At 40.8% G+C, this 71634-nt stretch overlaps 2 protein-coding genes across 13 annotated transcripts in view; one reads left to right on the top strand and one right to left on the bottom strand.

Annotated features, from left to right (window-relative positions):
* The window catches only part of RPGRIP1 (RPGR interacting protein 1), a 94320-nt gene extending 85318 nt beyond the window's left edge, over positions 1 to 9002 (bottom strand). Inside the window, exons 1-2 of the mRNA XM_039468888.2 lie at positions 8926 to 9002; positions 1860 to 1982 (exon numbers count right to left, since the gene is read on the bottom strand). Coding sequence (XP_039324822.2) covers positions 1860 to 1944 — 85 coding nt within the window. The 5' untranslated portion in view covers positions 1945 to 1982; positions 8926 to 9002. The remainder of the gene's footprint in view (positions 1 to 1859; positions 1983 to 8925) is intronic.
* Positions 9003 to 22121: 13119 nt separating this feature from the next.
* Positions 22122 to 66884, top strand: HNRNPC (heterogeneous nuclear ribonucleoprotein C). Of its 12 annotated transcripts, none has more exons than XM_074393194.1 (11): positions 22124 to 22277; positions 27728 to 27941; positions 28225 to 28250; positions 48972 to 49248; positions 52272 to 52386; positions 52969 to 53016; positions 55032 to 55079; positions 64434 to 64591; positions 65495 to 65608; positions 65850 to 66010; positions 66110 to 66884. In XM_074393194.1, exons 4-11 carry the CDS (start codon positions 49008 to 49010, stop codon positions 66191 to 66193), a joined length of 969 nt encoding a protein of 322 aa, XP_074249295.1. In that variant the 5' UTR covers positions 22124 to 22277; positions 27728 to 27941; positions 28225 to 28250; positions 48972 to 49007; the 3' UTR covers positions 66194 to 66884. The 12 variants fall into 12 exon arrangements, with proteins under 12 accessions (XP_074249300.1, XP_074249295.1, XP_074249296.1 ...); XM_074393195.1 differs by lacking the exon at positions 27728 to 27941 and adding an exon at positions 22897 to 22942; XM_074393199.1 differs by having other exon boundaries at positions 22122 to 22277; positions 27728 to 28250; positions 65853 to 66010.
* Positions 66885 to 71634: the final 4750 nt, after the last annotated feature.

Below are 71634 nucleotides of genomic sequence, written 5' to 3'. Positions count from 1 at the left end.
TGATTGGGACTGAAGAATGGGAAAGTGTAACAATATTACAAAAATAACTTTTTGGGTTTTTTTTTTTTTTTTTGAGACGGAGATTCACTCTTGTTACCCAGGCTGGAGTGCAATGGCACAATCTTGGCTCACCTCAACCTCCGCCTCCTGGGTTCAGGCAATTCTCCTGCCTCAGCCTCCTGAGTAGCTGGGATTACAGGCACGCGCCACCATGCCCAGCTAATTTTTTGTATTTTTAGTAGAGATGGGGTTTCACCACGTTGACCAGGATGGTCTCGCTCTCTTGACCTTGTGATCCACCTGCCTTGGCCTCCCAAAATGCTGGGATTACAGGCTTGAGCCACCATGCCCGGCCCTTTTTTGGTTGTTTTAGAGATAGGGTACTGCTATGTTGCCCAAGCTGGTCTTGAACTCCTGGCCTCAGGTGATCCTCCTACCTCAGCCTCTTGAGTAGCTGGGAATACAGGTGTGAGCCCCCATGATTGGCCAAAGTTACAAAAATATCTTAAATCATGTGTGGAAGAAGCTCTGGTAGGGCTAAGCCCTTTTATCTTAAATTGCATACTTCTGCTTAGTGGAAGTGAAGAGCTAAGGGCTAATCACATGGATAGATGAATGAAACCCACTAGTTTGTTCTTAGCTTTGGTTGTGCTGTTTGTGGTGGTTGTATTTAGCTTTATCTTCTAAACCTAAACAATAATAATTTTATTATAAGAATTTGAGAAAAAGGCTGGATGTGGTGGCACACGCCTGTAATCCCAGCACTTTGGAATGCTGAAGCAGGCAGATCACTTGAGGTCAGGAGTTCAAGACTAGCCTGGCCAATATGGTGAAACACTGTCTCTACTAAAAATACAAAATTGGCAGGCATAGTGATGACTGCCTGTAGTCCCAGCTACTCGGGAGGCTGAGGTAGGAGAATGGCTTGAACCTGGGAGGTGGAGGTTGCAGTGAGCCGAGATCAGGGCCACCACACTCCAGCCTGGGAGACAGAGCAAGAGTGAAACTCCATCTCAAAAAAAAAAAAAAAAAAAAAAAAAAAAAAAAGAATTTAAGTATAAAATATGAGCCGGGCGCAGTGGCTCAAGCCTGTAATCCCAGCACTTTGGGAGGCCGAGGCGGGTGGATCACAAGGTCAAGAGATCGAGACCAACCTTGGTCAACAAGGTGAAACCCCGTCTCTACTAAAAATACAAAAAATTAGCTGGGCATGGTGATGCATGCCTGTAATCCCAGCTACTCAGGAGGCTGAGACAGGAGAATTGCCTGAACCCAGGAGGCGGAGGTTGCGGTGAGCCGAGATCGTGCCATTGCACTCCAGGCTGGGTAACAAGAGTGAAACTCCGTCTCAAAAAAAAAAAAAAAAAAAAGAATAAAATATGAGAAGAGAGCCAGGAACGGTGGCTCACACCTGTAATCCCAGCACTTTGGGAGGCTAAGGTGGGTAGATCACTTGAGATCAGGAGTTCAAGACCAGTCTAGTGGGTGGATCACTTGAGGTCAGGAGTTCGAGACCAGCCTGGTCATCATGATGACACCCTGTCTCTACTAAAAATACAAAAACTAGACAGGCAGGATGGTGCATGCCTGTATCCCATCTACTTGAGAGGCTAAGACAAGAGAATCACTTGAACCCAGGAGTTGGAGAGTCGGAGGCTGCAGTGAGATCTTGCCACTGTGCTCCAACCTGGGTGACAGAGTGAGATTCCATCTCAAAAAAAAAAAAAAAGAAAATAGTGAGAAGATTGAAGAAAAGAGCTGAAAGTAAATCAGTCTCTGTGAAGACTAGCAAGGTGTCCCACAATGATTGAGAGTTCTTTTAGTTCTGAAAGGTGTCCATCCTCAGGCATGGGGGTTACCTTTTGAGGTGGGTAGCATCAGAGGTATTGCATCTATGTCTCTAACTGGCAAGTCTCCTGATGTAGGGTCAACCAAATGTGACATGATCTCTGTTCCCAAACTGTAAGAGATCCCAGAGGACACTGAAATAAAGGAAAAATTCAGTCAATTACATGCAACTTTCTGAAAACTGTACATAACTTGTAGCAGGAATTTCTCAGCACTTTCATGATGGTATATGACATGTCAAAGTCATTCTTGTGGTAGGGTGAACAACTCTATATTAGAGAGTAAGAACAAGTATTCAGCAGTAATGACTTTATTTAACATGAAAATCAGGTTTTATGATTATGGAATTGATGGATATATTTTTGAATCATTTTTTAAGCATCTGCTCAGCCTGGAAGAAATGACCCTCTATCCCTCTCTGCACTTAATTTACAGCGACTGATTCCCAGGAATCAGTTTATACTCTATAACTCAGTCCCTGAAGTTGTTGCTGATTGAACCAGGGTTAGACAAGTGACCCAAGCTGGACCAATCAGATTCTCTCTCATAGAAGGTTGAAAATAAAGCTGAGAGGTTTAAATTAGCTTCTGGGGATAGCTAGAACTATTATATAAACTTGGTAGCTCTCAAATGACCATATTCAGCTCTGTGGCCTGAATACTCAGGAAATTCTATCTACAGAGTCGCCTCATACTCTGGCCAACACTCTTTTTCCTGGATGATAGTATCCAGTTTAGCTGGATTACAGGTGCCTACCATTGCACCTGGCTAATTTTTATGTTTTTAGTAGAGATGGAGTTTTGCCATGTTGGCCAGACTAGTCTTGAACGCCTGACCTCAGGTGATCTGCCTGCCTGGGCCTCCCAAAATGTTGGGATTACAGGCATGAGCCACCATGTCTGATCTCTTTCTCTTTCTTATTTTTCTTCTATTTCTTTCTTTTCCTTCCCTCCTTTGTTTCTTTTTCCCTCCCTCCCTCCCTGTCTCCCTCCCTCCCTTCCTTTCTTCCGTCCCAGAAACTACCTTAATTTATTTATACTAGTTTATTGTCTGTCCTCTCTCACCAAAACATAATGATTTATTTATTTATTTGAGACAGAGTTTCACTCTTATTGCCCAGGCAGGAGTGCAATGGCACGATCTCGGCTCACCACAACCTCTGCCTCCCAGGTTCAAGGGATTCTCCTGCTTCAGCCTCCTGATTAACTGGGATTACAGGTATGAGATACCATGCCCTGCTAATTTTGTATTTTTAGTAGAGACAGGCTTTCTCTGTGTTGGTCAGGATGGTCTCAAACTCCTGACCTCAGGTGATCTGCCCACCTCAGCCTCCCATAGTGCTGGGATTACAGATGTTAGTCACTGCTCCTGGCAACATAATGACTTTTTTTTTCTTTTTTTGAGACAGAGTCTTGCTCTGTCTCCAGGCGCCAGGCTGGAGTGCAGTGGCGCGATCTTGGCTCACTGCAACCTCCCCCTCCCAGGTTCAGGCAATTCTCCTGCCTCAGCCTCCTGAGTAGCTAGAACTACAGGCATGTGCCACCAGGCCCAGCTAATTTTTGTATTTTTAGTAGAGACAAGGTTTCACCATGTTGGCCAAGATGGTCTCCATCTCTTGACCTCGTGATCCAGCTGCCTCAGCCTCCCAAAGTGTTGGGATTATAGGTGTGAGCCACCACACCAAGCTGACTTTTTTTTTTTTTTAAACTATGTTGGTCAGGCTGGCCTTGAATTCCTGACCTCAGGTGATCTGCCCACCTTAGCCTCCCAAAGTGCTAGGATTACAGGTATGAGCCACCGCACCTGGCCATAATGACTTTTAAGGCAGAAAAATGGTTTATCTTGTTTACCTCTATAGATGCAGTATCCAAACAGTTATTGGCATATAGCAGGTATTCAATAAATAAATATTGAGTGTGTGAAAAGAATAATGAATGAACAAGAAAGAGAATGACACTGAGGGGCTGAAATGAGTCAAAAAATTCTTAAAGCATTCTGTTCCTTGATCCCAGTGTTTTCCAATTTTGTCTCCAAAATGTATATCTCAGCAGGAGCAGTGGCTCACACCTCTATTCCCAGCACTTTGCAGGTGAGGCAGGTGGATCATCTGAGGTTAGGAGTTCGAGATCAGCCTGGCCATCATGGTGAAACCCCAGCTCTGCTAAAAATACAAAAATTTTCTGGCCACGGTGGCATGTGCCTGTAATCCCAGCCTCAGGAGGCTGAGGCAGGAGAATCGCTTGAACCTGGGAGGCTGAGGTTGCAGTGGGCCGAGATCACAGTATTGCACTCCAGCCTGGGCAACAAGAGTGAAACTCCATCTCAAAACAAAAATGTCTGGGCAAGGTGGCTCACGCCTGTAATCCCAGTACTTTGGGAGGCTGAGGTGGGCGGATCACCTGAGGTCAGGCGTTCGAGACCAGCCTGGCTAACATGGTGAAACCCCATCTCTACTAAAAGTACAAAAATTAGCCAGGCATGGTGGCGTGTGCTTATAATCCTAGCTACTCAGGAGGCTGAGGCAGGAAAAAAGCTTGAACCCAAGAGGTGGAGGTTGCAGTGAGCTGAGATAGCATCATGACACTCCAGCCTGGGCAACACTCTATCTTGGAAAAGAAAAAATTAGGTCTCTAGCCTTAACTTTCAGATTTGTACAAATTCCTGTTTTTAAACATTTCTGCATGGCTACTAGACATCTAAATTTTCCCAGTCTTTCCCTATTTCCATAAACGTCACTATCTGGCTCTGTTTCTACCTTAGGTTCTACAGTAGAGTCCTGTGTCCTATACAACAAATTCTCCCTTTTTGTTGAAGCTAGCTTGACTTGTCAACTGAAGAAGAGTGTTCACAAGCTTATTTTGAACAGACAGAAATATAAAGAAAGCAAAAGGTACATTGAAGAAATTCTATCACCTAGAGAAAATATAAACATTGTATTGATCTGCTTTCCAGTCTATTTAACTTGAATTGAATCATTTATACCCTGTTCTATAATGTAATAAATGGAGAGAATCTTTCTAATGTCACAGTCTTTTTTTGTGTGTGTATGAAACGGAGGTGGAGGTTGTGGTGAGCCGAGATCACGCCATTGCACTCCAGCCTGGGTAACAAGAGCGAAACTCCGTCTCAAAAAAAAAAAAAAAGAAAGAAAGCTGAATAATCACCCCAAAGTTTATGTACTTTCGCATGTTAGACCTAGGATTACAAGTATATCTCAGGCTAGGCACAGTGGCTCACACTTGTAATCCCAACACTTTGGGAGGCTGAGGTGGGTGGATCACTTGAGGCCAGGAGTTGGAGACCAGCCTGGCCAACATGGTGAAAACCCGAGACAAAAATTAGTGAGACAAAAATTAGCTGGGCATCATGGTGGGTGCCTATAATCCAGTTATTTGGGAGGCTGAGGCAAGAGAATTGCTTGAACCTGGCAGGGACAGGTTGCAGTGAGCCAAGATTGTACCACTGCACTGCAGTCTGGGCAAAGCAGAACAGCACTCTGTCTAAAAATAAAAAATAAAAAAAATAATAAAAAGGTAGCCAGGTGTGGTGGCTCACGCCTGTAATCACAGCACTTTGGGAGGCCAAGGCAGGTGGATCACGAGGTCAGGAGTTCAAAACCAGCCTGGCCAACATGGTGAAACCCTGTCTCTATAAAGATATAAAAATTAGCTAGGCATGGTGGTATGTGCCTGTAATCCCAGCTACCTGGCAGGCTGAGGCAGAAGAATCACTTGAACCCAGGAGGTGGAGATTGCAGTGAGCTGAGATCACCCCATTGCACTCCAGCCTCGGTGACAGGGCAAGTCTCCATCTCAGAAAAAAACAAAAACAAAAACAAAAACAAAACAAAAAAACCACGAAGTCAGAGAAGCTCTAAGAATGACATGGAATTTATTGGAATGCCAGAGAGGAAAAGCTAGTTGAGATGGTCAGTGAAGGCATGTTGAAGAAACATCCAAAATCCAGTGCAGATGTTAAAAGGGTTTATCAGTTGTTTTGAACTCAACAGGATGAAAGACTAAAGAAATTTCCTTTCAGTGATATTCAGAATTGCAGTGCGCTTGGATGAGGGTAGGTTAGTAAGCGGGAAGAATCCGTTAGTAGTGATAGATGTATGAAGCCAGCTTGATGACATCAGCAATTAAAATCATCTTTTTTTTTTTTTTTTTTTTTGAGACAGAGTCTTGCTCTTTCACCCAGGCTGGAGTGCAGTGGTGCAATCTCAGCTCACTGCAACCTCCGCCTCCCACGTTCAAGTGATTCTCCTGACTCAGCCTCCAGAGTAGCTGGTATTACAGGCATGTGCCACCATGCCTGGCTAATTTTTGTATTTTTAGTAGAGATGGAGTTTTATCATGTTGGTCAGGCTAATCTTGAACTACTGACCTCGTGATCCACCCACCATGGCCTCCCAAAGTGCTGAGATTACAGGTATGAGCCACTGCTCATGGCCTCTTTTTTTCTTTTTTACACTATGTATCATTAGGCAAGCAATTAAAATTTTGTAGCCAGTTCCCTTTACTCTGATTATTATTTTTTTGAGACAGGGTCTCACTCTGTCGCCCAGGCTGGAGTGCAGTGGCGTGATCTCAGCTCGTTGCAACCTCTGCCTCCAGGGTTCAAGTGATTCTCATATCTCAGTCTCCCAAGCAGCTGCAATTATAGGCACAAGCCACCATGCCCAGCTAATTTTTGTTATTTTTAGTAGAGACTGGGTTTCGCCATATTGGCCAGGCTGGTCTCAAACTCCTGATCTCAAGTGATCCACCTGCCTCAGCCTCCCAAAATGCTGGGATTACAGGTATGATACCACATCCCTGGCCAGAAAGTAGATTTTAAGTGTTCTCATCAAACACAAAAAATTGATGAGTATACGAGGTAATACATATGTTAACTAGCCCAAGGTAGCCATTCTCTGCTATATACACATATTTCAAAGCAAAGATTTTTACACAATAAATATGCACAATTTCAAATTGTCAATTAAAAATTAATTAATTAGCTCTCTCCGGTTTGTGCCTTCAAGATGACAAAGAAGAGAAGGAACAACAGTCGTGCCAAAAACTGCGGCGGCCACGTGCAGCGAACTGTGCCTGATGCGTACCCAAGAACAAGGCCATTAAGAAATTTGTCTTTTAGGCCGGGCGCGGTGGCTCAAGCTTGTAATCCCAGCACTTTGGGAGGCCGAGGCGGGTGGATCACGAGGTCGAGAGATCGAGACCATCCTGGTCAACATGGTGAAACCCCGTCTCTACTAAAAATACAAAACATTAGCTGGGCATGGTGGCACGTGCCTGTAATCCCAGCTACTCAGGAGGCTGAGGCAGGAGAATTGCCTGAACCCAGGAGGCGGAGGTTGCGGTGAGCCAAGATCGCGCCATTGCACTCCAGCCTGGGTAACAAGAGCGAAACTCCGTCTCAAAAAAAAAAAAAAAAAGAAATTTGTCTTTTGAAACATAGTGGAGGCCACAGCAGTCAAGGACATTTCTGAAGTGAAAGTCTTCGATGTGTATGTACTTCCCAAGCTCTATGTGAAGCTGCATTACTGTGTGAGTTGTGCAATTCACAGCAAAGTAGTCAGAAATCTATCTCATGAAGCCCGAAAGGACAGAACACCTCCATCCTCATTTAGACCTGCGGGTACTGCCCCACGACCTCCACCAAAATCCATGTAAGGAGCTGAGTCCTTAAAAGACTGAAGGTGAGTGTTCTCTGGAGAAAAATAAAATGGAAATTGTACTTTAAAAAATTAATTAATTGATTTGAAAAGGAGTTTTATTCATTCTGCAGAGAGTGGATACATTTCTCAGCATAGGAGCAATAGAATTAGAGCTTTGGAAGAGCTTTAGGAAGATTCATCTATTATTAGTGATTTGGAAATTGGGGAGAGGACAGTGTTAAGAGGATATTGCTATAAGTTAGGCAAGAGATCTTGAACTTGGGAAAGATGGAAGTAGGAGGATAGAAGAATAGGATGGATCATGAACATACCGAGGAAGGAGAATCAAAAGATTTGACAACTGGTTGGATGTGGGATAGAGTTAAAAGGGTGACCGGATTAAATATGATTTCGTAATGTTGTGCTGGATGCCTGGGAGACTGGTGGTACAATAGAAAATAAATTAACTAGGCCAGGCATGGTGGCTCACGCTGGTAATCCCAGTACTTTCGGAGGCCGAGGCGGGTGGATCACCTGAGGTCAAGAGTTCAAGACGAGCCTGGCCAACATGGTGAAACCCTGTCTCTATTAAAAATACCAAAAATTAGCTGGGCATTGTGGTATGTGCCTGCAGTTCCAGGTACTCAGGAGGGTGAGGCAGAAGAGTTGCTTGAATCTGGAATACAGAGGTTGCAATGAGCAGAGATAACGCCACTGTACTCTAGCCTGAGTGAGAGAGTGAGACTCTGTCTCCAAAAAAAAAAAAAAAAGAGGCTGGGCACGGTGGCTCAAGAGATCGAGACCATCCTGGTCAACATGGTGAAACCCCGTCTCTACTAAAAATACAAAACATTAGCTGGTCATGGTGGCACATGCCTGTAATCTGAGCTACTCAGGAGGCTGAGGCAGGAGAATTGCCTGAACCCAGGAGGCGGAGGTTGCAGTGAGCCGAGATCGCGCCATTGCACTCCAGCCTGGGTAACAAGAGCGAAACTCCATCTCAAAAAAAAAAAAAAAAAAAAAAAAGACTAAACTTGTTTAATTCTTCTCAAAAGGGCCAGGCGCGGTGGCTCAAGCCTGTAATCCCAGCACTTTGGGAGGCCGAGGCGGGTGGATCACGAGGTCGAGAGATCGAGACCATCCTGGTCAACATGGTGAAACCCCGTCTCTACTAAAAATACAAAAAACTAGCTGGGCGTGGTGGCGCGTGCCTGTAATCTCAGCTACTTAGGAGGCTGAGGCAGGAGAATTGCCTGAGCCCAGGAGGCGGAGGTTGCAGTGAGCCGAGACCGCGCCATTGCACTCCAGCCTGGGTAACAAGAGGGAAACTCCGTCTCAAAAAAAAAAAAAAATTCTTCTCAAAAACACCCCTAGGAAAGACATAGGAAACTATAAATATGCATCAGCTAGAAACTTACAGTTCTTGCTTGCTCCAGACAGCTCTCGCTATTTCTTTTCTCTCAATGTTCTGGTGTCCTTTGGTAATCTAGGTTCCAATCCTCTTGTCCTTCTGGCTTGTTAACAGAGGAGTTAATCCAGTTCTGGTCAGCTTTCAAGATGTTAACTCTTTGCAGATCAGAGTGTGAAGGCTGTGTTTTTTCTCTATGCATGTTTCACTTGGAGAAAGAGCAGCATAAACATTCCTTAACAGATCCACTTCTCAACTAAAATTAAAGCTGAAAACACATTTGCTTAATTTCAGATTTTAAAAAATTGGTTGGTGTTGAGAGGTTGATCTTTAAATTTTTACCTGAAGGACAACAACAGTGGTAGTTGTTCTGGAGCCCTGAGATCCCTTTGAAGAAAACAAACACTGCACTTGTTGGTGGAATCAACATGCCTTTTCAGTCCACATGTGCCAGAGCCCTTTCAAGTAAGAAAATGTATATCTTCCATTTCACCATGACCACAGTTTCTGAACCAAACTTTGGGATGTAATTATGAAACTATAGGACTTGATATAAACAAATTAAATGTTCTTTTTTTTTTCTTATTTCAGACCCCCACTCCCTCAGAAAAAAAATTAAATGTTCTTAAAAATTCTGCATGGCTGGCCACTGCATTCATATTATATATTAAGTGGAATATGGTCTCAATTGTCACATAAAATGCTCTCTTTAATGCAATGAGTGTGTGGATTGAGAAAGCTCCATTCTGGTTATTGCCATGAGGTTCAGGGATTTCCAGGTGGATGAACATATAGTTAATGGGCCCCATGTGACTTCCTCTAAATCTCATAAAATAATAAAAATAAAGCTGGGGAGATAATTAGGAAGCAGAGAAAGTATCCAGGCCACATACATTTTACAGTGAAGAGAGGAAAATCCAATATAATATTTTCCCAGGTTTAAGTGACACATTTATAAAATATAAGAGCTGGGCTCGGCCGGGTGTGGTGGCTCATGCCTGTAACCCCAGCACTTTGGGAGGTCGAGGTAGGCGGATCACAAGTCAGGAGATCGAGACCATCCTGGCCAACACAGTGAAACTCCATCTCTACTAAACTACAAAAATTAACTAGGCGTGGTGGCACATGCCTGTAGTCCCAGCTACTAGGGAGGCTGAGGCAGGAGAATTGCTTGAACCCGGGAGGCAGAGGTTGCAGTGAGCAGAGATTGCACCACTGTACTTCCAGCCTGGTACCTGGTGACAGAGCAAGACTCTGTCTCAAAAAAAAAAAAAAAAAAAAAAAAAAGAATTTAAAGAAAATGATGCACATAGAATCCAATACTTGTTTATTAACATATTTTTTATTAAAAAAAAAGCTGGGCTCAAGTATGTATAAAAAAAGAGAAAAAAAATAAAAAGCTGGGCTTTCATGCATTTAAGGTTGCTTCTTAACTAAGCTATTTCATGATAAATCTTGAATCTTCTCTTTCTTTTTAGTTTTATTATTTTATTTTTATTTTTTTATCTTCTCCCTCTCTCTCTTTTTTTTTTTGAAACAGAGTCTTGCTCCGGCGCCAGGCGTCAGGCTGGAGTGCAGTGGCGCAATCTCTGTTTTCTGCAACCTCCGCCTCCCAGGTTCAAGCAATTCTCCTGCCTCAGCCTCCCGAGTAGCTGGGACTACAGGTGCGCGCCACCACGCCTAGCTGATTTTTTTTTTTTTTTTTTTTTTTTTGAGACGGAGTTTCGCCGTTGTTACCCAGGCTGGAGTGCAATGGCGCGATCTCGGCTGCAACCTCCGCCTCCTGGGCTCAGGCAATTCTCCTGCCTCAGCCTCCTGAGTAGCTGGGATTACAGGCACGTGCCACCATGCCCAGCTAATTTTTTGCACTTTTAGTAGAGACAGGGTTTCACCATGTTGACCAGGATGGTCTCGATCTCTCGACCTCGTGATCCACCCGCCTCGGCCTCCCAAAGTGCTGGGAATACAGGCTTGAGCCACTGCGCCCGGCACTTATTTTTTTTTAGTAGAGACGAGGTTTCACCATGTTGGCCAGGATGGTCTCAATCTCTTGACCTCGTGATCTGCCCTCCTCAGACTCCCAAAGCACTAGGATTACAGGCATGAGCCACCGTGCCTGCCCCTTCTCTCCTTTTTTGAGATGCTCTAGCCAGAGAGAGGGCTGGGCAAAATTTCGAAGTAAGCCAAGTTTGTGTTTCATGATCATGTTTTCTCTTTTCTGAACTTCTGACTTTTGGTAATTTTAAAAACATCTCTTCCTACCTCTTTCAGGCAACCAGTTTCCCTTAACATTCTCATTACATCTTAGAGTGAATTTATGTGATATATTTTTCTACTAGGCTTAAAGTACTTCTCAATGTAGACTGTAAGGCCTTGTTCTATGTTAAAGATATTTCAAGGCTGGGCACCAGGGGTCATTCCTATAATCCCAGCATTTTGGGAAGCCCAGGTGGGCAGATCACCTGAGGTTGGGAGTTTGAGACCAGTCTGACCAACATGGAGAAACCCCATCTCTACTAAAAATACACAGATTAACTTGGCATGGTGGTACATGCTTGTAATCCCAGCTATTCAGGAGGCTGAGGCAAGAGAATCGCTTGAACACAGGAGACAGAGGTTGTGGTGAGCTGAGACTGCACCACTGCACTCCAGCCTGGGCAACGAGAGCAAAACTCCATCTCAAAAAAAAAATTTCGCCGGGCGCGGTGGCTCAAGCCTGTAATCCCAGCATTTTGGGAGGCCGAGGTGGGTGGATCACGAGGTCAAAAGATCGAGACCATCCTGGTCAGCATGGTGAAACCCCGTCGCTACTAAAAATACAAAACATTAGCTGGGCATGGTGGCGCGTGCCTGTAATCCCAGCTACTCAGGAGGCTGAGGCAGGAGAATTGCCTGAACCCAGGAGGCGGAGGTTGCGGTGAGCCGAGATTGCGCCATTGCACTCCAGCCTGGGTAACAAGAGCGAAAAAAACTCCGTCTCAAAAAAAAAAAAAAAAAAAAATACAAAACATTAGCTGGGCATGGTGGCATGTGCCTGTAATCCCAGCTACTCAGGAGGCTGAGGCAGGAGAATTGCCTGAACCCAGGAGGCGGAGGTTGCGGTGAGCCGAGATTGTGCCATTGCACTCCAGCCTGGGTAACAAGAGTGAAACTCCGTCTCAAAAAAAAAAAAAAAAAAATTTCAGTCATTGGCCAGGCACAGCGGCAAATGCCTGTAATCCTAGCACTTGGAAGGCCAAGGTGGGTGGATCACCTAAGGTCAGGAGTTTGAGACCAACCTGGCCAACATGGTGACACCCCGTCTTTACTAAAAATACAAAAAAAATTAGCTGGGTGTGGTGGCAGGTGCCTGTAATCCAGCTACTCTGGAGGCTGAGGCAGGAGAATCACTTGAACCCTGGAGGTGGAGATAGTGAGCTGAGATCGTGCCACTGCACTCCAGCCTGGGTGACAGAGGGAGACTCTATCTAAAAATAAATAAATAAATAAATAAATAGATAAATAAATAAAAAGCCCCCTGGGGCCAGGTGTGGTGGCTCACAAGTGTAATCCCCGAATTTTGGGAGGGCCAGGCGGCCAACAATTGAGGCCAGGAATTCAAGACCAGTCTGGCCAACATAGTGGAACCTGTCTTACTAAAAATACAAAAAAATTAGCTGGACTTGATGGTGAATGCTTGTACTCCCAGCTACCCGGGAGACTGAGGTGGGAAGATCACTACTTGAATCCAAGAGGTGGAGGTTGCCATAAACTGAGATTGAGCCACTGTAATCCAGCCTGGGCCATAGAGTGAGACAGTGTTTCAAAACAACAACAAACCAAGCTGGGTGCAGCGGCTCACTCCTGTAATCCCAACACTTTGGGAGGCAGAGGTGGGTGGATCAGTTGAGGTCAGGAGTTTGAGACCAGCCAGGACAACATGGTGAAACCCTGTCTCTACTAAAAATACAAAAATTAGCTGGGCGTGGTGGCGAGCTCGTGTATTCCCAGCTATCTGGAGACCGAGGCAGGAGAATCGCTTGAACCCGGGAGAGGGAGGCTGCAGTGAGCCGAGATTGCACCTCTGCACTCCAACCTGGACTACAGAGTGAGACTCCCTCTCAATAAAAGGTTCCTAGACAAATTTTATATTTTAAAAGATGTGAGTCAGATAGTTCACCTAGTATTTTTACACAATTTAGATTTGCTCAAAAGTTCAGTTTCTACCATAATAGTAAAATAAGTACTAACAATGAAATGTGACACTTGTCAACTAAAAAAGCATTTTGTAAGCTGTACAAAGATTAGCTTAATAAAAAATTACCAGAGGATAAAACCTTGTGCTTCAGAGCCAGAATGAGAACAGATGGCAAATACGTTAAAGAAGGCTTAACCTACAAGAAGCCAGATTTAGGTCACTGCTGCGATGAAAATTAGAAAAGGAGCACAGAATACAAAGGGAAAGCAGGAGAAAAACACTAAGCAGAAAGGAAAAAGAGAAATTGAAGAAACAAAAAAATAGGAAGTTTTTTTGTCTCTTTTTTCAGAAACGAGATCTTGTTATGCTGTCTAGGCTGGAGTGCAGTGGCTGCTCACAGCAATCATAGCATACTGCCAGGAACTCCAGGGGTCAAGGGATTCTCTGGCCTCAGCCTCCTGAGTGGCTGTGACTATAGGCACCTGCTACCATGCCCGGCTATTTTCATTTAAAAAAAGTTTTTGTTTTTTTTTTTTTTTTTTTTTTTTTGAGACGGAGTTTCGCTCTTGTTACCCAGGCTGGAGTGCAATGGCGTGATCTCGGCTCACCGCAACCTCCGCCTCCTGGGTTCAGGCAATTCTCCTGCCTCAGCCTCCTGAGTAGCTGGAATTACAGGCACGTGCCACCATGCCCAGCTAATTTTTTGCACCTTTAGTAGAGACGGGGTTTCACCATGTTGACCAGGATGGTCTCGATCTCTTGACCTCGTGATCCATCCGCCTCGGCCTCCCAAAGTGCTGGGATTACAGGCTTGAGCCACCGCGCCCGGCTTAAAAAAAGTTTTTTTAAGAGACGAGTCTTACTCTGTTGCCTAAGCTGGAGGATGTTTTTAAAATAAAGTCACTTACTTTCGCAGTATCTTCTGAAAGGGCTTGAAGTCTCTATCATATAAGTCTCATAGCACCTTTTGCTTATTTTTAGTAACACTCACAATTTACTATAAACAATTAATTGATAATTATCCACTTAAGATTTCTATTCTGAAGGGCAGGAGCCATGCCTGTTTTGTTTACTTCTAAGTTCTCGTGGCATAAGTTAATTACATAGTACATGATAAATACTGTTGAGTGTTACGCTTATAATCCCAACACTTTGGGAGGCCGAGGCGGGTAGATCACGAGGTCAGGAGTTTGAGAAGAGTCTGGCCAACATAGTGAAACCCTGTCTCTATTAAAAGTACAAAAATTAGCTGGGCATGGTGGTGGGTGCCTGGAATCCCAGCTACTTGGGAGGCTGAGGCAGGATAACAGCTTGAACCCGGGAGGTAGAGGTTGCAGTGAGCTGAGATCCTGTCACTGCACTTCAGCCTGGGTGACAGAGCTAGACTCCACCTTGGCATATCTTATATTATTAATAATAGTGTAATGGTTATTTGCATACCTTCTAGAACCAGACCTAGCATCAGAATCTTTTTTTTTTTTTTTTTTTGAGGCAGAGTTTCACTCTTGTTACCCAGGCTGGAGTGCAACAGCGTGATCTCGGCTCACTGCAACCTCTGCCTCCTGGGTTCAGGCAATTCTCCTGTCTCAGCCTCCTGAGTAGCTGGGATTACAGGCACATGCCACCAGGCCCAGCTAATGTTTTGTATTTTTAGTAGAGACGGGGTTTCACCATGTTGACCAGGATGGTCTTGATCTCTTGACCTCGTGATCCACCCGCCTTGGCCTCCCAAAGTGCTGGGATTACAGGGTTGAGCCACCGCGCCTGCCTTTTTTTTTTTTTTTTTTTTAAGATACGGTCTCACTGTTGGTAGCTAAATCCTGATCTCAAGGGATCCTCCTGCCTCAGCCTCCTGAGTAGTTGGAATTACAGGCTTCTGAGTGTCTAGCTACAGCATCAGAATCTTGGAGCCAACAAAAACTAGTTGTGTGACCTTAGGCAAATTACGTAACCTTTCTGTGCTTTAATTTCCACATCTTTAAAATGGGGATAACAAAATTATCAAATGAGCTAATTCATGTGAAACACTTAGAAAAGTGCTTGACAAATAGTATCTGCTCAATAAATTATGTATTATTTATTTATTTTTTTTTTGAGACGGAGTTTCGCTCTTGTTACCCAGGCTGGAGTGCAATGGCGCGATCTCGGCTCACGGCAACCTCCGCCTCCTGGGCTCAGGCAATTCTCCTGCCTCAGCCTCCTGAGTAGCTGGGATTACAGGCATGTGCCACCATGCCCAGCTAATTTTTTTTTTGTATCTTTAGTAGAGACGGGGTTTCACCATGTTGACCAGGATGGTCTCGATCTCTCCACCTCGTGATCCACCCGCCTCAGCCTCCCAAAGTGCTGGGATTACAGGCTTGAGCCACCACGCCCGGCTAAATTATGTATTATTTTTACTATTAATATTTAATATAAGGGTAGTAAATAGTACTTAGAAGCAAATACTACTTGATTTCATTTTTTAAAAATTTCGTTACTTTGCATTTATCATGACTGACATCTACTTGACTTCAAAACCACAAATAGATGTCATAATCCAGACGTTATCTCTCCTTTTTTATTTTTGAAACACAGTCTCATTCTGTTAGCCCAGGCGGGAGTGCAGGGGCGTGATCCTGGCTCACTGCAACTTCCGCCTCCTGGGTTCCAAGCGATTTTCCTGCCTTAGCCTCCTGAGTAGCTGGGATTACAGGCACTCACCACCATGCCTGGCTAATTTTTTTTTTTTTTTAGTAGAGGCAGGGTTTCACCATGTCAGGCTGGTCTTGAACTCCTGACCTCAGGTGATCCACCTGCCTCGGCCTCCCAAAGTGCTGGGATTACAAGTGTGAGCCACCGCACCCAGCCATCTCTGCCAGTTTTAAAGTTTTGTGGACCAAGATTTTTTTATTTTTTATTTTTGAGACAGAGTCTCACTGTCCCTCAGGCTAGAGTGCAATGGTGTGATCTCCGCTCACTGCAACCTCCGCCTCCAGGGTTCAATCAAATGTCCTCCCTCAGCCTTCCACATAGCTGGGATTACTGGTCCTTCCACATAGCACAGGCACAACGCCCGGCTAGTTTTTGGATTTTCAGAAGAGATGGAATTTCACCGTGTTGGATAGACTGGTCCCAAACTCCTGACCTCAGGTGATCCGCATGCATTGGCCTCCCAAAGTGCTGGGATTATAGGCATGAGCCACCACATTTGGCCTGTAATCAAAGTTTTTTTTTTGCCTGTTTGTTTATATTATTTATTTATTTGAGACAGAGTTTAGTTCTTGTTGTCCAGGCAGGAGTGCAATGGTGTGATCTCTGCTCACTGCAACTTCTGCCCCACTAGGTTCAAGTGATTCTTCTGCCTCAGCCTCCCAAGTAGCTGAGATTATAGGTGTTGGCCACCATGCCCAGCTACGGGTTTTTGCCATGTTGGCCAGGCTGGTATCAAACTCCAGATCTTTTCACCGGCCTTGCCTCCCAGAGTGCTGGGATTATAGGCAGGTGGATCACCTGAGGTCAGGAGTTGGAGAGTAGGTTGCTCCAGAGGTTGGAGTGAGCCTCGATAGGGCTACTTCACTCCTGCCTGGGCGAAAAATCAAAATTATGTCCCTGCACCTCCCAAAAAATTAAAATAAAATAAAATAAATACGTAAAAGAATTGAGGTATGACACTGAAAAACTAGAAACAACTTCAATGTCTTCAACAGGGGATTGGTTTTAAAAAATGATGTTGGTCAGGCACAGTGGTTTAGGCCTGCAATTCCAGCACTTTGGGAGCTAAGGCAGGCAGACTGCTTGAGCCCAGGATTCAAAGTATAAAGCAGTGTTGGCTAAAATGAGAGAGCTCTGTAATTTCATTTCATTTCATTTATTTATTTATTTAGAGACAGTCTTGTTTACTTAAGAGGCCAGATGTGGGATAGCCAACATGGTGAAACCACGTCTCTGCTAAAAATATAAAACTTAGCCAGGCGTGGTGGCGAGTGCTGGTTTCCCAGCTACTCGAGAGGCTGAAGCAGGAGAACTGTTTAAACCCAGGAGGCAGAGGCTGCAGTGAGCCAAGATCGGGCCACTGCTCTCCAGCCTGGGCAACAGATCAAGACACTGTCACAAAAAAAAAAAAAAAAAAAAGTATAAAGCAGTGTTGACTAAAATGAGAGAGCTCTGTAATTTCATTTCATTTATTTATTTATTTTTTGAGACAGTTTTTGTTTACTTAAGGGGCCAGATGTGGAATAGCCTATAATCCCAGCATTTTAGGAGGTCCAGGCTGGTGGATTGCTTGAGCCCAGGAGTTTGTGACCAGCGTGGGCAAAACGGTGAAACCCCCTATCTACAAAAAATACAAAACTTAGTGAGTGAGCCTGGTGGCACACGCCTGTAGACACAGCTACTCAGGAGGCTGAGGTGGAAGGATCTCTTGAGCCCAAGAGATCCAGGTTGCAGTGAGCCCTGATGGTGCCACTGCACTTCAGCCTGGGCAACAGAGTGAGATTCTATCTCTAATAATAATAATAATATAAATTACATGTCAACCAGTCCTTACAGACTCCAGATCTCTCTAAGTGCTACCTAAAATATACAACAAAGAACCTGGGTGTGGTAATCCCAGCACTTTGGAAGGCCAAGGTGGGTGGAGGTCAGGAGTTTCAGACCATTCTGGCCAACATAGTGAAACCCTGTCTCTACTAAAAATATAAAAATTTAGCCAGGTGTGGTGGCACACACCTGTAATCCCATCTACTCAGGAGGCTGAAGCAGGAGAACTCCTTGAACCCAGGAGGCAGAGGTTGCAGTGAGCTAAGATCACACCATTGTACTCTAGCCCAGACGACAGTGCAAGACTCCATCTCAAAAAATAATAAAAATAATACATTTTAAAAATACATATAAATATATATATGTATATATATATAAAACAAAGAAAGGACAGGGATGGCATGTTGCCTCCCACTTGTAATCTCAGTATTTTGAGAGGCCAAGGAGGGAAGACTGCTTGAGCCTAGGAGTTCAAAACCAGCCAGGGCAACATGGCAAGATGCTGTCTCTACGAAATATAAAAAAAAAAATTAGCCAGCGTGGTGGTGCGCACCTGTGATCTCAGCTACTCCAGAGGCTGAGGTGGGAGGATTGCTTGAGATTGGGAGGTAGAAGCTGTAACGATCTGGGATCGTGCCACTGCACTCCAGCCTAGGCAACAGAACGAGACCTCATCTCAAAAGAAAGAGAATAAAGGACAGTCTATCTGCTTGTCCTCAAAAAATAGCTATTTCCCCTGATAAAAAGTTAATGGTTAATACAAATTTCAAACACTTTCCGTTTAAAGTCCAGCAATTAATAGGCAGTAAATAAGGACAATATATTGAATGGTAAGAATGAAACTCTGCCATCAAAAAAGCTTACCATCCAGGAAGGGAGCAAAGAGGAGTGTAAAACTACCCACGGTGCTATGAGGTAATTTTTTAATTTTTGAGATGGAGTCTCGCTCTGTCGCCCAGGCGGGAGTACAACGGCCCATGATGGCTCACTGCAACCTCCACCTCCAGGGTTCAAGCAATCCTCCTGGTTCAGCCTCCCTAGTAGTTGGGACTACAGGCACCCGCCACCACGCCCGGCTAACTTTTGTATTTTTAGTAGAGACAGCGTTTCACCATATTGGCCAGGCTGTTCTCGAACTCCTGATCTTGTGATCTGAGCACCTTGGCCTCCAAAAGTGTTGAGATTATAGGCATAAGTCACCATGCCTGGCCGAGGGAATTTTAAATAAATTGCAATATGGCAATTGAGTCGAGGGTTTAAGCACTCGTAGGATATTCTCTCTCTGATTACTTGCTCAAAGTAGATGGCTTGGAAAATGTAGAAAAGTACAAGAAGGTTTTTTGTTGTTGTTGTTGTTGTTGTTTTGAGATGGAGTTTCGCTCTTGTTACCCAGGCTGGAGTGCAATGGGGCAATCTCGGCTCACTGCAACCTCCGCCTCCTGGGTTCAGGCAATTCTCCTGCCTCAGCCTCCCGAGTAGCTGGGATTACAGGCATGCGCCACCATGCCCAGCTAATTTTTTTTTTTTTTTTTTTTTTTTTGAGACGGAGTTTCGCTCTTGTTACCCAGGCTGGAGTGCAATGGCGCGATCTCGGCTCACCGCAACCTCCGCCTCCTGGGTTCAGGCAATTCTCCTGCCCCAGCCTCCTGAGTAGCTGGGATTACAGGCACGTGCCACCATGCCCAGCTAATGTTTTGTATTTTTAGTAGAGACGGGGTTTCACCATGTTGACCAGGATGGTCTCGATCTCTTGACCTCGTGATCCACCCGCCTCGGCCTCCCAAAGTGCTGGGATTACAGGCTTGAGCCACCGCGCCCGGCCAGCTAATTTTTTGTATTTTTAGTAGTGATGGGGTTTCACCATGTTGACCAGGATGGTCTCGATCTCTTGACCTCGTGATCCACCCGCCTCGGCCTCCCAAAGTGTTGGGATTACGGGTGTGAGCCACCGCGCTCGGCTGTTTTTGTTTTTGTTTTTGTTTTGAGACGGAGTTTCCCTTTTGTTACCCAGGCTGGAGTGCAATGGCGCGATCTCGGCTCACCGCAACCTCCGCCTCCTGGGTTCAGGCAATTCTCCTGCCTCAGCCTCCTGAGTAGCTGGGATTACAGGCATGCGCCACCATGCCCAGGTACTTTTTTGAATTTTTAGTAGAGACGGGGTTTCACCATATTGACCAGGATGGTCTCGATCTCTTGACCTCGTGATCCACCCGCCTCGGCCTCCCAAATTCTTGGATTACAGGCGTGAGCCTCAGCGCCCGGCCTACAAGAAGGTTTTTTAAAAAGTCCCACATGCAATTTTCCTACCAGGAGAACACCACTACTAACGCTTCAGTATATAGTTTCTCCCATACTTTTTGTCTTTGCTTTTAAAAATAGTTTAAAGCGCCGGTGGTTCACGCCTGTAATTCCGGCACTTTGGGAGGCCTCCAGCAATTTGGGAGGCCAAGGTGCGCGGATCACCTGAGGTCAGGAAATCGTGACCAGCCAGGCCAACATGGCAAAACACCATCTATATTAATAGTAAAAATACAAAACTTAGCTAGGCATGGTGGCTGCAGCTAGGCTGCGCCTGTGATCCCAGCTACTAAGGAGGCTGAGGCGGGAGAATTGCTCGAATCTGGGAGGCGGAGGTTGCAGTGAATCAAGATGGCGCCACTGCACTCCCGCCTGGGCGAGAGTAAGACTCCGTCTACCAAAAAAAAAAGTTTAAAGCCATACATGCATATGGCAAAAACAAACAAACAAACAAACAAATCAATAAAGAGATATCAATACAAAGGTAAAAAGTTCTCTCTCCAAAGGTAACAGCTTCCTTTTATTTTTTTTGAGGCGGAAGTCTCACTCTGTCACCCAGGCAGTGGCACGATCTTGGCTCACTGCAACGTCCGCCCCCCGAGTTCAAGTGATTCTCCTGCCTCAGCCTCCCAAGCAGCTGGGATTACAGGCACCGGCCACCACGCTTGGTTAACTTCTCTGTGTGTGTATTTTTAGTAGAAATGGGGTTTCACCATGTTGGCCAGGATGGTCTTGAATTTCTGACCTCAAGTGATCTGCTCACTCGGCCTCCCAAAGTGCTGGGACTACACGCTTGAGCCACCAAGCCTGGCCACACAGCTACCTTTCTTGTGAATCTTTCTGGAATTCAAAATTAATTAAAAAGGAATACATAAAGTGTATCCACATATTCATACATCCCTTACAAACGTGTACAAATGAAATTACATGATTTAGTGTTTTGTACCTTGCTTTATCCACTTAGTAATAATAAATGAGATAGTTCCTTGTAATCCCAGCACTTTGGGAGGCCGAGACGGTGGACCACCTGAGGTGAGGAGTTCAAGACCAGTCTGGGTAACGTGGTGAAACCCCATCTCTACTCAAAATACAAAAATTAGCGGCGTGTGACGGCGCCCGCCTGTAATCCCAGCTACTCTAGAGGCTGAGGCAGAGAATCGCTGGAACCCGGGAGGCGGAAGTTGCAGTGAGCCAGGATCGCGTCACTGCACTCCAGCCGGGGTGACAGAGTGACTGCCTCTAAAAAAAAAAAAAAAAAAAAAGACACCGCTCACTTAGTAGAGCTGATGCTACTCCATTGCGTGCAGTTCCTAAAATGTAATCAGAGGGACTGGCAGGAGATGACCGGGGTAGGTAGCAGACAAGCCATTTTAAATTGAGGGGAATTAAGGGGATCAGATTCGGAGGGATGGGCCAATTTTGCTGGCAGGTAAGATACTAGCGAGATGCCTTAGGGCCAGAGGCCGGGATTTTGCACTTCCTTTACTTTTTTTACTGGAGAGGAATAAGGAAGTAAGTTGGTTTGGGTGGAAAAGTGTTGTCTGAAGAAGGGTTTAACAGGCTGAGAAGCACAAGGGAACTGACATTGGGATCTGGAACTGAAAAAGGAAATCTCGGGTTGGAAAAATTACAGGGCTGGTGAGTTTTCTACACACTTTAAACGGCCTAGTCATCCCTGCCCCCTCATCATTTTGAGAAAAGCCCTTTCTTTATTCACATTGCGCGGCGGAGGCTTCATTTCGCGCTTTTTTTTTTTCCTAGGCCCGGGGCTAGAGCGGATCCTTTGCGCCCGTCACCTAACTACGCCTTTCAACTCCCTCCTCGCCCCCGCGCCACCGGAAATCCGTGTCTGGGAGGACTCTCTACTAGGCACTCTAAGGGGCAGTGATAGGACACCGCGGCCGCCAATCAGACTTCCCAGATACCCGTATGTGAGACGGTGCGTGATACAAAGGCGAGTTTCCACCCAGAGGGTTGTCCGAGACAATGACCAATAAGCATTCCTCAGGCGATAAGTGACAGGAAAGATAACCAATTATAACCTAGTTTCTCTTACGCATGTGGAAATTCTTCCGCTTATTCCAACCCACTGCTAATTGTGATTGGATAGAATTCTGAGGAGCGGTAGAACTGTCTAATTAGCAGCGAGAGCGATAAAAAGCACAGCCAATAGGAAGATTCTCAGGAGTGGGGCGGGGACTAGGCCTTCGCCTCGGCGGCAGAGGAGACTCGGGGGCCATTTTGTGAAGAGACGAAGACTGAGCGGTTGTGTCCGCGTTGCCGACCTCGAGCAGCAGTCGGCTTCTGCACGTAGAACCCGGGAGTAGGAGACTCAGAATCGAATCTCTTCTCCCTTCTCCCTCCTGGTAAGTGGAGAGGGCAGACGCAGGGAGGGCGCTGGGTGTCTTTGGAATCAGAGGGGGTGTGGGAGACAAAATGAGGGAACCCTTCCCCCTCCTAACTAACCAGGCCCTCGTTTATTCTGTTTGCGTTGGGGGGTTAGGGCTGAAGGGGGAGGCAGTTTTACAGGCCTCAGCCTCTGCGTAGATATAACCTAGTGTCCTTTAGGCCACGATTGGCAGGGAAAAATGTTCTTTTTCGCTCCTCCTGTGCTAACGGCTGCTTTCCTTTCATTTTCTACGACCGTGAGGACTCCGGGATCATGAAAATGAAGATCGCGATGCGTATTAATATAGTCAAAGTTAACGTAGCGCCGATGTTCTCTCTTACCTCCATTCTTCTTACATGTAAAAATCGAGGGAGGGGGAGGGGGAAGGGGAAGGTTACTAAGTAGATGCACCACGAGCCTTTAATCCTGGATCGTGCCGCGTGGCCTACGAGAAAGGTTTAACAAAAGATTTACCATTGTTCTGATAACTTTTTATTTTATTTCTCTTTATGAGCAAATGATGGAGCTCAAAATAGTTATTTTTATAATTGTAAAAGGAAATGTGATATTAATTACAGCTGACTTTTCATCTGCAGGTTACAAAACACTTGAAATATTTAAGTTAGTGGAACTTTGCTTGAGGTAGGTATTAACTCTCTTTCTCAGAAACTGAGACAGAAAAGTGTTGGTTGTTAGGGGAATATTAAGTCATTAGCAGAACTAGTAAGGAATTTGACCACGAGGTCAGTCTTGTGATTTTTACCTAGTTAATGGAATACCGGGTTCTGAAAGTACTGTATTTGAATCTTTGTAAGAACCTGATGACGGAAACCACGAGGTGACTGGAAATTCCCAAACTGCATTTAGGAAAAATACTACGAGACTTGAGAATTGTTATTAATGTCACTTTCTAAGTGTAAGATGACAAAATTTGACTTTCAGGATATTCTGACATTAGTTTTCCCGTCCACCTAAACTTTGGCACAGATTCACAGCTACATTAAGCAAATATCACGGTGCTTACTACTTGCTAGGTGCTGAAATTTGATAGAAAAATTTAAGTCAAAAAATTATGTAATCTTCAGTGTCACATTTATCTGGGAAGTCGATTTTTATTTCTCACATGAGATTTGGTTAAGCTTGTTTTTCACAATCTTGTTAATCTTAAACTAAAGCTGTTGAGCACAGTTTAATTTCGCAGGGTAAGAAATTCATCCATAAGGCAACCTGTTTGGGAGGTAAAATAAGGATCAAAAACAACGTGACCCTTTATGGCCTAAACATTCATATTTAAAGTTTATCATTGTGCTGAACTGTTACAAATGAAATAAGGGCAAAAATTCATTAATTGGGAAATCATATAGGTAGTAAAAATAATGTTGGCAAAGAGAAATGTCAGAAATTAGTATTTAAGAACAGTTAATAGTAATTGAAATTGATTGAAGGGCACTTTGCCTTTGAGGCGATAGAAATATGGGTTCCTTCTGGTCAGTATATATATCTGGGTACGAAAAATTCTTCTGAGTTAATATCAGGAACTGTTTGCCACGGGATTTATATCACAATTCTAGGTGTGTTCTCAACTAGATACGCATTTAGTAACATTTTCACATTGGCTAGCGGGAAAAGTGTAAGAAGGATGGCCAAGTTGCCGGTCTTCTGACCTTTTTTCCCCCATGCCTGTGCCACTCTTGGGAATACTTGGTGGTTGATAATTCCTTCTGCAGAGAATTTAAACAGCTTACGTTTGTGATTACTCTAGAGGATTTGACATGGCATTCGACCTTGTTTTGGATGGAATGGCTGTGCGAAACAAGCAAATAATAAATTCCAAAGTAGCTAGTTGCTCTGAAAGACTAAGGGGCGAATTATTAAAGCTTAATATTTAAGTGGTGAATGTGAGAGGTGTTGACTGGGAGTGTGTAACGATTCGCCTGAGTTAGGAGAACTACATTTTAATCCTTGATTACGTAAGAGGACTTAAGACTTTTTTTAAAACCTATTTGAATTTTTAGTTTCTAATTCAAATTTTTTGTGGCCAGAAGACTAAAAATTATACAGATACAGTTTTTTTTTTTTTTTTTTTTTTTTGAGGCTGAGTCTCTTGTCCAGGCTGGCATGCAATCGATGGGACGATCCTCTGCCTCCCGGGTTCAAATGATTCTCCTGCCTCAGTCTCCTGAGTAGCTGGGATTAAGGCGTGTACTACCACACCTGGCTATTTTTGTATTTTTAGTAGAGGCAGGTTTCACCGTGTTGGCCAGGCTGGTCTCTTAATTCCTGACCCCAGTGATCCACGCGCCTAGGCCTCCCAAAGTGTTGGGATTACAGGCGTGAGCCACCTCACCCGGCCAGTTTTTCTAAGTTAGTAGTTATTGCTACTATTCTAATTGCTATTAGAATAGTAATTAGTATTACTGCTATTCTAATTAGTTTTATTATTTCAGTCTTCAAATAATTTATTGTCTCTGGGGAGCATTATTTGCTCTTACTTAGTATGTATATTCATGTGTTCTCTTTGGAAACAGGAAGATTTTGGTTTTGTGCGTATTAGAGTTACTAGAGGATTGACTGGTGAGAACCAGAACATCGAGGTGTAGCATAATGCAGGTGTTCTCAATATTTGGGTTTATTAACGTAAAAGGAAAAAAGGTTTCTTTGGGACATTTATTGTGATAGTTTATGTTTTTTTGGATTCATTTATATTGTATCAAAAACATTTGGTGCTCAAACTTGATTCTGTCACATTACACTGGAAGGACAGGCACTTTGCTTAAAGAATTAATTCTAAACTAGGGAATAACAGATTCCCCATTTAAACTCTTCACAGTGGTTCTCAAACATTAGCTGATATCAGAATCAAAATAGTTAAAACAGATCCCTGTGATCTCTGCCACCAGGGTTTCTAAGTAAGTCAGTCTGGGGTGGGGCCTGAGAATTGCACTTCTAGAAAGTTCCAGTTGATGATGCTCATGTATCACTCATTCTGAGAGGTACCCTTTGAGAAGAAGGGATCCAAACCTCTGGCAGGTTTGACAAAGAACTTAGAGATACTTAGAGATACTTTTATTTAAAACTGTCTTTTGAGTTTTGTCTAAGGATACTTTTTTTTTAATTTTTTTTTTTTTTTTGAGAGCCTCACTTTGTCACCCAGATTGGAGTGCATCTCAGCTGACTGCAACCTCCGCCTCCTAGGCTCAAGGGGTCCTTCCACCTCAGCCTGCTGAATAGTGCTGCTAATGTTTTGTGTTTTTGGTAGAGACGGGGTTTTGCTATGTTGTCCAGGCTGACCTTGAACTCCTGAGCTCAGGTGATCCATTCTCCCCAGCCTTCCAAAGTGCTGGGATCATAGCACCCCACCCAGCCTCTAGGAATACTCTTGATCGAAAATGGTACTGAAGTTGGTCTTTTTATGAGTGATAGCACCAGTTTAACGTAAGTAACATCTTGGGAGATAACTTCTTGACATCAAAAGATGGACATGCTTGCTTTTCACATTTTTCTTTTTTAAGCCTATATATTGTGGCACATGTACAAAGGTTTTGGTGTGGTTGAGCTGTAAAGTTACATATCCTGAAAATTGTGTATCAGGTTTGGGTTCTGGCTCCAAGAAAATGGAATGTTTCACCATAACTGTATTTCATAAACAAGAGCATTCACATGTACATTTCCTACAATTCTGCACAAACTTTCTGCAGTTTGTACATTTATACAGTTTCACATATCAAGTGTAAACGTGTCAACACTTGTACTTTAAAACAACTTACAGTTTTAGGTACAGTACCTGTTGCTGCTGTAGTCATTCGTGTATAGTTGGTTCAAGGAACACTTATGAAAGCTCAGTTAAAAAAAACTTTGAGACGGGGTCTCACAGTGTTACCCTGGCTGGAGTGCAGTGGCATTATCATAGCTCACAGCAGCCTCAAACTCCTGGGCTCAAGTGATCCTCGTACTTCAGGGTCCTCCTAAGAAACTGGGACTACAGGCCACCATATCCTGCTAATGTTTTATTTTTAATAGAGATAAGGTCTCCCCATGTTTCCCTGGCTAGTCTTAAACTATTGAGCTCAAGCCATGCTCTGCCCCACCTCCCAAAGTGTTGGGATTACAGGCGTGAGCCAACACCCCTGGCCTTAAAATATTTTAATTTCCTGAAATTTTCAAAGGAGAATAAGACCTCATAGCTAAATTGAAAAGCGAGTGCAGCTAGGTTTGTTTGCACAGGAGCTACAGTCTAATTGCAGTCTAATTTTAGCTGATGAAACAGTTGTCATGTAAATTTTTAGTATGGTATTATATACCAGATATTTAGAATTTGTAACATGAAATTAGCTATACATGCTACTTGGTAAACAGTGGAATACAGAAACAAGTGTTACACATACAAACTGGAATTTTTTTGTTTCTGTTTTTTGTGGCAGGGATTTGCTCTTGTTGCCCAGGGTGGAGTGCAGTGGCACCATCTTGGCCCACTGCAGTCTCCACCTCCCGGGTTCAAGCAATTCTCCTGCTTGGGCCTCTTGAGTAGCTGGGATTACAGGCATGTGCCACCACACCTGGCTAATTTTGTAGTTTTAGTAGAGAAAGGGTTTCTCCGTATTAGTCAGATTGGTCTCCAATGCCTGACATTAGCCACCACACCTGGCTAATTTTGTAGTTTTAGTAGAGAAAGGGTTTCTCCATGTTAGTCAGATTGGTCTCCACCTGCCTGGGGCAGGTGATCTGCCCACCTTTGCCTCCCAGAGTGCTGGGATTATAGGTGTGAGCCACCACACCTGGCAGGACAGTAATTTTTTCACCTATTTTATGACATGAAATATTAAGTAGCCATGAGTCTTTTTTTTTCCCATCTGTATATTTTTTCCTATTGTCAGTGAGTAATGTGCCCCTTAATTAAAACATCTTTTCCTCTAACAGGAAAACCTATTAGGTCTTGCGGTTTGATCACTCACTGGTTTTGAGAATAGATGAGTCATATCTAAAGCTTCATGGTAGGCCATTCACCTTCAGTCTGTTACTCATAGTAAAAAAACTCCACCGAGTTTAAAACCCATAAATCTGCTTGCTTTTTATAATCTCAATATTCAACATTTGCTCACTGTTTCATCTCTATTTATTGGCCCGGTTTTTCTGTATTTTCTTTGCCCAAACTGCACATTATGAAGATGAATATTTGAACATAGATTCTTTTTGAGCCCCTCAAGGGCATATTGACATGGATTTAGTTAATTTTAGTCATTGATGTTGAAGAATTGTGAAAACACTCACTGGTAGAGGTGATTCTATGGAGGCTGTCCCATCCCAGTGGAATGTTAATGCTTTACCAAAATGTGTTAGATGGAATAGACAGATGTTTCTGTCTTCGGGGGTTTAGGGCACAACATTTCTGAGGAACTCTGACTCAATCTGTCCCTTCTCCTTTCACAGGGCAGCAAGGCGAACCCCATCCCTACTCACTGGAGCTCAGCTTTGATTTTTAACCTCCCTTCCCCACCCTTCCAGAACACACACATTCCCATTCCACAACTGATTTTATAAAGACATTTTAAACATAATGATGCAACTTGGTGTGCACTACGCGGCAAATGTACAGGTGTTTTTTTTTTTAATTGTTTCCAAGACCGGGACCTGGATTTAAGATGTAATTTTTAAAATTTCTATTTCTATTTTTTCTGCAGCAGTTGGGTTAGAGGAGGAGGAGCCTTTTAGCCTCTCATAAACTGACCTCTCTACTTCCTCGTGTATTTTTAAGATTGATTGATGATGTGGAAAGGGCTTTGCTTGTCTGCTACTGAGAACTTTATCCTTGCGGTTTTTGTGGAAACTGCTTTTGGAAAGAGAAAAGAAATGAACTTTACTGACTTGACATTTTTGCACCTCCCGTTTTTCTAATCTGGGCTATTTTTATTTTTGTTTTTTTACAGTGAGATTTTTTTGATCTTCAGCTACAGTAAGTTATTCCAATTTTTTTTTAACATTTTTCCTGACTTTCCGCTGATTTCCTTTTTATTGTTGTTACTAGTTACTATTACTTATTATTATATTAATACTTATGATGGTGATGATGATGATGATAATGACACTGATGATTTTTAACCGGATTAAAATCGAGTTTTTCTGAATGTTTCTAAGAATTTCTCCGGCCTCCTGATTGACTTTGGAGTTTTGCATCTTGGGAGAGAAAGCGAAGGCATTAGTATTTTTAAGTGGATTGATCACATAAACCTTTTCTCTCCCAACCCCACCCTTGCCCTCATCCCCTTCCCCACACTGAAAGAATTTTACTGGCTGTTAAGTCTATGACCTTATTTTTCCTGATCTTTAACTTAACTGTTTTAGAGCATCTCTGGACGTCTGTATTTTTAATTTTTTTTATTTTTGTTTTTTTATTTTTAATCTTTCATTTGTTAAATTTTTAAACTGTGCTGCAATAAAATGTGTGTGGTACTACTTAACACTATGATCGTGATGGCATTTTCCCTGAAAGCCATCTTCCTCCTGTTTCCCTTGAAATCCCATCCTGCTTTTCCTGTACACTACCCATCACAAACCACAAGCTGCAGCAACATGGATGCCCAGCCTGGAGCAGCAGCAGCCAGGATGACCTGGAGCCAGGGGGGCCTTCGGAACAGATGCACACCCTTCCTGGGTGATGGTAAGAGGTGTGAGGTCCACTTGGATTCATTACAAAGACTAGGAAATAAACCCGTTTAAGTTTAGTTGATGTGTGTAGGTCATAGCCTCTGGAAGTATTTGGACTAAGCGTTTTGTGTGTGCATCTTGAGGTATTTCCCAAGGGGGACCACCTCAGTTACTTGTAAACTAATGGAATTTGAGTTTTTAATTAACTTGGGCTGATTGGAACATTTTGGATTCTTGGAAAGAGCAGCTGAAGTTTAAAATGAAGGTGGCTTGTTTTAGTGATTATCAACAAAACAACATATTAAGGAGTCCTTTTTCTTAGATTATTACAATTCAGTAAACATATTCTGTCATTTGACATATTTCTTGGGTTTGTGACATTTTTGGATTGTATTCTATTTAGACTTTTTTATCTCATTAAAATTTCAAGAGTCAAACCGTAAGAGATACGACAATATTACAATGCTGTCTCACTGGAGGGTAGGCTTTTTGACCTCACAAAGCAGGGAAATCTGTTTAAACTATATCCAATCAGGAACTGTCTAAGGCTGTCCCCATTTACAATAGTGACTCAAGGCCCAGCTAGATTTTGGGGACTTTAATGTGTTCCTGATGGTAAGAAGGAATGAATTCTGTATTATTCACAGGAATGGTGTAGAGGTTAATAAAGATGTGGATAGCTAAAGAGTAAGCATTTTAACAACCCATACTGTTTTACTCCAGCAAAATGTTTTGATAACCATTTTAGAGTTGCTCTGATAGATTTCAAGCCAGGGGATAGTTTTATTTTAAAATATTTCTATTTTTTGTAGAGACAGGGTCTCGCTATGTTGTCTAGGTTGGTCTTGAACTTCTGGGCTCAAGTGATCCTCCTGCCTTGACACCCCAAAGTGTTGAGATTACAGGTGTGAGCCAATGCATCCAACCTGGAGTAATTTTTTGAAGGCGTGTTCGGTGCTGTCGTACTAGGGTAAATCGGAAACTTGCCCCCTTACCATACTCGAATGAAAAGAGTAAAATCTAGTTAAAGTGAACACCAGAGGTACACATAAAACAGTATGGGAGGAAGTTAAAGCAAAAGATTCCTGGAGGATATCTAAAAAAAAAAAAAAGGAATGGGAATCTTAATTTTTTAAAATAGGTACAAGCTTTATTGATTCCCTCAATTGTATGAGAGAAGTAGAAATACTTAATGTGCTGCTGTCAGTGTATGGAAGCTGTTCAGTATAGGTTTAGTTTGATTTATTCCTTGTTAATTCTACACACTTACGGGACATGTTCTGTTCGGAGATATAAAATACAGGTTTAAAAAAAATTTTTTTTTCTTGAAGATATGTTCTATAGAATATAGTTTAATATGTTTTAAGGGCTTCACAGCTGGCATAATGCCAATATATGATGAAAGGCAAACACAGGTCCTTTTGAAGCATGCAGAAATAAGCTGAGGGTGTTGGTACCTGCCTATAAGCTTGTAGTCCCAAATAACTGGGGTCTGAGGTAGGAGGCCCCCTTGGCCCAGGAGTTTAGAGGCTGTAGTGTGTGATATGAATATCCACTGCACTCTAGGCATAAGACCTGAGACCCCATCACTTTTTTTTTTGAGACAGAGTCTTGCTCTGTTGCCCAGGCTGGAGTGCAGTGACAGGATTTTGGCTCGCTGCAACCTCTGCCTCCCAGGTTCAGGCTATTTTCCGGCCTCAGCCTCCCAAATAGCTGGGACTACAGGCATGCACCACCATGCTCAGCTAATTTTTGTATTTTTAGTAGAGACGGGGTATCACTATGTTGTCCAGGCTGGTCTCAAACTCTTGACCTTGTGATCTGTTTCCTTCCAAAGTGCTGGGATTACAGATGTTAGCCACAGTGCTGACCTTCATTTTTGTATTTTTAGTAGAGACGCCATCCATGTTGGCCAGGCTTGTCTTGAGTTCCTGAACTCAGGTGATCCACCCGCCTGGGCCTTCCAAAGGGCTGGGATAAGGGTGTAAGGCACCACGCCAAGTGAGACCCTATATATATATATATATATATATATATATATATTTTTTTTTAAAGAAAGTAGGCCAGGCATGGTGGCTCACTCCTGTAATCCAAGCAATTTGGAGGCCAAGGCAGGTGGATCACCTGAGGTCGGGAGTTCAAGACCAGCCTGACCAACATGGTAAAACCCTGTCTTAAAAAAAAATAAAAAGCATGCAGAAATGGATACCTAAGTAACTTAAGGGGTCAGGGGATTCTTTTTTTCTTAATTTTATTTACAATTTTAAATGTATAAATTTATCTCCTTGACCTTAATCACATAGGGGGGGATCATTTTAAGAGAGGTAGGGTACTGGAATGAATCTTAAGGCCAGGTAATAAAAATTTGAATGCCATGCAAAAGAGTTTACATTTTATCCGGAAACCAATGGTGAGCCATTTTTTTTTCTTTTTTAAAGATGTTTCGTGATGGCCAGGCTGGTTTTGAACTCCTGACCTCAGGTGATCCACCCACCTCGGCCTCCCAAAGTCCTAGGATTACAGGCGTGAGCCACCGTGCCCAGCCTGTCGTGAGCCAGTTTAAGAAAGATTCTAAACTGGAAAGCGACATCAGATTTTCCTTTTATTTTTTATTTTTATTTTTTGAGAAAGGGTCTTGCTCTGTCACCCAGGCTGGACTGCAGTGACATTAATAAGGCTCACTGGGAGATAAATCCAAGGAAGAATGATCTGGCCTGGACAAAGGTAATGCTAAAGTGATAAGTGATTAGGAGGTAAATTTTAGGAGCATCTTAGGATGCATTTGATAAGATGGACAAGAAGAGATTTGGCATGATTGCTGGCTTCTAGCTTCTGTTTGGGAATGTAAATGAAGGAAGCAGATTATAGATTGAGAGGGTGGGAAAAAGTATTTTAAACATCTTGGAGATGTTCAAGAAAATTTAAGTATGAGGTATTTATTAAATATTCAAGTATTTATTTAGAAAATCATTAGGTTTGGGCATATAGAGATGAACAAAGCATGTTCCCTGCCCTTTTTGATACTATATATCATTGAGGGAAGAGACAAAGGAAACAAAGGCATTTTCGCAGTCAGGTTCAATGAAGGAAAAGAACAGGATGAATGAGAATGTAGCAAGGGAACCAAAATTAGAATATGAAATTTGGGGGATGCTGCTAGGGAAGGAACCTTAAAGTAGCTAATGATAAAGTTGAATCTCTAAGAAAACCATATGTGAAAGCACAGATAAGGAGTGGGGAAAAAAAACCTGGCCACCAAGTAAGAAATAATACTGGAAAATAATTGCCAAGAATACATAGATGAGGGATGAAGTTGGAGAGGTAGGCAAGGACTAAGCATTTATAGCATGGAACCTTGCAGGGTCTTAAGATCTTATCTTGGGCACAAGTAGAGTCTGTTGAAGGATCTTCAAGAAGAGATCTGGTTCATCTTTTGGCCGTTGTGTGGGGAATGTTTTAAGAGGGTAAAAGTAGGGCAGTAAATTAGGAGACCTATTAGAGTAGGCCACTGCCTCAGTCTCTTGAAGAAAATAATCATCACAGGCCTTTCAGTAAGTTGTTCTGGTTTTTCAAATGAGTTTTTTTTTTTTTTTTTTTTTTTTTTTTTTGAGACGGAGTTTCGCTCTTGTTACCCAGGCTGGAGTGTAATGGCGCGATCTCGGCTCACTGCAACCTCTGCCTCCTGGGTTCAGGCAATTCTCCTGCCTCAGCCTCCTGAGTAGCTTGGATTACAGGCATGTGCCACCATGCCCAGCTACTTTTTTGTATTTTTAGTAGAGATGGGGTTTCACCATATTGACCAGGATGGTCTCGATCTCTTGACCTCGTGATCCACCTGCCTCGGCCTCCCAAAGTGCTGGGATTACAGGCTTGAGCCACCGCGCCCGGCCCAAATAAGTTTTTATTGTGTGTATCAATGAGCAAAATAAATCTGAGTAAGATTGAGAACTGATCAGCCTCTAGGAAACTACTAATTATTTCTGTCACACTTTGTTGGGTCATATAATGGCTTTCTGATTTGAAAGAAGAAAGTAGCAGAACTTTAATTTCTTTCTTACAGAATATCCTAAACACTTGACTTTGTCCACCACTGTTGTTGTTTTCTTTTTTTTTGGAAGATGGAGTCTTGCTCTGTCACCCAGGCTGGAGTGCAGTGGTAGGATCTCATTGCAACCTCTGCCTCCCAGGTTCAAGCAATTCTCCTGCCTTAGCCTCCCAAGTAGCTGGGACTACAGGCGTGCACCACCATGCCTGGCTAATTTCTGTATTTTTAGTAGAGACAGGGTTTCACCACATTGGCCAAAGCTGTTCTCAAACGCTTGACCTTGTGATCCACCTACGTCTGCCTCCCAGAGTGCTGGGATTTCAGGCGTGAGCCACCGCGCCTGGCTATGTCCACCACTGTTAAAGTTCTTAGTTTGTGTTTACTTAATCATCAAAACCTTGAGTAGGAGTAAATATTATTATCATTCATGCTTTAGAGGTGAGAGTATTGGAGTACAAAATTTAAGTAATTTGCTTAAAGTTATAATGCTTAAGTGGTTTAGCATGGATTCCACCCAAGGAGTAAGGCTGTAGATTTCAAAACTTAATCTTAGTAGACTCTTTCGATCACTTTGATACGTTGAGCATTCTAGAAAAACAAATTTTAGTTTTGTTAAATTTCCAAAGAAAACTTTGGACTTTTATTTTTAAAATTTTGTTTTTTGTTTTTTGTTATTTTTAGACGGAGTTTTGCTCTTGTTACCCAGGCTGAAGTGCAATGGCACGGTCTTGGCTCACCACAACCTCTGCCTCCTGGGTTCAGGCAATTCTCCTGCCTCAGCCTCCTAAGTAGCTGGGATTACAGGCACACGCCACCATGCCCAGCTGATTTTTTGTATTTTTAGTAGAGACGGGGTTTCACTATGTTGACCAGGATGGTCTCGATCTCTTGACCTCGTGATCCACCCGCCTCGGCCTCTCAAAGTGCTGGGATTACAGGCTTGAGCCACCGCGCCCGGCCTGAAATGCTTTTTTTAACTTTGCTTCCAGGTTTTTGTTACGTCTGTTGGAGTGCTCGATGGTTCAGTCCTTTAACTGCTCTTTTCTGTCCACACTCTGGATCATTTCATTCATAATATGATATACCATCCATAAGCTGATTTCCGTCTATAAGCTGATCTATAAGCTGATCTATAAGTTTAGGATCAACAGCCTGTACTTCTCTTTTGAATGAAATACCAATTTAGTTAACCTATGTGCTTGAATATCAAATGGCAACTCAAAAATGCAAAACTGTGCTCCCTGTTCTTTCCTTAAACCAGTTTATTGTGTACTGTTGCCTTTTTCCATTAATGAAACAGCAATTTTTGTGTCACTTGGCCAAAGATTCTGGCTAGTCATCCTTGGCTTTTATTCATCTCACCTTTGGCCCATTAGAAAATCATGTTGGTGGAGTGTGGTAGCTCATGCCTGTAATCCCAGCACTTTGGGAGGCAGAGGCAGGTGCATTGCTTGAGCTCAGGAGCTTGAGACTGGCCTGCGTAACATGGTGAAACCCTGTCTCTACAAAAATATATAAAAATTAGCTGGGAGTGGAGGCACACACCTGTAGTGTAGTCCCAGCTATTTGAGAGGAGACAGGCATGAGAAACGCTTGAGCGCAGGAGTTTGAGGTTGCAGTGAGTCGAGATTGCATCATTGCACTCCAACCTCCGTGACAGCAAGAGCATGTCACAAAAAATTAAATTGTATTGTCAGCTCTTGAAAAGGTATCAACACTCATATTGTCAACACTTGGTCCAATTTCAAGCCACCATTTTTAATTTTTTTAATTTTTTTTTGGAGGTGACGTCTCGCTCTGTTGTGCAGGCAGGAATGCAGTGGCACAAATGCATCTCACTGCAACCTCTGCCTCCTGAGTCCAAGCAATTCTTTTTTTCTCAGTCTCCCAAGTAGCTGGCATTACAGGTGCAGGCCCTGATAATTTTTTTTTTTTTTTTTTTAAAAGTACCGGGTTTCAACATGTTGGCCAGGCTGGTCTCAAGCTCCTGACCTCAGGTGATCCATCTGCCTCGGCCTACCAAACTGCTGAGGTTACAGGCGTGAGCCAATGCACCCAGCCTCAAGCCACCATATTCTTTTGTGCATTATTATATATAATAGGTTTGTGTTTATTTTGTTCCTCCCCACTAGTTTGTTCTTAAAGTGGTAGCTAGATATATCTTACTAAATGTAGTGTTTGAAAAATGTTTTGCCTGAAAACAAACTCCCCTAATGGCTGACTATTTTTAGCACTGAAGTCAAATTTTTTCAGTGATTTACATGGCATCCTACATGATTTGTTGTGCCTCTTCTCTTAGTGTGACTATACTGTGCTTTAGTCACACTGGCCTTACCTATCTTGAACACACTGGATATGGTTCCACTTTAGGGCTTTTCCTTGGAATTTTTTCTGACTTATTTATAAGGTTTGGTTCCTCAGTTCTTTTTTTTTTTTTTTTTTTTTTTGAGACTGTGTCACCCAGACTGGAATGCAGTGGCATAATCTTGGCTCACTGCAGCCTCTGCCTCCCAGGTTCAAGTGATACTCCTGCCTCAGCCTCCAGAGTAGCTGGGATTACAGTTGCAGGCCACCAGGTCCAGCTAATTTTTTTGTATTTTTAGTAGAGGTGGTGTTTAACTTGTTAGCCAAGATGGTCTTCATCTCCTGACCTCATGGTCCTCCTGCCTTGACCTCCCAAAGTGCTGGGATTAGAGGCATGAGCCACTGCGCCTGGCCTGAGATTTTTTACTCGAAAGCTACCACCTTAGTGATATGTCTTTCCTCATTTAAGACTTTAAGCTCCACTTCTCCTAAATACTCTTCAGCACTTACCACCAACTGTAGAATTTGTTTACTGCTATGTAAAGACATAGAGATATATCTGGAAATATATATGCTAAATAATTAACATTGATTGCCTCTGGGCAAGAAGTGGGATTTAGGAGATTTGAAACTTTTTGCTCTATGTGCTATTATAATGACGAATGTAAAAAGCTTATGTATATCAGCTCTTCTAATTCTATGGGATATAAATAGGATAGCTAGTCTGTGTAATAGGAGTTTAGTAAGCAGTGTTAATAGTGGGAAAACAACTGCCCTAACAGGTTTAGCTGTGATAAAATGAGTCAGGTTAGCATTTGAGCACTGTGTTACCTGTAATCAACATTTGTAAGAACTTGACTATTTTGAAAATATAAATTTCTCTATTGAGAAAGCATGGCTGTTTGTAAGAGGTAGCCATAGTGATTTAGAGAACATCTGGTTTTTAAAATTTCTACCTAATCTGATTCTGACTTTAGAGTCTGAAATATTCTTCCTGTTTTCTGATCATACTGACCTGTGGCTCCTGAGTTGATCTCAAAACTGAAAAAACTTTGGGAGTTCATTGAACCAGATTGAGGCTTTTCTGGCTAGTCATGAATAACAGGAGTTCAGTAGAGTACAGTTCGAACAAAATTTTTCCTCTAGCCAATTCATAATACATTGTAATTACCTATATTGACCCATTAAATATTATCATCTTCATATAAGTGGATTTTCCAGCTTCAGAGCTAGAAGAAAAATTTTCTCTTGCTGTTTTCCTTAAGTTTTTGGAATTCATCCTAGAGTTAATACAACTATTTATGCTGTTTAAAATGAAGTTTTATTAAATATAACTAAATACAACATTTTGGTGTGTGCTTTCAGGCTTTTTGGGGGCACATACAGTGTTCAAAAAGCCTTGTCATACAGCGTATATATTTAATAATAATATTTTAAAATTTAACATATATAAATCTTATGTTAGTAGATACAGATCTCTGAAAATTTTGTAGTAGCTACTACTAAATAGACTATTTAGTATTATGTGGTACATTGCATACTTGCACCATATCTTACAAATACACTGTTGTACCTTTCCTGATTTTTTTCTTTGGTAAAAGCTTTGGACAATCTTAAAACTATACTTATACATACTTTTCTTTTCTTTTTTTTTAAAGGGATGGGACTATAATTGATTAAATGTATGCACATTTTACTTTTTTTTGGTGGGGGGTGGGAGGAGTCTGCACAGTTCTTACCTTCATCAAGGTTTTCTCTCACCAGAAGGTGGTATTAAGTTTAGCAATTCATTGCTAGTGTTAGTGGCCACAAGTACTTAATTTCTGGTTTTGTGAATTACTTTGTATCTTTTGCTTTCAGATTTGACCCTGTCTTATTCAGTGACTGAAGGGTTTGATAAGTCTTCTAATTGAATAGTAAAATGTTGATAGAGGTATAAATTTTTTGAGTGAAACGTTAATACAATGTTGACTATATTTCTGCATAGTTTGAGATTCATATATATTTTTTTTCGGTTACACATCTTTGGTGGTATCTTTTTTTTTTTTTAGGCGGAGTTTCACTCTTGTTACCCAGGCCTGAGTGCAGTGGCGCGATCTCGGCTCACCGTAACCTCTGCCTCCTGAATAGCTGGGATTACAGGCACGTGCCACCATGCCCAGCTAATTTTTTGTGTTTGTTGTAGAGACGGGGTTTCACCATGTTGACCAGGATGGTCTCAATCTCTTGACCTCGTGATCCACCCGCCTCAGCCTCCCAAAGTGCTGAGATTACAGGCGTGAGCCACCGGGCCTGGCCCGGTGGTATCTTTTTTTTAAAGAGACGGGGTTTCACCATGTTGGGCCAAGCTGGTCTTGAACTTCTGGCCTCAACTGACTCCACCCACCTTGGCCTCCCAAAGTGCTGAGATTACAGGTGTGAGCCACTGCACCTGGCAGGTGACATATTTTAATTGTGAAAAGTGTTCACAAACACTAAAGAGAATAGTATAATGAACTTCCATGTACTTGCCCCACTAATAATCCTTGGCCACTCTTTTTGTTTATACCTACATCTACCCATCCACCCTCTTGCCATACTATTTTGAAACAAATCCTTGATATGTTTCATCTGTAGATATTTCAGTTTGTGTGTGTGTGTGTGTGTGTGTGTGTGTGTATTTTTTTTTTTCAATACTTGGGAAACAAAGCCACTTTAGTACCTATATATTTTTTAAAAGAAATAGGACTTAACCACAATCATCCCACCAAAAACATTTAATAATTTAAGTAATTTAATACTAAACATATATAGAGGCCTGGTGTGGTGGCTCATGTCTGTAATCCCAGCTCTTAGGGAGGCCGAGGCAAGCATATCACTTGAGGCCAGGAGTTCAAGACCAGTCTGGACAACATGGTGAAACTCGAACTCTACTAAGTATACAAAAAAATTACCCAGGTGCCGTGGTGCACCCCGTGGAAGGCTGAGGCAGAAGGATCACTTGAACTCAGGAGGCAAATGTTGCAGTGAGCCAAGATCATGCCACTGCACTCCAGCCTGGGTGACAGAGCAAAACTCGTCTCAAAAAAAAAACCCAACAAATCCATTTACTATCAAAATACTATGAAAACTGAGTAAGGCATCCCACAATGCTGTTTTATTTCTGTAGGGGTTTGGTGGGTTTTATTTGTTTTTGTAATTTTGCTAACGTAGTAAGTTCTGTCTGAAATTATGGAAGTGTTGTTTACTAAAGGTCCATTTTGAACTTTTCTTAAGAGTCCGGGACTTAGGCCAGTTGCGATGGCTCACCCCTGTAATCCTAGCCCTTTGGGAGGCCGAGGTGGGTGGATCACCTGAGGTCAGGATTTCGAGACCAGCCTAATCAATATGATGAAAACCCATCTTAAAAGAAAAAAAGAAAAAAATTAAAAAGAGTGGGGGTCTTATGGTTATCCTCATTGGTGATAAAATCACTATATGCGTTTTATTCTCAAATTTAGATATAATCTCCTGTTTTAGCTGTTGAAGAGAATGTGTAGTAACTTTAATTCAGATATTCTTATTAGCATGCTCCAGTGGCTCAATCAGTTAGCACGCGGTACTTACACGACAGATAACCTTATTAAAAATGATTCTGGACTGCTAAATTATTTTGTTAAACCTGTCTAAAATCTTTTATCCATAATTTAGAAATTTTAAAATCTGACAAATTTTGCATTTGACATAGACTCATTTGGCAAGAAAACCCAATCTCAACTGATGTGAGCTTATTTCTGTTCTATATGTGACATTTATTAAACATTAATATATATTTCTGCAGAAATACTTGAGGTGATAGGTGTATGATTCTCCAGATCCTACTGGCGTGTTGCTAAGCAATAAGAAAAGCGTAGTATTTCTAAAATCTGAGAAAGACTGTTTTTATACATGTGTCTCCAGAGATTCTTTTTTTTTTAAATTTCAAGATGGAGTCTCACTCTGTTGCCCAGGCAGTGGCATGATCTTGGCTCACTGCAACCTCTGCCTCCTGGATTCAAGTGATTCTATTACCTTAGCCTCTCAAGTAGCTGGGATTACAGGCACCTGCCACCACGCCCCATTAGTTTTTGAATTTTTAGTAGAGATAGTTTCACCCGTATTGGTCAGGCTGGTTTGACCTCAAGTGATTTGCCTACCTCTCCCTTCAAAGTGTTGGAATTACAGTTGTGAGCTACCATGCCCAGCCCCAAGGATTCTCTTAAGAGACCAGAGTACACTTTGGTACAGCTCATGCTTAGTCTGAGGTCACTGATAAAATTGAAACTTTTATTTTAAAATTTATTTTATTTGAAATTTATTTATTTATTTATTTATTTTGAGATGGAGTTTTTTGCTCTTGTTACCCAGGCTGGAGTGCAATGGCGCGATCTCGGCTCACCGCAACCTCCGCCTCCTGGGTTCAGGCAATTCTCCTGCCTCAGCCTCCTGAGTAGCTGGGATTACAGGCATGTGCCACCATGCCCAGCTAATTTTTTTGTATTTTTAGTAGAGATGGGGTTTCACCATGTTGACCGGGATGGTCTCGATCTCTTGACCTCGTGATCCACCCGCCTTGGCCTCCCAAAGTGCTGAGATTACAGGCTTGAGCCACCGCGCCCGGCTTGAAATTTATTTTTAAAATTGACAATAAGGAAATGAAGTCTTGTGAATAAACGTTGGCCTTTCTATTCAGAAAATAGGCTGTGCTCCAGCATAGCATCATCACCATCTGGGAGCTACAAAGGAGTTTCACCTTACTATGTGAATGAAAGTAACAACATAGTATGACTACCTGTATATATTAGAAATCCACATTTAAATATTTAGGGGTCTTTTGTGGATTTCACTGTGTTGGGCCAAGATGGTAAGCACATTGAAAAGAACAAGTCTAGAACCCTTTTCACTTCTTTTTTAATACTTTGCTTGTGAATTACAAGTTTTGGTGGACTTTGTGGCAAGAGTGGTTTTTAATATTTAGGGAGAGTGCTGAAGACAACAGTGTAACCACATTGAATTTACATTGGAAATAATACAAAAATGACATTCTATTTGTAAAATTTGAAATGACTTCTAAATTACAAATAGAATGAACTGAGCTGGCAGGCTGGAAAATACATATGTTATTCTTTGATGTGTGCTTTGAATTATCAGAACTCTTAGGCAGATCATATCATATTTTGTCATAATATAACCATTCTTTAATTCTTGGTTATAAAAGCTAAGAAGATTAACATTCAGAAATACTTTGCAAATCCAGTTAGAACTGTCATAGGATCGTTTTTTTTTTTCTTAAATGTTTTCAAGAAAACATGTAGACGTACAGAAGAGTATAATGAATTCTTAACGTACCTTCCAGGATTGCCATGTCTGCCTCTTTTATTTTTTTGCTGAACCGTTGCAAGGAAATTGCTGACTGAAGACAGAATTCCCCTAAATATTTAAATGTGGATTTCTAAAGTATACAGGTAGTCATACCATGTTGTTACCTTGATTCACATAGATAAGTTTTATTAGAAATAATAGGACCTTACTGTATTATTTTTTGTATAGTGCATGTTTTCTTTATTTCAGTTCTCAGTCAAGATTTATTGACTTTAGTGAAGTAATTTTGAAATACTGTATTTTATTTTTTTCTTACTGGAATAGTTATTCTGGATATGGATGAAATATTCTTTTTATTTTATTTTTATTTTTTGGTGCTGTGACTCGGATGAAATACTAATTCTTAACGTATGATCTCAGCTCACTACAACCTCCACCTCCTGTGAATCCCAGGAGTGATTCTCCTGCCTCAGCCTCCTGAGAAGCTGGGATTACAGGTGCCTGCCACCATGCCTGCCTACAGTTTTGTCTTTTTAGTAGATACGGGGTTTCACTTTGTTGACCAGCCTGGTCTCAAACTCCTGACCTCGTGATCTGCCTGCCTTGGCCTACCAAAGTGCTGGGATTTACAGTCAGTCACCACGCGAGGCAACATCTTTTTAATGAAATATTAAAACTTTTAAAAAATACTTAGTTAGTTTGGATTTTTTTTTTTTTTTTTTTTTGGTGAGACAGAGTTTCACTCTTGTTACCCAGGCTGGAGTGCAGTGGCGCGATCGCGGCTCACCGCAACCTCTACCTCCTGGATTCAAGCAATTCTCCTGCCTCAGCCTCCTGAGTAGCTGGGATTACAGGCACGCGCCACCATGCCCCGCTAATTTTTTTTTTGTATTTTTAGTAGAGACGGGGTTTCACCATGTTGACTAGGATGGTCTCGATCTCTTGACCTCGTGATCCTCCTGCCTCGGCCTCTCAAAGTGCTAGCATTACAGGCGTGAGCCACCGCGCCCGGCCTAGTTTGGATTTCTTGTCATTATTATTATTTTTTTACTCTTTTGGGACTTAATGCAGTTTTTTTTTACATGGAAACTTTGATCCATTTATTTATGTAAGGATATAGAGGGAAGTTGGTTCCAATTTTTGTGCAACATGGCTGCCTCGTGGTACCATTTATCGAATTATCCGTTTCCCCCCATGATTTACAAGGTCTTATATATTCTTAGTTCTAATACTTAAAACATAGTAGTTAGCATAGTTATCTAAAAGTAGCCAACTTTGTTCATAGCCTGAAAATGTCTTAGTAATATCATCATGTGCTACTACTTTCCCAGAGGTTTCTCTCATAGTATTTACCTTGAGATACCTATTTTTGATTAAATGAGCCAGTGATTCTTGGCAGTGGTGTGAATTAAAATACACATCTTTTCCCAGGCATTGGTTGGCCTTTGAAGAGGCGGGGTTGGGGTGAGGTAGGGGGGAGGTGGGGGGGATGGGGGGATAGGTGGAAGCAATAAAGATTCATAGGAAGCAGAGTACAAAAATGGTGACCAGAGACAGTGTAATGTGGAATGGGGTACCTCGACCTAAATAAGCAAAATAGGACTTGAAGTATTTTAAACAGCATAGATCAAACGATGGTGAGCTAAGTATGCAGAAGAATTTATCGTATCCAAAAAGAATATTGAGAAACTTAACAGGAAATTATGAATGACTGAAAACTTTGCAATACAGAAGATTTAGTAATGCTTTTAGAAAATGATAACTCGTTGCTGCCATCTAGTGCCGCTATTCTCTTTGAAACTTTGCAAAGAAGGGAAATTTTACATACATAGCATATTTAGTATATGGAATTGATATTTAAGTTGAATTGAATACAAGGAGTTGTTTAGGTCTAAAGATACAGTAATAAAGGAAATTGTAAGGCAGGGTTCTGAATTGCCTAATCTGATGTAATCTGTATATTCCTTTGTCTCTAGTATGATACAATATCTGGTAAGTTAAAGTGACAGCATCTTCATTTTTTTTTTTTCCCCTGTACCAATGGATAGTGTGTTTTAAGTATGTGATTAGCCTATGTGGAGAGGTGGCCAGGGCTTGATGAAATAATTTCTCAGTAGAAATATCTTGTGCTTTTTGTGTACTTTTGCAGTGGATAAATCAAGATGCTCTGAAAACAGTTGAGTTAAGTGGCACTGAGGATATGTCCAGTAATCTAATCTATGCCTCAAACTCTCAGTCAGAGGTGGAATTCTAGTGACCAGATTAATAAGCAAGAATGTTGAAGGCTGGATTCCACATTTAAATTCGTCTTAGCTTATCTCTCAGGGAATTCCAGGGCTTTTGTAACCTGTTTGTGAACCACTTGAACCTTATTTATGTAAACAATCTTCAGATAATGCAAAGTGCCATACCTTTTCCAAGTAGAATTACTTGAGATTTAAAGTCAACTTAGTGGAAACGGGAATATTTTAATTTTTCCAATTTTTAGCTACATTGGCAATCCAAGATTTGTCTGTCTCCATTAAAAGGGTGAAGAGGCATGGTAGCACCTCACACTTAGAATGAACAGTTGGAAATAAAATTGACAGGTTTGCTTCTATCCCAACTAGATAGAGTTTTTACTTAATTTTTGCTTTTAAGCTCTGGCTGGGATGGTGAGAGTGTGAGATAGAGAGAAATTTCGGCATCCAAGAAACTTTTTGTCCTTAACAGTGCTGTTAAAACCTCAAATTACTTCTTTTGTTTCAGGATAGGGCACATGGTAAAACAGAGAAGCATAGCAGACAAAAACAGATTTTTGGGCAGTAGAAATAACTCAGTATTTCCAGTTTTGTTTTCTAGATAATACATGACTTTGGTGATCCTTTGATTAAAAATAGGAATGAGAACCTGAAATGAAAATATCATAGTATATAATAACGTACAAACATATTTATCCATGTGTATAATAGAAATTTTATTGCTACCACTATGTTACCTCTTTTTCTTTCTTTTTTGAGACGGAGTCTCACACTGTTGCCCAGGCTGGAGTGCAGTGTCATGATCTTGGCTTACTGCATCCTCTGCCTCTCGGGTTCAAGCAATTCTGCTTCAGCCTCCCAAGTAGCTGGGATAACAGGCAACCACCACCACACCCAGCTAGTTTATTTTTAGTAGAGACCAGGATACACCATGTTGCCCAGGCTGGTCTCGAACTCCTGGCATCAAGTGATTTGCTTGCCTCAGCCTCCCAAAGTGCTGATATTATAGGCATGAGCCACTGCGCCCAGCCCAATTTTAGGATTTTAAAGTCTCTCCTTTTCAGGACAGAGCTTCTGTGTCATTCAGTGTACGTTTAAGAAAGAATTTGACTTAAGCACTTAAGGCTCTCATTTGTTGAAGAAATTTTTAAAGGATGTGACTAGGTTATACTTCACATTTGAAAAAATTGCAGAGTACTTAGCCTGTGCTACAACCTTCTGATTTACAAGTAGTGGAATAAACTGGAATATTTGGAACTGTGTATTTGTTTGTTTTGAGACAGGCTCACTTTGTTACCTGGGCTGGAGTGCAGTGGCGTGATCTCGACTCACTGCAGCCTCCACCTCCTGGGTTCAAGCGATTCTCCTGCCTCAGACTCCCAAGGAGCTGGCATTACGGGCACAGACCCCCCACACCTTGCTGATTTTGGAATTTTTAGTAGAGGTGGGGTTTCACCATGTTGGCCACGGTGATCTGGAACTACTGACCTCAAGTGATCCGCCTGCTTCAGTATTCCAAAGTGCTGGAATTACAGGCATGAGCCACTGTGCCCAGCCCCTGCTACTACTTCCTTAAAAAGTTAGGAGAATTTGAATTATCTACTCTTCACAGGATTACTTCAAAGTATAAACCTTTATGTTCAGTGAGACAGCCTTGTGACCAATGAGACAGCGTTAAATATGACCGATGTCATATTTATATTTGTAAAGCCTAAACTTAATGTTTCTTCCTTTTTTTCCCCCTAGTTGATAAAATACCAAAATTCTTAGAAAAAACTGAGTTGCTCTAAAACAGAAACCCTCTTTACAGTAACAAGTAGGATTTTGCAAGCAAGATTTACCCTGGTTTTGTTTGTTTTTGAGGCAGAGTCTTGTATCTCCTGGACTGGAGTGCAGTGACCCCATCTTAGCTCGCTGCAACCAACCTTTGAATCCTGGCTCAAGCAGTTTTCATGTGTCAGCCTCCCAAGTAGCTGGGATTACACGCATGTGCCACCTCGCTCGTCTAATCTTTGTACTTTGAGTAGAGATGCGGTTTTGCCATGTTGGCCAGGCTGGTCTTGAACTCCTGGCCACACATGATCCATCCACTTGGCCTCCCAAAGTGATAGTATTACAGGCATGAACCACCATTCCTGGCCAAGATTTCCGCTTTGGAATAATCCTCTGACAACTAGAAACCTTCCAGAAGTAAAGGGAGTAACAAGAAATGTGATCAAGGATTTTATTTTACCCATTGAAATCATTGTACAGCTGTAAAAGGATGCTGGCCAACCGATATATGCAAGAACTGAGGGACTGTTACTAGGATTTCTAACAAAAGAGTCTGCATAACATGGTAAAAGCATTGGTCGAGAAACGACATACTACCTAGAGAGAAATGGTATTGTTGAAGCATCAATAACACCACAAAAAGGTATTGCAACTTACAGTACAAGGTAGTCTTGCCAAAAGATTGCATATGAGGCTGAAGAAGCCTTTGGTCCCAGCTTCCAATTTCAGGAATTACAGAAGAATATAGGAAAATTGTACTAAGAGTATCCTGGAAAATACAGACTAGGAAAAACTACTGGTCAATACCCTGAATTTTTCAACAGGTAAATTTTAATATAATAGAAGGGGAACTTACCTACAGAAACACTTCAAATGCATCACATTTATTTTTCTGGAAATACTATAATGTTTATGGGTATGCTTTAGGCATTAGAGGTTTTTTTTGGGGGGGGGCAGTTTTGCTCTGTCACCAGGCTGGAGCACAGTGGCAGTATTTCGGCTCACTGCAACTTCCGCCTCCTGGGTTCAAGCGATTCTGCTGCCTCAGCCTCCCGAGTAGGTGGGACTATAGGTTTGTGCCACCACACCCAGCTAAATTTTAACTTTTAGTAGAGGTGGAGCTTCACCATGTTGGCCTCCCAAAGTGCTGGGATTAGAGGCGTGAGCCACTGCACCCAACCTGCCTTACTTTAAAAGTAAGAAAATACTAGTAAAATCAGACTGGTGGTTAATTTTTGGTGAGAGGAAGAAGAGATTGACAGTGGAATTCGTCCCATAGAGTTTGTTTAGTTAGGAGATTTTCCAGGGATGCAACTGTTTGTGCACCTTTACACATTTAGAATGTACCTTGTGTTCACTCACTATTGGAGCAGGTAAAACTTGGAAATTTTAACTGCTTTTCTTCTAATTGGTTCTTCTTGCTTTTTAATAAATACTTGTTGGGTATTTTGGTATTCTGGTATTTCTAACTCATATTCTCCAAGTTCTTTTTTTTTTTTTTTTTTTTAATTTCTCCCACCGCAGTTAATGGAACCATATATCCTGGCTATTAGCTTGCCTTTACTACTTTGCATTTTGGAGTTTTGTTGTAAATGCTGTCTGTAGGATAGCGATTTTGCCATCTTGGTGTCTTCTGTTGGAAATCAAAGATTGAAAAACTGCTCTGCTGTTGCTGCTTCCTTCCAAGAATCCCAGTTCTTTTCCTGTAGATTTTTTTGTGTTAAACAGTATTGGCTAACATTATCCCTTTATGGAAATTTCATCTCAGCTACCTAGGATGAAGTGTGACTTAACATCATTTAGTTGCTATTTCTAAAACTTTGGGAAATGTACCTCTTACATAAAACTTTAAATAGCAACACTACTATAATTAAAAGGAAGCTCTGAGGAGAGTCTTTCTTGCTATTAGTCCTCTGGAGTTGCCCCAAATGTGGTACTCAGCACATGGTTATTAAATATTTGACCCTAAAAATGAATTAATTTGTAGTGACTGTTCATATCTTAGGAGGATACGTTACTAAGAGTAGAATTAATCGGTATTTTTGAGCACATCTGTCTTTACTGTTGTTGCCTCCATCTTGAATTTAAATTCTTATAATTAAATATGGGTATTTACAGCTATCTTACTAATTTTAGGCAACCTTTTGAAGTTGGGATTAGTATATTTCTAAAATAAGTAGTTGATGATTTTGGAGCAAATTAAAAAATAGACCATAGGAAAATGAGAAATCATATCTTTAAACTCAGAGATGACAACCATTGCTAGCATCCTTTTACTTGTATTCCTGGATGCTTTTCTACGAAACTTTTCATTTGGGGATCTTAGAGAGAATTAAGCCCTGATACACATGAAAAGTGCCTTGGGCTGTGAAAGTTGAGAAGAAGATGGTCATTTCAATCCTTTTCTGTTCTGTGTTTCAAAAGGGTATTTCTTTCAGTCACATTTGTATTTTTTGCAAATGTCCATTTGGAATATTGGACATACGTGGTTTGGGGGGTTTTCTCCTTTATGTTTAGCATGCTGGTAGCTTATTGGGACCCTCAGCCCTGGTAATTTCTTCTCATTAAACCTGTGGAGATGATATTTTCTATTGATACACTTACTGCTTGTGAAAAATAATTTCTGAAAACCAAGATTATACCTCTAGTTGTAATAATAGCAAGTCTTTTTTTTTTTTTTCTTTATTTTTATTTTTTTTAGAGATGGAGTTTCACCATGTTGGCCAGGCTGGTCTCGAACTCCTGACCTCAAGCAATCCACCCACCTCCGTCTCCCAAAGTGCTGGGATTAGAGGCATGAGCCACTGTGCCCGGCATAATAGCAAATCTTAATAAACTGGCAGTAATATCTGAAACCAGTTAGGCCTTTTTGCAGATTTTTATTTCCTCTTAGTGTTCTCAGACTTTCTGGCATACTTAATAGCTGAAATGCTGCTGGTGGTTTTTAATGGTGACTGTTTGTTAATTTTTATTGCTTAGTTTTAAAATATTAATAACTTTTTGTAAATGTATACTTTAGAAACTAACAAAGACAGACTTTTAAATTTCAGAAAAGTTTGGAAGGAAGTAAAGTTTGAGCTTTTAAGTAGCCTGTTAAATGACTGTATTAAGCATCAGAATGGTAGGAGTTGTGTATAAATAAAATGGTGTTATACTGTTTTTTTTATGTACACATGTATACATACTAGACGTTTTTATTTTAACATCATCCATGAGAACTAGTTTGTCATGATTCACTTGAGGATTGGAGGATAACCGATACCATGCTGGAATCTTGAGATTGGTCAGTACCTTTCAAAGGGTTGAAGGGGTAATTAATCTTAAGAATGTGTTTTTAAATCTTGTTAAAGATTGAGGGTTGGATTGGGAAGAGGCGGAAGACAAAATGCTAAAAGAATGTGAAATAAAACATTTTTGCTTATACAGGACCTGAGATCGTATTGTGACTCTCCATATTATTATAGGATTAAGCCTCTATCACATACATAAAGACAGATAATTTTTGGTTTTAAATCTGTGGAAAGTTGTGTATATTTCTTTAGTTCCCCTGATCCTTACTTGATTCATGCTGTGTTCCACTGGCTCTTTTTATCATCATCACCATCTGATATTACTAAATAACCTGTGTTACGAGGTTATATAAAAAGTAGGCTTGGAGTCATTGCAGTCTGTAAAAAGATGGTATGGATACGTACGCATCTAAAGCATATTGCAAATTAATTGAAGTATATGAAAATAGGTATTTCTAGTGGAAACAAATTGATTGTTTATTGCCTTTTGAAGAAAATTATACTTGATGGGTAAGTGTAAGCTATCCGTACTAATCTAGCTAATGAATGGCTTGGCACAGAATTTGACGTACTGTGTGAATATATACAGAACCGGTGAAACTCGATAAAAGCAATGCTAATGAAGATAGAGTTATTGATGACAGGCAATAGCATGACCTGTAATGTGCAAAACAGCAGAAATTGGTATCAGAGAATATAGGCAATTCTAATTTGCTTGAGGACTTAGGAAGCCACATGGAATTAATTATGTCCAAGGAAATTATATTGCCAATGACCTTCAAGGGAGAATTTTTTTTCTCCTGAGACTGTAAAGTTTAGTGATGCTGAAATAGAATGAAGAGGAAGAAGTTGAATTTCCATAAGAGTGTATTCAGAGCATGGAGGCTCTGAATTTATTAGCAAATACATATTTAATACTGAGTCCCTTTAAATCGCCTGATACTCTGGGAAGTTCCCTGAACAGTGGTTCAGAGAGAGTGCAGAAGTTTTTATCAAGGAATATTATTTTTAGCATCTGTTCACCTGAATTTTTTTTTTTTTTTTTTTTTCCTTTATAGTTTTCGGCTTTGTGAGAAACCTTGTCATCAAACACAATGGCCAGCAACGTTACCAACAAGACAGATCCTCGCTCCATGAACTCCCGTGTGTTCATTGGGAATCTCAACACTCTCGTGGTCAAGAAATCCGATGTGGAGGCAATCTTTTCGAAGTATGGCAAAATTGTGGGCTGCTCTGTTCATAAGGGCTTCGCCTTTGTTCAATATGTTAATGAGAGAAATGCCCGCGCTGCTGTAGCAGGAGAGGATGGCAGAATGATTGCTGGCCAGGTTTTAGGTAAGGTCTCTGTTAAGTGAATTTTTTCATTGATGATATAATTCAGGCCTGAGTTTTTCCATTCAGGGTTTTTTTTTTTTTTCCTTTCTGTCAAACTGACAGCCTGAGATATTCTGGATATTGTGACTATTACTTCAGTCTAATAAATACATTAGGCTTATAGTTAAAATTGGCTAAGTAAAGGATATTCTTCATTGTACCATTTCGTTGTAGTTGAGATAGAACAACCCTCAGTTGGAAATCTTGAGTAAGGGGAGCTGGGAATGACACTTTACAATGTAAAAATGTTGCCTAAATGGTTATGTCCTGCCCACAGCAGACTGGAGGAGTCTTCTAGTGTTGGGCACTGGAATCGGACTTCCTGGTTTCTCATTGGGGTTTCACTCCTCCACCTGTTGAGCCTACTGCATAGTTTGGCTGAGTCTTAGATTGTCTTGTGTGTTTGTGTGGTTTTTTCTTTTCTTTTCTTTTCTTTTTTTTTTTTTTGGAGATGGAATCTCGTTGCACCCTCTGCTTCCCGGGTTCAAACAATTCTGCTGCCTCAGGCTCCCAAGTAGCTGGGACCACAGGCCGGTTACCACCATGCCTGATTAGTTTTTTGGAATTTTAGTAGAGAGTATTTCACCATGATGGCCAGGCTGGTCTCAAACTCCTGACCTCAGGTGATCTACCTGCCTCAGCCTCCCAAAGTGCTGGGATTACGGGCATGAGCTACCAGGTCCGACCAGATGTCTGTTTTAATTTCTCATTTTATGTGTGCTTGGTGCCTCAGTTTCAAAAGAAACATACCTCTGTTTACCAAAATTAAGATGATTATTTTTCAATTTTATATTTGTGGTTCTGTTTATTCTTGGTATATATTCTGTAAATACTGACTCAAAAGTATGGTAGCTTAGAGTAACATGAAATAATTCTTTGATAATGTTCTATAACCAAACAGATAACATAATTTGGGTCTGTTTGATTGTTATTACATTTTATGGATTGCTTTTTCAGAAATTCTTTCTTTAGTTTTAGAAGGCTTTATATGGTTTTGAAGTCAAAATTGTAAATGGGGTTAATGTACCAAAACCTGAAGGTTATTAATGTACTGGTGTTCAGTAAATGGACAATATGAGTGAGTGAGGCTCATTTTAATAAAAGCAGTATATGAGTTACTGTTTACTGAATAGGTCAGACCAGGTCAGTGAAAAACTGAATTTTGGAGAGTTTTTGGCTTTCTGATAATGGCCTCTTTTTTTTTTTTGGAGACAGAGCTTCACTGTTGCCCAGGCTGGAGTGCAATGGTGTGCTCTCGGCTCACTGCAGCCTCCACCTCTCAGGCTCAGGTGATTCTGTTGCCTCAGCCTTCTGAGTAGCTGGGATTACAGGCACCCATCACCATGCCTGAATAATTTTTTGTATTTTTAGTAGAGACAGGATTTCACCATGTTGACCATGGCTGGTCTTGAACTCCTGACTTCAGGTGATGCGCTCACCCAAGCCTCCCAGAGTGTTGGGATTACATGTGTGAGCACCCACGCCCGGCCCTGATAGGGCTTTTTAGAACAAAGAAAAGATGAATTCTTGTTTGATGTAGGCAGTGGTGGCAGGGTAGGTAGCTGGGAATAGGTGTTACAAATTATTTGAAAACTAGTGTTGTTTTCCTTTGTTCCTTTCATTATTTTGTGTGTTTTTGTGTAAAGGTTGTTTACTTAAGCAATTCATGAATTATTCACAAAGCCTTTTTTTTTTTTTTTTTTTTTTTTTTTTTTTTTTTTTTTTTTTTTTTTTTGAGTCGGAGTTTCGCTCTTGTTACCCAGCCTGGAGTGCAGTGGCACGATCTCAGCTCACCGCAACCTCCTTCTCCTGGGTTCAGGCAATTCTCTTGCCTCAGCCTCCCGAGTAGCCACCACATCCACCTAATTTTTGTATTTTTAGTAGAGACGGGGTTTCACCATGTTGACCAGGATGGTCTCGATCTCTTGACCTCGTGATCCACCCGCCTTGGCCTCCCAAAGTGCTGGGATTACAGGCGTGAGCCACTGCGCCCGGCCAACACAAAGCCATTTTTAACCAAGGATATTTTATGTACAGTACAGCCAATCCTTACCTACAAGGAAAACCCAAATTTGCCTCTTGAGTATGATTTCAGGGTGTCACATTTCAACTATATTCATGAATTGCCATATATTTTATTCTGATAGACTTCATTTTAATATATCTGTAATTTAGAATGAACTGAACCATTTCTGGAAAGGCAATCATTGATAGTTTTCTCCTGTAATAGTAACTGAGTGTGCAGTCAGTGCCTTGAATGGCGAGAGTTAAGTTAAAGTGGGATATGAGGGCGGAGAGTACCAAAGACAGACTTAATGTTATGTCTCAGGACACTTTAATGGTACAGAACAGAGCACAAAGAATCGGAAGATGAAGTCCTAGACTTGTAACAATTTGGGAGCCTTTTTAATGTTAAAAGGAGACATGAAGCTGAGCATAGTATGGTAGCTCATACCTGTAATTCCAGCACATTGGGAGGCCAGTGCAGATCACTCAACCCCCAAGAGTTTGTCTATGAAAAATACAAAAATTAGCCAGGCGTGGTGGTCTCTGCTATTTGCAAGTCTGAGGTGGGAGGATTACCCAAGCTTCTGCGGTCTAGTCTGTAGTGAGCCATTACTGCATCTCTGCTCTCCAGCTTGGGTGAGGTGAGACCCTGTCTCAAAAACAAAAAAGGAAAGATGAGATACACTGTTCTGTATTTTCTTGATTTATGTGTTTGTGTACAATTCTAAACCTTGTAGTTTGTATTAAGCCCGGGATTGTTGGTGCCTGCCCGTAGTCCCCTTACTTGGTAGGCTGAGGCAGGAGAATTCACTTAAACTGGTAGATGGAGGTTGCAGTGCTCCGAGATTGCGCCGCTGCACTCCAGCCTAGGTGACAAAGCGAGACTGTCTCAATAATAAAAAATTAAAAAATAAACTTTGTTGTTTGTTTTACCTGAATACAAAGTTGTCATTAACATTTTTGCTGTTGTTTTTCAGATATTAACCTGGCTGCAGAGCCAAAAGTGAACCGAGGAAAAGCAGGTGTGAAACGATCTGCAGCGGAGATGTACGGGTCAGTAACAGAACACCCTTCTCCGTCCCCTCTACTCAGGTCCGGAACTTTATTATTTATAACTGAATCATTGTGTCCATCAGTGGGCATCTTCTCTATCTGTTTTCTGGATGTTGGGAGGGTTAAGTGTACTGTGTTTTATTTGTGTATAAATAAGGTTTTATTATTTTTGCATTAATAGTCTCTTTTTTTGCCCTAGGAAAAATTTCTAGAGAATTAAAAAGTCCCTGAAGTTTTTGCTATTAATATTTAAGAATAGTTTGATATTTATAGCATAACCTGAAATACTTCTATGGAATTGTTAAGCTTATAAGACACTAGAGAGAAGAAAGGGGAGAAGGGAGTGGTATAACGATGTTTAGTTAACCATTCTGTTTTTAGCTATGTTGTATGTGGGAATCTTAGTGAATTTTAACCTGAATTACCAGTTTGACCACTACATGTCTAGTGGTCTAAGGTGATTGGAATTGAGTGATTTATTGTATGAATGTTGGGGATCATTCAGTGCTAACCTTGTTGATCTATTTGTTATGGTTTATTTGGCATGGTTCTCCCCTTACCTACTGTTATGAATTAGTAGGAACATTTCCAAATTAACCCTCTTTGGTATTTATTTTTCAGCTCCTCTTTTGACTTGGACTATGACTTTCAACGGGATTATTATGATAGGTATGTTAAGTGTTTTGTCATTCTACTCAACAGCTGTTTAGTGAAAATCTAAATCTAGATTTTAAAATCAAAACTAGAAAATTTTGTTTTTCTAGTTTGTGGTGATGAACATCAAGGATATTTTCAAACATCTTCCCTTTACTCCAAAACAAAAAATACCTGTTTCTAAATGATTGAGGAGATTATTAGGTAGGGTGATAGTGATGTTAATGCATGATGTCATAATGTCAGGAGGTATAGGTTTTCTGGATCACTTGTTTTCACCTTCCTTCTTGAGATGAGTCAGTCTTAAAAGTAAGGACTCTCTGGCTTGCCCGATACTGAAATGGGGCTTACTAGCTGATCCATGTCCTCTTCATTATTTTCCTATTGCTCATGCATCATATAATGTTTCTATCAGTGCCAGATCGCATATACAATGGTAGTGCCATAAGATTGTATTATTTCCAATATTTAGGTACATGAGTAGTTACCATTGTGTTAAAATTGCTTAAAGTATTCAGTACAGTAACATGGTTTACGGGTTTATAGCCTAGGAGCAATAGGCTATAACATGGCCAAGGTTTGTGTAAGTACATGATGTTTGCACAGTGATAAGAATGCCTAGTGATGGATCCATTTCTCAGAACTTAAACCCATTGTTAAGTGACACATGGCTGTAATTGCCACCTAACTTGTCATGATAGATAGATCACAGCAAAACCATAAAAAAAAGATTCCTGCCAGGTGCAGTTTCTCACGCCTTTCATCCCAGCGCTTTGGGTGGCTGAGGCGGGCAATCACCTGAGGTCGGGAGTTCACGAGCAGCCTGGTTAACATAATGAAACCCTGTTTCTACTAAAAACACAAAAAATTAGTTGGGTGTGGTGGTGCACACCTGTAATCCCAACTACTCAGGAAGCTGAAACAGGAGAATCGCTTGAAACCTGGGAGGTGGAGGTTGCAGTGAGCCTACATCAGCTTGGGCAACAAGAACGAAACTAGAAAAAAAGGACATTCCTAGCCTTAAAAATCCTGTAGACTCACATGCCAGACTGTAGGGAACCTCCCCCCGCACCCCCCCAAAAAAAGAATCCTATAGTCTTTTTTTTTGAGCTTCCCAGATATACAAAATAGGAGACATTAATACCATGCTAGTTGCTTTAGGAGTTAATATGAAGTTAGTGTTGATTTGTACAATACATTGTACAATAGTAGTGGTAGGGATGCAGGTGATAGAATTCTTTAAAAAAAAAGAAAGGGGGATTGTAATAATGATTATGATGTATGCCTTCAGAACGTATTAGTATTTTTTAGAGAGTCATAGGAAATGTATTTGAAAGCTGTGTGAATAGGAACTGGGTTATGGGTGGCTTTGAGTGATAGATTTAGAACTGATACCAAATACCAGGAAGTAGAATGATGTGCTAAAGTCTCAGTTAACATTGACAAAACTGTTAGACTTACTTGGATTGTCATTTTTAAACTAATGCAGTATGTTTAAGTGTATGGAGCAAACTGTTGTATGCAATACACTTTTAAAATGCAATATATAAAGCATAGTACTTTATGTATATGAAACATAGTACTGCTGTTCATCATAGAATGTCAGTATTCCATTCATCAGTATTTTAATGTTATTACTGTATATGACAGTTCAGTCTCTGATTTTGGAATTAAAACTACTGATTGTTGGAAGAAAAATTACTGATTGGGGAATATAACATTTGAACTGAGTTAATCAGCCATGCATGGGAGTTGTGTAAAGGAATCAAGTCAGCTGTTAAATACTGTAAAGTATACACTGAAAGTGTCAGACATGAAAGTATACATTCTGTGTTTGAGAAATACCTTATAGAATATGGTAGCTAGTCATTAAAAGGCTACAAGAGTAAGTCCATTAAAAGAATTTTGATCTACATTGTAAAGGGCCTTAATGCCATATTAAGATGGTATGGTTGAGTATCCTTAATGCATCATCAAATGGTTTCCTCACTTGACATTTGTGATTTTCTCAGATTTTTTTTTTTTCCCAGGTTCAAGCGATTCTCCTGCCTCAGCCTCCCGAGTAGCTGGGATTACAGGCATGTGCCACTACGCCCGGCTAATTTTGTGTTTTTAGTAAAGACAGGCTTTCTACTAAAAAAAGTATATAAGTGACTGGAGTATGAAATCCTTTCATTAGAGGTTTCAGAGTGCTGTTACTACTCCGTAGCTAAATATATATGTCACTGGGTCAGTGGCTCAGAAATAGATAAACACATCAAGAACACACAGGTCAAAGATAATAATACATGAACCAAGATTGAGTTGTGAAGGGCCCTGATGTGTTTGGGGAGCAGCTAGCTCTAATAGAAAATTGTAAGTGATGGTTGTAAAGGGCTTATATGACATGTTCAGGAATTGTGTCTTATAAATGATATTTTTGAAACAGCCCTTTGGCTAGAAAACAGAAACTGGAGAAAAAAAGATAGGTTAAATGTTTAACCTTGTAAATGTTGAAATGGAGAGGAGGTTGGGAGAATTTCTGTGGTGGGAGTATAGGTGTGAGCCACTGGCGCCTGGCTGGACTTTATACTTAATTCTTAGTATTTCTTTTAGACTAGTTTCTTACTGTGTCCTGGACTTGTTGAGTAAGTGGGAGATACTTATTTGTAGAAGCAGAAGCATTTGAACCTGGATCAGTCTGCTGTATGACTCAGAATTGAGTGGTGGTCTGATTTTCTTTTTACCCAAGACTTAAGGTACCCTGTAGTACTTAAGGTACGAATCTGCTTGAGAGCATTCTTCAGGTAGATTTCGTCAGCCTCCTTGGCGGTTTTTTTTTTCCTTAATTTAGCTTTATTGAGATTTAATATTCTATACAGTTCATCCATTTAAAGTATTCAGTTCACTTCAGTAAATTCAGAGTTGTGTGATTAGGACCATGATCTAATTTTAGATCATTGTGTCATGCTAAAAATAAATTCTTTCTGTACAGATTTGCCTATTTTGGGCATTCATATAAATGTATTGTGACTGGATTTTTCCACTTAGAATATTTTCAAGGTTCATCTATGTTGTAGCATGTATCAATACTTTTTTTCCATTTTATGGATAATACATTTTGTTTATTCATTAGAAGATGTACATTCGAGTTTTTTTCTATATGTTAAATGATGCTATGAAGATTGGTATGCAAATTTTTGTATGGTCATGTGTTTTCATTTCTTTTGCGTATATATCTAGGATAATTGCTGGGTTGTATGGTGATTAATATGGTCGACCTTACCAAGAGCCAAACTGTTTACCAAAAGTGGCTGTACCCTCCCCCTCCTTTTTTTTTTTGAGATGGAGTTTAGCTCTTATTACCCAAGCTGGAGTGCAGTGGCGCGATTTCTGCTTACTGCAGCCTCCACCTCCTGGGTTCAAGCAATTCTCCTGCCTCTTAAATGTTGGAAGAGTAAATAGGAGAAAGTCATCTGTAGAAATACATTTTTGTTTGTGATTTCCTTATAGCAAGCATATGATAGCAGCTCCAAATGCACATTCATCACGGGCACAGCTGGATTTTGTGTGTGTTTTGAGACAGTATCTGACTCTGTCACCCAGGCAAGAGTGCAGTGGGATAGTACTGACTCATTGCACCCTTTGCCTCCTGGGTTCAAGGGATCCTCCTGCCTCAGCCTCTCCTGAGCAGCTGGCAATATAGGCATGCCATCATGCCTGGCTAATTTTCTGTAGTTTCAGTAGAGAAGGGGGTTCATCATGTTACCTAGGCTAGTCTCGAACTCCTGATCTCAAGTCAACTGATCCGCTTGCCTCAGCCTCCCAAAGTGCTGGGATTATAAGCATTAGCCACTGGGCCTGGCCAATAGTTGAATCTTTCTTGAAAATAGATTTAAGTTTTTGGTAAAGTAGGATATTCACCTTTTATCTGATTTTTTTGTTGGGAAATCCTTTGCATTCACGTTTATCAAGCTAGAAAATTAAAACACCAATCCTCTGGCTTTTTTATAGATAATTTGGTTTGTTACACATTGTCGATTGTGTGATTTATGGACAATTATTTCCTAGAAGCCAGTTGGGAACATTTTTTATTTACTCAACAAATACTGGTTATGATCCTGCTGTGAGGTATTCTACATAGCAGGAATAGTATGATAAGAAATAGATGCCAGGCACAGTGGCTCATGCCTGTAATCCCAGTGCTTTGGAAACCTGAGGTGGGTGGATCACCAGAGGTCAGAAGTTTGAAACCAGCCTGGCTAACATGGTGAAACCTTGTGTCTATTAAAAATACAAAAAATTAACCGCTCCTGGTGGCACGGGCCTGCAATCCAGCTACACAGGAGGCTGAGGTGGGAGAACTGCTTGAATCTGGGAGGCAGAAGTTGCCGTGAGCTGAGATCACGCTACTGTATTCCAGCTGGGGCAACAAGAGTGAAACTTCATCTCAAAAAAGAAAGAAAAAGTTGGCCTCAGAGAAAAGGGTGGGTTTAAGACATTACCTGAAGCATAAGGCATAATCTTTAGCTTTTACTTTGAATGAAATAGGAAGCTATTCGAAGAGGAATGAGATCACTCTTACTGAGAGTAGATACTGGGTGACAGATTTATTCAGACAAGCAGTCATTTTTGGTGGGACCAGGGAAATGACAATGGGAGTGATTAAAAGTACCGTAGATGGATTTTGAAGGTGATGAGAAGTTTGCTTGTAATGTGGGGCCTGAGAAGAGGAATCAAAGATGTAGCCAAGCTTTTTGTGCTAGACAACTGGAATCATGGAATTTTCAGTAACACTGATAGGCAGGAGCTAGCGTGAGTAGTGAATATCGTAGATCAGTTGTAGCCATGTTAAAAGTTGATCTACTTGGAAAGAGGTTAAGCAGTTGTTTATATGATTCTAAGGGAGTCATCTGCTTTAAAGGTTATAAAAAACTACGATACTGGAAGGGTGGAAACAAAACGAGATTTTGGGAGTACCTTTAAAGAATAGGGCATTGAGGAAAAAAATGAGCAAAGAACATTGAAAATGCCCAAATGGAAAAAGGAGGACAAAACTCAGAAGCATGAACTATCCTGGAAGCTGTATGAATATATATCACAAGAGTAGAGAGGTGAATGAACTTGTCATATGTCATTAATAGTTCAAGTAATATAAGAATTAGCAGTGTCATTGGTGACCTTTGACAAAGGTAAAGTGAATGGGAAGATAAAAATGAGAGACAGCATAGAAAACATACAGTAAAATTCACTTCTTGGTATAAAATTCCTGTATCAGATTTGATCTACAAAATGTATAGTCATATAGCCATCACTATAGTCAAGACAGAAATAGTTCCCAATGCTCTGAAATGCACCTTTCTTTGTCTTCAGCCACTTTTCCTTCACTCTATTCCCCAGCAATCATATCTGTTTTTATAGACAACTGCTTGAAAGGAATTTTACTGTAAGTGAAAGGATAGCTTTTTACTCTAGTGATCTAGCTTGATAAAATGAGAATGTTGGAACGAATGGGCGTATGTTCTTTAAAATACTGTTAACATAATTTCAGCTTCTTTTAAATTTTAAAAATACAGAATTTTTTTTCTTAATAGAGACCTGGTCTCCCAGGCTGGTCTCAAACTCCTGGGCTCAAGTGATCTACCTGCTTTAACCTTCCGAAGTGTTGGGATTACATATGAGAGTCACTCTGTGTGGCTCAATTTCAGGTTTTTTTTAAGACAGTTTCACTTTGTCTCCCAGGCTGGAATGCAGTGGTGTGATCTTGGCTCACTTCAATCTCTGCAAGTCTTGTGCCTCAGCCACGCGTAGCTGGGACTACAGGTGCACACAATCAACGCCCAGCTGATTTTCTCTTCTGTATTTTAGTAGAGACTGGGTTTCACCATGTTGGCCATGGTCTTGGTGAATTCCCAACATCAGGCAGTCCACCTACTTCAGCCTTCCAAAGTGCTAGGATTATAGGCGTGAGCCACCGTGCCCAGCCTGAATTTGTTTTTTTAAAGTTTTTTAAAAATTATTTTTTAATATTAAAAAAAAAAAGATTGGGTTTCACCATGTTGGTAAGCCTGGATTTGAACTCCTGACCTCAGGTGATCCACCCGCCTTGGCCTCCAAAGTGTTTGGATTACAGGCGTGAGCCATCACGCCCGGCTGAGTTTCAGTTTTTTAAAAAAATCAAAATAGCACCACACTGTCAGATTAAAATTTTATTTTTGGTAAAGGTCCACACTGACATGGGAGTATGTGTATTGTTGAATATCGGGACAAATGAGTAATGTTAAAATTCTTTGGGGCTGGGCACGGTGGCTCATGCCTCTGTAATCACAGCACTTCGGGAGGCTCAGGCTGGTGGATCACTTAAGGTCCAGGAATTCACAAGCAGCCTGGCTAACATGGTGGAACCCCATCTCTACTAAAATTACAAAAACTAGCTGGACTTGGGAGCATGTACCTTTAATCCAAGTTACTTCGGAGGCTGAGGCATATACAGAAGCAAATCTAGGGATTTTTTTCCCCCTAAGCAGACTTGGATCCAGTCAGGTTTCTGAATTGAGGATGGATCTAGGACTCGGGCAACCTGCATTTTATAGACTAGATTCTTTTTGACTCAAAGTTTTCAGTTGCCTTTTCAAATTGTCTTCCCATGAAATGTCTAGTTTTATGTGAAGTTGGTTTCCGAGTGAAACCATAAAGACAACATTTTTTCCCCTTAATATGCAACTTTTAATATTTTAAAATGTCAGATTTTACTTCTTAAAATAAGCATGTGTATTTAATGTATTTGTTTCCTCTTTCCAAATAGTCAGTGGAACCATTTTCAATGAGATGTCTTAGAATATGCAAAAATATTCCTAAAGACTAATATTTTAACTCTTTCTGATAGAATATTACAGAACCAATTATTGATTGATGCCATTGGCTCAATATAGGAGTTGTAGATACCTTTTCTTTTCAGTAGGGATGTATGTTTTGTTAACGCATATCAGTGACCTTTGGACAAGGTTAACCAACAATGTGGTAGTAACCTGTTTCCATTTTTTCCCCCTCAGTAACCAGAATTACATTTTGTTTATGTTAGGGTTTCCCCATGTGGTGAATGACCTTGTATATTGTATAGCTCCAGTGAGTGGTGGTTGCAGTTGATAGTATCCAGTTTAACTGGTACTTGACTCGCCCAGACAACATGTTTGTGGTAAAGTACTCGGCAAATAACATTAGAAATCATCTCTCTTCAGTTTAGAAATAAAACATAAGCTACAAAAACTTCGCTGGTGATCTATCTATATATATATTTTTTGAGACAGAGTCTCACTCAGTCCCTCAGGCTGGAGTGCAGTGGCGCGATCTTGGCTCACTGCAACATCTGCCTCCTGGGTTCAGGCAATTCTCCTGCCTCAGCCTCCTGAGCAGCTGGGATTACCGGCGCATGCCAACACACCTAAGTTTTGTATTTTTAGTAGAGATGGGGTTTCACCACGTTGGTCAGGGTGATCTCGATCTCTTGACCTCGTGATCAGCCCGCCTCAGCCTCCCACAAGTGCTGGGATTATAGGTGTGAGCCACCACCTGGCCTAGTTGACACAATCTTGGCTGACCGCAACCTCTGCCTCCTGAGTTCAAGCTATTCTCCTGCCTCAGCTTCCAGAGTAGCTGGGATTACAGGTGCATGCCACTCTGCCCGGCTAATTTTTGTTTTTTTTTTTAGTGGAGATGGGGTTTCACCATGTTGATCAGGCTTATCTTGAACTCCTGGCCTTGTGATCCTTCCGCCTCAGCCTCCAAAGTGCTGGGATTACAGGTGTTCAGCTACCATGCCCAGCCTATATTTATGTAAACTTAAACTTTTTTATATCAGTTAAGGGTTTGAGATAGATGGCTCTCATCAATCGTTAGTTCATTTAGTACTTACTGGAGCTAGAATGGGAAAAACTACTTCGGCCCTCTTAAGTTTTGTTTTGAGACAGAGTCTTGCCCCTTTAACCAGGCTGGAGTGCAGTGGTGCGATCTTGGCTCATTTTGACCTCCGCCTCTGGGGTTCAAGTGATTCTCGTCCTTCAGCCACCTCAGTAGCTTGGATTACAGGCATGGGCCACCACACCTGGCTAATTTTTTTTTAATTTTTAGTAGAGACGGGGTTTCATCATGTTGGTCCAGCTGGTCTCCAATTGTTGGCCTCAAAGTAGCTGCCCAACTTATCCTCCCAAAGTGCAGGGATTACAGGCATGAGCCACCCAGTTAGGCAAAACAGACTATTTTAATCTGTTCACATTTTAAAGACAAGAATTATTAAATATCTTCATTTACCAGATGTCAGTTTTATTAATAGGTTAACTTTTCGTGTTCTTCTATTCTTGTGTAGAATTGACATGTATTAGGTTTTTTGAGACCCAGGAAATGACACTATGTTAACACCTCATGTCTTATGGTCAGAATATTCATTTAAGAAGCTTCCTTTGAAAACTTGCCTTTATTAAGTGTCTTGTAATGTTTTTACTTTGGAGATTGTGGTAGACTTTTTTGTCTTCATTTTTTATTCTTATTTTTTGAGAGACTAAGTTTTATTCTGTCGCTCAGGCTGGAGTGCAGTGGCACGCTGCAACCTCTGCCTCTTGAGTTCAAGCATCTCTTGTGCCACAGCCTCCTAAGTAGCTGGGATTGCAGGTGTATGTCACTACACCCACTGATTTTTGTATTGTTAGTAGAGATTGGGGTTTCACCATGTTGGGCACGCTGGTCTCAAACTGCTGACCTCAAATGATCCGCCTGCCTCAGCCTCCCCACATGCTGGCATTACAGACCTGCTTCTGCATCCAGGTGGTATGTTTTGTCTTTTTGGGAGTGGGGTGGAGTCTTGCTCTTTCTCCAAAGCTGGAATGCAGTGTGGCTGTCTTGGGTCACTGCAGTCTCTGCCTCCCAGGTTCAAGCAATTTCCTGCCTCAGCCTCCTGAGTAGCTGGGATTACAGGTGGGTGCCAGTACACCCAAGCTAGTTTTTGTATTTTTAGTGAAATCTGGTTTCACCATGTTGATCAGGGTGGTCTCAAACTCAACCTTATGAGCCACCATGCCTGGCTGGTGTGTTTTGTCTTAGTTTGTTCAGGTAATTGATGTCTCTAGAATGTTTTATTTCAAGTGGTAGTTACTTTTAATCTTACCAAATTTTATACCAATACTTAGAATCCAGTCTGATTTTGGGTGCAGTTATAATCCTCCTAGAGTTTAGTCCTTGTTCCTCTGGTAGAAGACTTTAGGCTTAATCAGCAAGGAATTAGCACCTATTGTTGCCTTGTGATTTATTGTATAGCTTTCTCATACTGAGAATTGCTACTTTTTAGCTGCTGCTTGAAGCAGTCATACTGAGCTTAATATGTATCCCTTTTACCTTCAAAGTTACTACACTTTTTTTTTTAAATACTGTTTTCACACTCATCCTCTTCATTTTTTGAGGCAAGCACTACTTCCTCAGATGTGAGAGAGAGTCCATTTCTGCCTGAGCAGCATTTTGTGTAACTAAAAGCCCTTTCAACCCTATTGGCTGAAATATATTGAAAATACTTTTCTGAAGAAAAGTAAAGAATTTGACTCCTAACTGTTGATGGTTCTGTTACAGATTTAGAACAAAAAACTGTATTACTTCATTTTGGTTATGGTCAGATGAAATAATATATTTTAAAAGGAAATTCCAGTGACAGTATGGAACTAGTTTAGTTAGCTAGCTCGTTGGTTTAGATATAGATGCCAGTGAGGGTTAGTGGCTTAGGCATTAGATTAGGTATTTATATCCAATTGGACTGGGGCTTAAGCTCAGTTTAATGCTCATGGTTATCAATAAATCATTTTGATTTACCTACAGAAATCGTCTTTATGTAGTTTGGTTTTGTGCAAGATAACACTTGCACAAAAGATGTGGTTTCTAAACACTGATAGTTTATAGTTTCTGTATCATTTTACTTTGAAGATTTTGGTCAAAAAGACCAAAAGCTTTATGTCAAAATGTGAAGGTAGTAGTGATAATAAAAAGTTACTTAGTATCTTTTTCTTTGTGTTTATTCCCATGAATGGATTAAACTAACAGATTAACTATATAATTAATACCTTTTTTTTTTTGGAGACCAAGTTATTCTTTCCCCAGGTTCCATTGCAGTGGTGCAGTCATGTTCCTTGCTCCCTGTTAACTTAGGAAAATGTTACTGTTCATAGGCTCTCCCAAGAAGAGATTAAATATTACTTTGTTAAAATAGTACTGAAACACTTTAGGTTGACAGGGAGAGAATTAGCAATGAGTTTTTGTAAATGTTTTCACTACAGGAAGATTGGAGACCTTATATAACTCCAAAAACTCACCACTGTTGATAAGCAGGAGAATTATAAAATTTTAACGTTCTTTACTATATCACATTTGTTTTTTAAGAAATCTTTGGAGTTCGAGCAGTTGGTAGGTTTATTTTTATAGAGTACATTGGCCTATGTTTTAAGTTGGCTGCATTTCTTGTATGGCTAGAATTAAAAGACCTTTTTATACGTTGCTGTAGGCTCTTATTTAGAAATGACAATGTGGAATGTAGAAAGTCTAGAACTGATGTCCATGTAAGAACTATTTTGTTCGGTTTTGAATTTTCTCTTTACAAATGTAAGAGTCTACGAGCCACCACTTTGGTGTATCTTTATCAATCACTGGGGCAGTAAGTTTATTATTATAAGATATTTGAAATTAAGAATTAGAAACAAGCATTTAGTTGAGTAACCAGTGTTTGAGTGCTAAGTGTGTAGTGTGTACTGGCCGATGAATTTTAGACACTGGTGAATAGTGAACAAGATGGACAGCGGGCTCTGTCCTGTTGTAATTAAGCATAAATTTAGTTAGAAATGATACTAATTTTTTTTATGAGATATTTTATATCAGTGGTATTTATACCTAGCCCCAATACATTTTGCTACGATTTGCTCAGTTTCATGAAATTGCCCTGGTTTTTATAGGTCAGAAATGATCCACACTCACAGTTTTTACATGGTTTATATCACTAGGTGTAATAATTTGTGTGCTTCTGTGGGTGAAAAGATCAGGGATTTGGTTAATGCTAAATACCTCTGTTTATATACCCAGTTAATTGGAATCTTTTTGTAAGAGTATTTGACCTTATGTGAATTATTTATTGTACTGTATATAGGAAAAGAATAACATAAAACAAAGGCTGGTCATTATTTTAAAAATGCTGTGTTAATACTGCCATTAGTACAGAGGAACTATTTATATCCAGTGCTAAAGGCCAGCCAAGCATACAATTTGATATATGTATTTTATCAAGTCATGGAGTTTTTTGCTGGCCTTCTTAATGAAATTTAGTAAAATGAAACAACTGAGAGAGAATGGATGTTATGTATGATAAGGTGCATTGAGTTATACTGTTAATGTTACCTTTGAATGAACTTTATTTTCCTTTTGTCCAATAGGATGTACAGTTATCCAGCACGTGTACCTCCTCCTCCTCCTATTGCTCGGGCTGTAGTGCCCTCGAAACGTCAGCGTGTATCAGGAAACACCTCACGAAGGGGCAAAAGTGGCTTCAATTCTAAGAGTGGACAGCGGGGATCTTCCAAGTCTGGCAAGTGTATGTATTGTTTTGTGATTTTGATATCTCGTGTTTTGAAATAGGGAAGCTAATGCAGTTCTAGTATTTTTGTGCTACATGGCTTTATGTATTCAAAATGATGGAAGACACTGGGTATGGTGGCTCAACGCTTGTAATACCAGCACTTTGGGAGGCCAAATAAGGTGGATCACCTGAGGTCAGGAGTTTGAGACCAGCCTGGCCCAATGTGGCAAAACCCTGTCTCTAGTGAAAATACAAAAAAAAATTAGCTGGGCGTGGTGGTGCATGCATATAATTCCAGCTACTTGGGAGACTGAGGCAGGAGAATCGCTTGAACCAGTGAGGCAGAGGTTGCACTGAGCCAAGATCATGCCATTGCACTCCAGCCCAGGTGACAAGAGCCAAACTCCATCTTAGAAAAAATTAATCCAGAGTGATGGAAGAGACAGGATTGTGATTCAGTGGCCAAACTCCTCCTGTAACTGGAAATGTGGAAAGCAGTAAAACATTACAGAAGGTCTGATGCAGTGGCACATGTCTGTATCAGATGCTTCGGAGGAGGCTAAGACAGCCGGGATCTAGGCTGTGGTAGGAGGATTGCATGAGGCCTAATGTTTGAGACTGGAGTGCCCTATGATCATTATTTGTACATGGTCACTGCACTCAGGCCTGGGCAACGTAGTGAGAGCCCAGATCTAAAAGACATTAAAACAAAACAACCATTACAGAAAGTACTTTATAATAGAATCAAGGTTTTTGGCAAACAAAATCAAGGCCCTTTGTTACTGGGAAGTCTTTAGTGGCTTTGTCTTTCCGTGGGGAACTTCTGTAAGCTCCGGGTATAGTCTAGTGTGAATGTATCTGCTAACTCGTATCTTCTAGTACAATTGATATTAATCCAGGATTTTGTTTATATTAAAGTGAAAGGAGATGACCTTCAGGCCATTAAGAAGGAGCTGACCCAGATAAAACAAAAAGTGGATTCTCTCCTGGAAAACCTGGAAAAAATTGAAAAGGAACAGAGCAAACAAGCAGGTAAATGGGTTTTCTGCTTGTTGGGTATACAGTTGGGCTAGTAACATAAGGCAGTTGAAAGAATATGTTTGAATAGTGGAATATAAACTAATTTAATATAAAACTTGGGAAGTGTGAATTGGGAAAGGCATTTGTGTGGGAGGATTTAGATTTGTGCTGCAGTTCTGTGATCCTTAGTGGGCATTGTCTACATCCTGTGGACATAACTGCCCCTAGACAGACTTGTCCTTCTCATCCCCAGTAGAGATGAAGAATGATAAGTCAGAAGAGGAGCAGAGCAGCAGCTCCGTGAAGAAAGATGAGACTAATGTGAAGATGGAGTCTGAGGGGGGTGCAGATGACTCTGCTGAGGAGGGGGACCTACTGGATGATGATGATAATGAAGATCGGGGGGATGACCAGGTGAAAACCACGGGAAAGGAAAGAAAAAGGTGGTGGAGGGGGGCTCAGGGACACATGGAGTGCCTCTAACTCCATCCTATTTGTGTCTGTTTCTCACAGCTGGAGTTGATCAAGGATGATGAAAAAGAGGCTGAGGAAGGAGAGGATGACAGAGACAGCGCCAATGGCGAGGATGACTCTTAAGCACATAGTGGGGTTTAGAAATCTTATCCCATTATTTCTTTACCTAGGCGCTTGTCTAAGATCAAATTTTTCACCAGATCCTCTCCCCTAGTATCTTCAGCACATGCTCACTGTTCTCCCCATCCTTGTCCTTCCCATGTTCATTAATTCATACTTCCCTGCGCCTAGTCCCATTTTCACTTCTTTGACGCTCCTAGTAGTTTTTGTTAAGTCTTACCCTGTAATTTTTGCTTTTAATTTTGATACCTCTTTATGACTTAACAATAAAAAGGATGTATGGTTTTTATCAACTGTCTCCAAAATAATCTCTTGTTATGAAGGGAGTACAGTTCTTTTCATTCATACATATGTTCAGTAGTTGCTTCCCTAACTGCAAAGGCAATCTCATTTAGTTGAGTAGCTCCTGAAAGCAGCTTTGAGTTAGAAGTATGTGTGTTACACCCCAACATTAGTGTGCTGTGTGGGGCAGTTCAACACAAATGTAACGATGTATTTTTGTGAATGAGAGTTGGCATGTCAAATGCATCCTCTAGAAAAATAGTGTTATAGTCTTAAAATTTGTTTTCTAAAGTTGATACTGTGGGTTATTTTTGTGAACAGCCTGATGTTTGGGACCTTTTTTCTTCAAAATAAACAAGTCCTTATTAAACCAGGAATTTGGAGTAAAATCACCCTGGTTTTTATTTTTGTATTTTATTATTGTTTACTTTAAACTCTTTGTTTTACAGCGTCCTCCACAAAACCCCTAGAATGCACTGTATTTTTCTTGGAGTCATAATCATTATGCATAACAACATAACACTACTCAAATTATATTTCATTGAGATGCATGTTGCATTGAGGAGTCAACTTGACATCAAGTGGAGATTGTTTTCAAAATGGCTTTTACATCCTAATGAAAGTTTGGGAAGTATATCCTCTGGCTTTTCATTAGTGCTTTGTAGTCCAGCTGGTACCCTTTTTGAGGTTTTTGTTGTGTGCTAAATTGTTTTGTCCTTAAATAGGAGAGGCTCAAAAACATAAGGTTTCAGGAAAATTCCAGCAGCTGCATAATGGAACCCCTGCTTTCTTCTACTTTGTCCTTTAAATTATTTATAGCCCCAGTTACCTTCTGAATTCTGAAACCTCCATGTTACTGGAAAAAAAAAAATTTCCTGATATTCCATAGTCTGCCTTCCCAGGTGACTGAGAACATAGAGAATGTTACACATCTATTTTACGCTAAATGATCTTTTACCCATCTTAGCTAATCTTTTTGTTTTCCTTCAACTTTAATTGCAGTTACTGCGTTTTTAGCATCCAGTCTTAAGACGAATATATTAAACAGCTACCAGTGTTGATACCTCATCCTTGAAAGGCCTAGTTCATATTTATTTTTCAGCTTTTCCAGCACAGCAGAAAATGGCATTTACAATTTTTGTGGACACAAACCTTGGATTCCCCTATAAAGTTGCTATTGTTTCATAGCATGCAGCACTAGCCTTTTTTCATCCTATGCATTATAGGTAAAACTCATGTCTTACTTATAAGGATTTTATAGATTATTTTATATAACAGGTGACAAAGCAGAATATAAGGAAGAGGCTGGACTACCCTTGGAGCTCAGATGCATGATATAAAGGCAATTCCTTTTGTATGTTAATTTAGTGAGAAATACTACCCACTTGATGTTTTCTGATCTGATGTCAGCTCATGTTACGCAAACTTTTAGTAAGTAACCCATGACTAGAAAATAAACTGGATGCTTAGGAGAGAGTGTCAGATTTGTAAGATGCTAATAAAACCTGTTTAATATTATGTTGTTAGCTGCAAATTAGTCCAGAATCAGTTGTCTGCTTTTCTCTTCACTTGTAGGACCCACACAGAACAGTCTGTTAGCTGTGAATACCACAACCTGCAGATACTCTAGTCACTTACATAAAATGGCATAATGGCATACTATATTTCTATGTAACCTACACATATTCTGTATACTTTTAATCATCTCTACCATGATAAATATAATTGATAAAATGTAAATGCTATGTAAAGTTGTAGCTGTATTTTTTATTTGTATTTTTGTTAACTTTTAGTTTTTCTTAGTATTTTTGATCTATAGTTGGTTGAATCTGCATATGCAGAACCCATGAACATGGAGGGCCAATTGTACATTTGATTTTGTAGTAAAGCAGGTATTGAAAGAAGCTGTGCAAAGCGCTTTTAAATATTAGGTTGATACAAACAAAGGTAATTGTAGTTTTTGCCATTACTTTTAATTAGCCGCAATTACTTTTGCAAATAGCTAGAGAAACGGTCACAAATCTACACACACATGGTAGGGTTATTGTTGGAATACCAGCATTTCTAGTTTGTCTTGATAGAAAAAAGATTTCACAGTCTTGGTTTAAGGCTACTGTGTGTTTAAGACAACAGTAGGTTTTCTATAATCCCAGTTATACTCATTTAACAATTTGACATTTAGGTCCCTAGACAAAACTGTAGCAAAATAGAGACCAGGGTTGATACACCATCTGGTAAGATGCTTTTTAGAATCTGATCAATGCAGAAGAGTACAGGCTTTTTGGGAAAGGGGCTAATGTTTTTAAAGTCCATTTATCAGATGATACACTTATAAGTCAGTGACATTACTTAACCCTGGGCCCTGCAAAGTAAGAAAAGGAATTGGCTTAGTAGAAATGATAGAATAGTAGGTATGACAGTATAGGTAAAGGGGTTAGATACGATGATTGTAGAGTCGGGTAGTAATTGAGGGAGTCCTGATGTAATAATTGAGGGGTTTCAGATTGACAGTCTGATTAAAGGGCCCTACACGATTTAGTTGAAGTAAAATTTAAAATAAAATTCAGAACACGTTACTCATGCTGTGAAGTCTGAACTGCCCTGTCATCATGTAAGAATGCAGTTTTCTTTCAGGGTTAGAAAGCAGGAGAGGAAGTGGATGACCAAAAAATAGTAACATTTCTTTCTGATGCTGCATAATGTATGATTGGGAAAGTTTGGAGCACTCTGCATTGAGTAGTTAACTAAGTTGCTGCTGTCTCAGTGGAATGAGCTAATGGAAAGCTCTAAGGTGGGAATGGAGGATAAATTTGGGATTCTTGAAAAGAGGGCTACTCTTAGATTTCACTTACCATGTTGTTACTACTTAGTTGTGTCGCTTAAAGCCTCTTTTTCAGAGGGAACTAGATGTAAAAGAATAGGAAAATAAATTGGAACAAAAAAGTGGTAAATTGGAAGGAAATGAACTGTGTCAAAGTAGGATTGGGAAGAATGTAATAGTACAATTGACGCAACCTAAGCCATAAGATAACCGTGAAGTGTCAACACATGAATCTACTATAACTTGGCAGTATGTTTTATTCAAGGGAGTTAGGAGGAGCAAAGCCTGGTGTATAATACAGAAAATACAGAAGTAGAACAGTTGATAAACTACAAGTACTAGTATTTTGAGGTAACCTTGATAAAACAAGTGCTTTGTGGAAGTGGTAGCAGAATAAAGAAATTGTGTATGTTTAATGAGTTCAGTTGGAAGTTCAGGAACATATGCCTGGCCTGACAAAGCGTTGACTGGGGAGAACCAGAAAAAATTCATTCCTACTGACAGTTGACCTATTTATTTATTATGAGAATTCAGCTATACTGATGTCAAATGGAGTTTCGGTTTCTGAACCCTTGTGCAGATCACGTTGACCAAGAAAATGCACTTCATTAGAATTTAGAAGCATCCAAGAAAAAGTACCCTGACCAGAAGACCAGTAGACAGTAGTAAACACAGCATAGAAATGACTGACTGGTAAATGAGTTAGATCTAATACCTGTACTACGGTCTGAGTATCTTTTAGGAACCTTTCACACTAATAAGGAGCACTCTTGGAGAATTGTAGTGTTTGGAGGGAACTTAGTATAAAGTAAAAATGTAAACTGCAGAGTAAAAGGTGAGCATAGACGTATCCAACCAGACAAAAACTTTCCGAATGTTAGACAAAGTTAAAGTAGAAAACTGCAGAATTTTTGTTTGCATTAGTAACTTTCACAAGTGAAAGAAATCTCAATTTTGGAAAGCAGGGATTTTAAAAGGAGTGTTGGCACTAACGCCCTTTGTGAGTTAAAACTACAAAACAGACGAAGGGGAGAATGGTGTAATGGGGTGAATCCAATTGACAAAGGGACTAGTAGGAAGAAGTTGGAAGAGGAAAACATGTTGGATTGTTCTTTTCAAGTGGCACACAGAAATGAAAGTTGTGAGAAACATGTCCCTGAAGTGCCGACAAGTTTGCATTTGGGAAAATAACTCATACAGTTCTTTAACAAATCTAGAAAAATTGTGGCTTATGGATTATAGTTGATTACCAAATTTTTGGATTTAGTAGGTTTCAACTTTGTGAAAGTTTCCTGGGATTGGGGGATGGGCTTTTAAGTCTGGGTTTCAGGGTGGTACGGTCCAGGCCTATTAAATCTCTAGGATTGGGACTCTTTGATACTTTCTTAATTTTTAACTTTTTCTTCACACAGCCAGATTGGAAAGATAATACAGACATTGATACATTTTTCAAGTTGCCATAATTCCAATTTTTGGCCCAAATTGTGAACCACTGCACCAAAGAGGGAGAAGCAACCCTGTTTGATAAAGAACGGTGAGGATCAGGAAAGGACATAAGGCTTTCAAGAAAGCGTGGCTAGGTGGCTGGCTAATAAATTTAGTAAAAAGATGACCATGTATATGTGAGAATTAAGGGCAGTAAGACAAAGTGACTGATAATGTTTTCACCAAAGAACTGAAGGCAGCTGGAAGGGTCAAGGTGTACCTTTGAAGTCTAGGCCCCACAGTAAAGAAGAAAACCTAGGGAGTCATCTGGTGGGTACAGAGGAAGGGGAAAAAATTCCCTTGTTATTTAACGAAGTAAGCTGTTAAAGCTGTAGTACTATCAGTAAAATGTCATGATGATGGAAATGTTTTATGATGTATTGAGCAATATGATAGCGACTAGTGACATGTTACTGAGCCTTGAGATGTGGCTAGTGTGACTGAAGAGTTGGACTTAAATTTTTACTTAGAAACATGACATGAGACTACTGTATTGGATAGTTCAGTGCTATAGAATACTGAGAAGTTTCCAGACAAATACTGCTAGTGGCTACTAACTCAAATGTACATGAACAAATGTGACTCCCAAGATTTTGTGTGTCTTGAGTTGATGTTTTCTTTCCTAGACTCTAGGCCCAAGGCTTTAATATTGAAGATTTCCTTAGTGAGGGCATTTACAATGGCAAGATTTTGCAGGCTTAATCCATGTTGCTCACAGCTTCATATAGCAGTGCCTCTTACAGGATAAACTATATTGTTAAATGGGAACCCATAATCAGTTGCTTCATGCTCAGGGAATAGAATGTGTTTTACAGGCTTTGTATATATACAGCCTGCTAGGCAAGCATTTAATTGA

This window comes from Saimiri boliviensis, chromosome 2 (genome assembly GCF_048565385.1).
Source record: "Saimiri boliviensis isolate mSaiBol1 chromosome 2, mSaiBol1.pri, whole genome shotgun sequence".
NCBI lineage: Eukaryota > Metazoa > Chordata > Mammalia > Primates > Cebidae > Saimiri > Saimiri boliviensis.
This window is presented reverse-complemented; position numbering and strand designations above follow the sequence as displayed.

What these genes read in the sequence shown, in the direction of transcription:
- HNRNPC (XM_074393193.1), top strand. Translation starts at nt 49,008, where the DNA reads ATGGCCAGCAACGTTACCAACAAGACAGATCCTCGCTCCATGAACTCC. An exon ending in CAACGGGATTATTATGATAG is followed by an intron (nt 53,017 to 55,031) that starts GTATGTTAAGTG and finishes TTTTTTTCCCAG; the next exon opens with GTTCAAGCGATTCTCCTGCC. An exon ending in CCGAGTAGCTGGGATTACAG is followed by an intron (nt 55,080 to 64,433) that starts GCATGTGCCACT and finishes TTTGTCCAATAG; the next exon opens with GATGTACAGTTATCCAGCAC.